The following is a 60,948-nucleotide window of genomic DNA, read 5'->3' as shown; positions in this document are numbered from 1 at the left end:
AATGAAGGCAAAGAATACAAATGATGTTCATTCATATGGGACATGTCTTACACAAAGGCAAGTTACATAACCCATAAAACAGCCAAATACGAAATACAACGCAATATGTTTAAATACATTTTACATAGAAAAATTAAGCGTGCGATGAAGGAAATTATAAAGTGTTTGTTTGGTGATGAAACATCAGTCGGTTGGAAATGAATGTTAGTTGTATGCAGTGCAACTAAATGCTGCATCTGCATGTTTTGTAGGATAGTTAACATACTACTATCGCATGACATGAGAGCTAAAGAGTGCAAATACAGTAAGAGCTACACCAAAAAAATTGTTTTGGGTCTATTACCATGTAGGGATTTTCAGAGATGCAGTGCCATTGTTAATTTTACAAGTTCTGTTTTCTTTTTCTTTGTTAGAACAATCAAATCATCTGCAGCCTCAAAGTCTTTTTGGAGGGGAGACTTTATCCGATGGAAATGAAAGTGGGGATAGATTTTTTAAAGATCTTGCCTGAACTTGAGTGCTCCAGTTCTCCCAGTTTTTGGGACTTTTTTATTGACCTGGCATGGTTATTAGGATTTCAATCTGAGCCTTCGGCAGGAAATTCAAAGACAGAATTTGATGACAGAGATGAGTTTGTGACTCTTTCTTCTGTCTTTCTTTTGTGTATGTTGTCAGTTTTCTTCAAAAGAGAAAACAAATTTTAAGGCTGACGTAATAACACTCAAATACAGTCAACTGACTGAGGTTACATTATCTCATTTGATATCTAACTCTCCACCTAAGTGCCTGAATAACTTACAATTTTGATAATTAGCTGTTGCTTACTGACTGACTGCCTGGCTGCATGACTGACGGCCATATTGACTGGCTGCCTGTCTGTCTGCCAAACTGACAGACTGGATGACTATTGAGGCTCAGTCCTGCTATGTGGTGAGATCATCATCACTGGCAAGTGCAACAAAAGACTGATGGGAAGAGGCTGTCTATGTGTGTGTGGGGGTGTGTGTGCAAGTGTGTGATGGCTTCATTCCTGTATCAACACAGTTCTCTCTGTGGATGAGTCAGTAGGCCAAGCCTGACCATCATCCTCTCTCATCTCCCTTTCTCTGTCACACACATACACAAGAAATCAAAATGCTCTCAGCACACACACACACACACACATACGCACACAAAATGTAGGCTTGGGGTGAAGTGGTGCTTAGAAGAAGCGAACTTGGGGTCAGGGTAGAGAGAGAGACAAGAGAAGGGACAGATAACACTTCTGTTGGAGACACTATGTTTTATTTTCAGCGTTTCACAAATGGCTGTTTCCATTGACTAATCCTGCAATTTTAAACCCTGACATCTCCTCTAAACTATTCATAAACTACTCCACATTTTACAATCATATCATAGTTTTATTTTTTTCCAGGGCTGACTCTTTTCTTCTGCTTTCAAGCACGAGCCATGAGATAAAGAAAGGAGCAGACACAGAGAAGTGACAGAAAGAGCAGAGCCAGTGTTAGGAGGAACACATGGGGGAGAGGATTTAGTGTAACACCCAGCTGTCTACCTGTCTGTCTGACTGAGGGAAAGTGGGGTTTTCAGTGTAACACAGAGCCAAGCTGTTCTCCTCAGCGGCGGGTAAAAGTGTGTGTGTGTATGTGTACTCTCCTTGCTTGCTTGGTCTCAGGGGCGCCATGGTGAGGAGGAGATAGGCAGACGACCAAATTCTCTCTCTCTCTCTCTCACTCTCCTGTCTCCAGTATAGATGTCTCTATATGAACACAAAGCGAAAGAGAGAGGATGAGAGACACAGAGAAAGAGAAAAACAGAGGGAAGGTAACAACAAAACAGACCCTCTCCATGCCAATGCAAAACCCCACTGTACCTCTGTTGGTCCCTCCTTCTGTTTTTGTCTTGTTTCTGTCAGATGAATCTCAATCCCCTGCTTTGAGGATATATGACTTCTCAGCTCTTTCTGTTCTTACAGTTTCTCTATTTCTTAAGTATTTTCTCTTTTATCCCATTTCTTTATTAAACCCTTTGTTGTCCATCCATCAATCCCTCCATCTTTTCTTCCCCAAATGAAATAAACGAGTATAAGAGCGGTTGTATTTTATGTATTTATTTATTTATTTTGCTTGTTAGATTCATTTATATGTAGCTGTTATCTTTGTTAATGTATGTTTTTACATATTTAATCTCAAGGGTTATCCTCCATGTGAAATTATTGACTACATGTTTTTTTTAGCAATATGTGCAGCTGAAAATTCGTAGTATATAAACACATGGATTAAATTACATTTATTTTGGTTTGTAAAGAGTAATTGTAAATGTTGTATTAATGTTTTATCAGTGACAGCAATATTTTAATGTGTTATAGTAAATTAGAATAACTTTACATTCAACTAATGTATTCTATTATAAAGAGACAAGGTTAGTTTCCATTTCTTCACATAATAAAAATATTGGAGCTCATGTGATAGAATTTTCCATGTGTACATGCCTTTTTGTGCTAGTTTACTTAAGTACCCTCCTAGTTTCCCAAACCATGTATAAATCAACTATTTAAAGCAAATGTGACACCAAACTGGTTTTAAAACACGTTTTTATTGTTGTTTTATTAACAAAGCTGCAATAGAAAACTTACTGCAAAAGAAAAAAACGTTTTCAAGATGGACATTAAATATTTTCCTTGTCTTGTATAAAAAACTATTTTCAATTCAAACCCACCTTGTCAAAGTTCACAAACTAGAAAAACAAGCTGTAAAGTAAGCTGAAATAGCACCTACCTGCCACCTGCAGAGACAGAAGACACACAAGAATAGAGAGCTAGAATGGCAAATACAATAGAGGAGGAAATTTTATCATATACGGCTTCAATGATTAATATTTCACGTGGTTTCTCAAGAGAATAATCTACATCATATAAAGATGCAATTTCCATAATGCACACATGCTCATTTCATTAGAGGAAAAACCTATAAAATGGTTAAAGGCCTGAATAATGATGCAGCGGCAATTAAAATGGCGGATAACCCAGCGGACCTGCAGGCAGTTATCCTTAATGAGATAATAATAATCTCTGCTCTTTTTTCTCTTTTAACAACTTACATCATTGTCATGCTGCTTAAATGCGGTTTATGCTCGGGATTCATCAAAAAGAAAAAGAAAAAAAAACCTTGATAAGGGGCATAGGTGGGAGACTGTTTTGTTCATTATGAGGGAGGTCGCTGACTTTTTTTGAAGACAAAATTTATTAATGATCAAATGTTTTTTAAATAAAGTACAAAGAGTGCATGGGGACCTCTTTATTAGGTGAAACAGCTGAAATTATCCTTCATTGTTTGTTATTATTAATCTGATTCTTGGTGTAAAATAAAAGTTAGTTTTTTGTTTTTGATTTTATTTAAAAATGTGTCAGCTGTGATTCTGGAACAAAAAAACCTTGAAAAAATCTTGAAGAAATATGATAAACTGAAGGGGAAAAAAAGGTTGAAGAGACAGCCTGCATGTGGGGATATAAATAGACGCGAGACTTCACAAGTCCAAACACAAAAGCGTTCTCAGGGAGCAGAGGAGGGATGCAAAGTGCTAAACTCACCAGCACCCAGTGACGTGGTGATACCGGTCGTTTTCCTGCCGGGGGAAGATTTAATAAACGCAGAAAAACAAACACGGTCTGTGCAGTGACGGGGTTGTTGCGAGGTGAGGACGGTGGCACACTGGACACATCCTCCTGTAGGAAGGAAGCGGAGTTGTGGAAAAAAAGCAAACAGGAGCCACGGACGGGTCTCTTTAACCCCGCCGTGAACTCCCGACCCTACCGTCCGACTACTTCCCATTACCTCTGCACGACATTTAGCCCACATACCGCAGAGCGCGCACGCACACGCAGCATTGTGTGGGTCTGTTTGGATGGGGTGGAGGGGAGCAAGCGAGGGCGGCGGCGTGCTGTTCATGGAAGGGTCAAAAGAATGAAAACTACCGCGTTCACAGGGCAATTACAAAGTGCGGACGCTGGATGGTCTGTGCAGCCTCAGCCGACAGGGAGAGAAAATATTAGACTGAAGCAAAAGGGGTTCTTAAAAAATATTTTTTCTCTCTTTTGGCTGATATTAAACTTGAAAAGTTAAATCTCTTTTTATCTAATTTGATGGTGGATTAAATGGGTAAAATCAACATCGAGTAAAAAACAAAACAAAAACAACCCGTTCTGAAATTTGGAAAAAACCTTTCTTCTTTTCTGTTCTTTTCTTTTCTTTTCTTTTCTTTTCTTTTCTTTTCTTATATTAACGTCTAATTTTAAATTTTATGATAACGCAAATAGCCTGTCTCAAACTTCATTATAATCTAGATATTATTGCTGCATAACAAGAAATTTATCAAAAAGGAAAGCGTCACTATTTCCCAATCCAATCAATCTATGTTAGGTTCGTTATAAGCGTGCTGTAGTAGTGCCCCAGTGTGAACTTATATGAGTGAATATTCTGCAAAGAAAAAAGCTCTTTTGGATCTTATTTTGCTCAACAACTAAAAGTCGTATAAACAATAAAATAGTGACGCCTTTGATGACTCCCGTCAGAATTAATTGCTCTGCATACTGCCAGACTGTTTCATTAGGATGTTTACAAATCTGTCATTAACTGTAAAGACTAATTATGGGTAACGTATCAATAACTTTAAGCAATTATAAATTTAATATTCATCTAATTCGGACTATATAATATTGAGACGTTCTGTTGCGCGTTTTTACTTACTGTTCCTGTGCTATTCCGGGTTTATCACACGTTGTTTTGCGACACTTACAGTCTATTGGACATTAGACAGCTTTATCCTATCTGCTGAAAGGCCAGCTGATACGCTACTGTGTCGAGCTCGCATTTTCAATCTATAGTGTTTTCTTCTACATGGCTGTGCCATAAAGGGTTAGGTTCTTTTCTGTTAGATGTATATTTTTTCACATTCTCCTATAGTTCTTTTTCTCTGATATATAGTCTGTGTCTAATGCTTTTAGATTATTTCTTCTTCTGATGGAGTAAAGCTGCCTCTAAATGTTAAAAGATAATAGGTTAACTGAGTGGAAAGGTCGTGGTTGCTTAAGAAGAGAAATGAAGCGGCCACAGGAGACACGACGGAAGGCAGATCCACAACTACAGCTGCCACACATGAATGTTTGATAAGCGGGCGGGATAATGGCTCCTTAAATCAGTCAAACATAAACATCTCCATCACGCTCTGACATCTGCCATCCATAATAATCTAAACCTGAATAATGAATGAACAACAACAAAAACGCTGAAATATCTCAATGCGCCATATAGGAAGGCGGATATAGGTCAAGTTTGTTTTGTTCGGTTTATGTTAGTATGTATGTGCTATTACAATACTTGCGGTGACTGTCGCTTTGTGGCCTGGGTATCACTTCAGGGTTTTTGTATATGCGCAAGTAAGCTGCACAGAAAAGACTGCAGGTCATATGCAGGCTCCACTGATTTCAGCAGTGTGTGTATGAGCCCAGTGCATGAAAACATTATGGTTTCAGTAGTAAGGAGTGGGTGAGTGCACAGCCCACTAACCTGATACAAACTACTGATACTGCAAAAGCCAATCAGCCTTGTGTGGAGGCAAAATATACCCCCCACACACTGGGATAGGAAATAATTCGAAGCATAACAACAATAATAATAATAATAATAATAATAATAATAATAATAATAATGCATTTGAGCATTAATAAGTAACTAATTTTAACGACAGGGTGAAAAGTAAAAAATAAAAATTGAGAAGATAAAATATTGATGAGATTATATTTTAACGATATAACAGACGTTGTGTGTCTATCGGCTACTTTCTGTTTAACCTGTTGCACCTTTCCTTTCCTTTCCTTTCCTTTCCTTTCCTTTCTCCGCCCCCACCTCCTAGCTCTCAGACATCATCTATTGATCCTGGGAGCCAAATGGAGATGGGTAGCCTACACAAATCAAATTGGACTGGCTCTGTTCACCCGTGAGTAACCGGCTCATCGGTCGCAGCATCCCTCCGTTATTATCTTGTAAACTAATATCTAGTTATAGGACGGTAAGTTCCGTTCCCCGTTTCTGATTGGCTGCTATGTTGAAACAGCGGTGACGTACTCGATAAACACACACCTGAGACTGCGTAAAAACTAAAGTCACTACACCTACGCCTAATCTGTTGCCTAGCAATAGATTCATGTAGCTAAGTTTCGGGAACAATTAGGTAAACAGTTGAGCAACTTTTTTTCTTCTTCTTTCCCCCTGCACACTCAGATGAATGCAGGTAACTTAAAACACCATGTAGCTGCAGTTTTGTCCACTGGGTGTTCCATTAAACTTCTTCAAAGGCTGAGTGGACAAAAAAAATAATGCAGACTGTACTTACTAGACTTTGCATAAATATAAGTTACTTTTGGATGATTTGTGTTCTCCAAGTGAAACAATTATATTTAAGAGTCGTCTGGTAGCCTTCTCATGAACTTATATAAGGCAAGTCTGTTGCTCTGAGACTTTTTATTCGTTTAATTCATTCAAATAAACGTTAATATGCACCTGGGGCTGTCAAAGCAGCTGTGTTGTTAAAGTAGTTATTTCACAATATCCTTAAAGTGGAGTCCAGGTGGGAGAGTACCCTTAGATTAGTTTCACAAAACCCCTTAAAGTCAAGCAAAGTAAACGCTATAGTAGGCTAAATGATTTTAATGCAAGCCAAATCTATCCAAATATACAAGCAAAGTAGGTAAACTTCTAAATGCGATTGTGCCTCACATAAAAACCAACCCATATTTCTACTTCTGCCGAGAAAAAAACCTTCATGAGCCAACTTTGTGACTGTTCTTTCTCTGATATGCTACCTTCCTGCTTGCCCGGGCACTCTGTGCATGAATTGTTCTCCCCAACAATAATTACAGCCGTGGAGGCAGACAATCCCATGCACACTGAGCGGATATGACATGGCCCACCTCTTTTACACTTCATGCCTACCTCAAACTTGACTTGGGGGTAAACGGGCAATCGAGAGGAGTAATGTCAAAAGCTGCAGTCAAGGAGAGGAGAGGACAGGGGAGAGAGAGAGAGAGAGAGAGAGAGAGAGAGAGAGAGGGAGAGCGAGTAAACCAAATTATGCCGCAAGCTAAGGAAGCCTATTTGAAACAACGGAAAAAGCCAAAGGATATTAACATGTTATTTGATCCTAACAAGAGATTAAGAATAAACGGGAAATTTATCTAGATATTTAAAAAAACGCAGAAACCGAACCAAGTGCAAGCTCAGTCACAATAAACATTCAAAAAACTCCACACAAAACACAAAAACCTATGACAGTCCAAAGGAAACAGGATATGTGTTCATTGTTCTACAGGTGAGCTTGACACGAAGATGATCGTTCTCCTAAACTGTAAAAGAATTCATGGAAAATGGAAAATTTAGCTTAACAAGTTATAAATTAAAATTAAAATGAGAGCGAGAGAGATGCTAGGTGCATGCTTCGCTGTCACACAATCATCCAAACAATCAGCATGTGACACGGAAATGTGGGTTAAACGGTGACTGTGACCTTCACATAGTCACGCGAAAGGGGAGGGTGGATTACTCAGTGTCTATAGATTTCTTACATTACTCTATTACAAACTGAAGCATTAATTAGAGTATTTATCCATTGAGGAAATTAGGCTCTGCAGGTTTTGTTGATGATGAAGGGCTATTCTATTGTGAGAGAGGCAGCAACTACATGTACTGGAGCACTGCATACTGGTTAAACGTATGGCAAATCCAGCTATTTATTTTGTGGAATGCAATGTAGGTAGATGCCAGGTTAAAGGAAAATACAAAATTTAAATTGTTAAAACACAATGTGCTGCCAGAACAATTTCAGGTTCTTGAAATCTAAAGTCTAAAGTCATTGGAAGGACGGGCCACAGTTCTTCCAAAGGTTCTTCGCTCATTTGATGTTTTGTCAGTTGATGTCTGTGAAAGCAACTGCATATGATTCGTATGATTTTCATACTCTGCAAGCCATCCAGGGAGCCCTCATGAACTTTGGATGGGGGCATCATCATCCTGGAATGGTCCACTTGCATCAAGACAGAACTGTGTCATAAAGATAAAAGTGTTCACTCAAAACAACTCTGTATTAATATACTGCAAATGTTCCCTCTAAGGGGACAAGTAGAACCAGATCGTCCCAGTAAAGCACACCCCACAGCATAGAGCTGAAGGGTCAAGAGTTCATGTTTGTATTCATAATGTTAAAAAGCTTGTTTTATGAAATAGATAAAGAATCCTAACCAGGCTCTCAAGCAGCCACAATGTAAATGTACTTCACTGAGTAAAAAATCTTGTGGTTACAGTTTTATCCTGTAAAAGTAGAAAAGCACACTGTTTTAACTATCAAAAGTAATACTGTAGTTATTTAGATTATACTTATCACTGATGTACTGGCATTTTATTGCTGCATAACTGCTGTGGAAGTAAAACATAAAAACATGAAACATGCATGATTTCCCTCTAAAATGAAGGATTAATTTAAATAAAACAGCACAAAATGAAAGTATTAAAGCAAAAGTTCCACATGTTCAGTATGTGAGTATTTAAACCTACTTTCTGTTACGGATGTACTGAGTTTACCTGTATTACGTCAATGAAAAATTAACTGGGGGCTGGAGGTGAAAGCTGCATCATTACATAATATCTTCAGATGGTCATGTATTTCGGTGTAAAATATTCTTCTTTAGGAGTGCTACATAGCTATAGTGTAGCTTAATCGAAAACTAAATAACTGCATGAAAGTTAAAGAACTTTTCACCCGTCTTATGTGTATTTTTTTCCCATTCACATCTCTACTACCATATCATAGCTCGCAAATAAGTGGCTATTTCATTACTGGAATGTTAAAATGGAAAAGGTCATCTGCGGAGCATGTGGCCAGCCCAGCAGCATCTGAACAGGGGTTAAAAAGGCACTACGTGGCCAAAGTGTTGAGTAGCCTCGACTGTGTGCATGCTGTCTGTGGTATCCACATCTCTCACATTAGTAAGCTTTGAGAGCGACCTGTCAGCCACAGTAATTACAGCTTGTCAGCTCCTGTGACACCGGGCTAAAGGGCCATCTCCGCAACTCCTATCTGCATCTCAGAGACTGAGCGCTTAATCAGCCTAGACAGGCAAATCCAAAACAGTCAGATTTTTTTTTTTTAAATTTAATTCTGTCCACATTTTTTAAAGTATCAATTTGGTTATACTGTTAGCTCTATACAGGACCGAATACAGTTTGAGATCTACACATGCAGATTAATGAAGATTCTTCAGGGGTTAGGTGCTGGGAGATAAGAGTGCTGTGAGAGTAGGGGGTTGCTTTGCTTTAAAAAAAAATGTTCAGCTGTTTAAAAAAAATAAGAAAACGTATAAGGCAAGGTGAGCATCATATGTAGCGCTTGGGGCAATGCATTCGATATGCAGCCATTATATTTATTTCTCTGTGTCTCTGTCTCCAAATCAGCCTATCCACCTGGAAGAGTGAACACGAGGCCTCCTCCAGCGTTACTGCGCTGTGTCATATTGCTGCACATCTGTAACACGGAGCACCAGGCGCCTGAGCGGTTAAACCGCTGCTGGAAAAGGCGCCATGAGAAAATGCGCATTAAATACGATGTTGACGGTATGAAGAAAGGGATTGTGTAACTAATGACATTACTTAAAAACCTTCTTTCCCCTTTATAACAAATATGGAAATCAAACTGTTTTCTGTCACTTTCACCAGCAGGTGACAAAGTGCCAACAACCGTGAGAATATAGTTTGGGCCACTTTATCACCTGCTGGCTGCTGGTGGATGTAGATTTGACTAAAAATAAGTGTACATTATCGCGTGCAAACATATTTTAGTTTACTTTTCTGTTTATTTTATCTTACAGTCTGTCAGATAACCACTTTTCAAAGCTAGATGGTACAAATGCTAATTTTCCTTCGCAAGAATCAAAAGTTGGATTTTGGTTTTAGTCCTTCCTGAAATTTGGTGTTCCCACCTGGGTTTTTTTCTTTCTTTCCTTCTTTCTCTCTCTCTTTTTTAATAATGACTGGCGAGGAGAGAGACTAGACGAGTCTAATTGATTTTTAAGTGGTGTCTCTGTGGTCTAGAAGAGCAAGAGGGGAGTCCACTTCAGGGAGCTGCCAAACTCCTCTCGTTTGTACCTGAATTGAGGGGCAGTGATGTGTTGCTGATGCGGCTCAACAAGCCTCACTAGGGGCCAGACGAGGGGTGGACAGAGGGGCCAGAGCCCGATCTGTGCTCGGTGCTCTCGTGGGGGATGGAGGGTGATTATAAATGAACTTACTTCTGCAGGGGCAATAAGCTGACATGTCAAGCCTCATTCACCAAACAATAGAAGACATATGGTTTGTGATACGTGCATGCAAACACAAACACCCTCCTACGCCTATGTCTTGTCTCAGAACACACTTCTAATGACTGTTTTTTTTCTTTATCGATTAGACACATTTTAAATAAATATATAGCCTACGTATAATTTTACGCTGTAGTCCAATATGTGTTAATCTACACGGGGAAAAGCCTTTTTGCACAAATTTAAATATATAATGAAAACATTTGGATTCCTAACGCCATATTCAATGAAGAGCAGGCTATATGTACCCACACACAAACATGTACACACGCACACACACACTGCATGCATGCATCATAGAACCGGGCCTGCAGAGAAAAAGCAACACTCCCTGAGTGAGCGGAAGAAAAGGAGGTGGGGGAGAGGGAGGCCGGCTTGCAGCTCCACTCTTCCAGGGTCTCACACACAAGATCCGGGCGCACGGCTCCATTGAGAACGAGGAGGCTTTTGCATGGAGGTTCATTAGAAGTAACGAGTTGACACAAGGTAAATCTTAATGTTGAGGCGCCTTTCTCTACCGGCCCGGGGAGGAGCCCTCATTAACTGTCGCTAACAACCCGTGTAAATACACTGATTGGACAGCTCCGATACAAGCTCCCAGCCCTGCCAGGAAGTCCCCCTAATGAGACCACACAATAAAAACAATAAAAGAAAGGAGGGAGAGAGAGAGAGAGAGAGATGTTAAAACTTTTGTAAAAGCTTTACTATTAAAGTTGGAGCCACGTTTACAGATCAGTGACATTTGCGGTGAAAAAACGTTTTAAATTCAATCATGGCGTTTTTCTGTTTCTTTAATTTTAAATTTAGACACTATTGTGTGTCGTGCATGCATCTGCAAACGTAAACAGAGGTTTTGCCTATTGCTTATGTGATCACAAGTTGTTATTCAGAGGCTGTTTTAAGATATTGCAACCGACTTAATTGTTTTGGCGCTTGAGTTCACCATGGAATGAACCAAATCGTAATAGCGTCACATGCAGGTCTAATATTAATTTTTAAATGGTTTTAAAAAATAGAATGCAGTTGTTATAGCTGCTGACTATATGCTTTAATCGCATTTTTGCACTGCAAAAAATATCCAATTTGTTTTCATTTCATCAAAATTTCCTCAGATACGGTAAAAAAAAAAAAAAAAAATCCAGTGACACAAATTTTATGCATAGCATTTTTTTTAAAAGAAGCGGTATAATATTTCTAAAGAAAACGGAGTTCTGCATTTCTTGTACTAACTCGAAATTTTCACCAGAAACTTTAAACAGAAGCAGATGAAGTTATATCTGATCGAGATGTGTCCTTTTACATCCTTCTCCCAAATGTATGATACAGCCATTCATTTTCCCAAAAATAAACCCGTATTTTTAAAACTCAGTGCTACATTAAATGACACCTCTAGACTGATACTTTTTACAGTGTGGGGAGAAAGCAGCGTCTCCGTACCCTGGACTAGCCAGCATGGGATGGAGGCGATTGTGCGCCCCGTCCCGACAGCATCACACATCTGCTCTGCAAAGACAGATCTTCCCTATTCTCGGTGAGGGAAAGGTCAGATAACACCAAATGTAACTTTTCTGATCTAAAGGATAGATTAACCTCATATCAAGGTCTGTTAAGATTTTTCTGTTTAATTCCATATTTTTGTTTAAATAAATGAATTGTCCGCAAAAATAACAACGAGTCAACAACGTCGCAGACGGAAATTGCTCTGCTTACATTTAACAGAACTTACAGACACTGCAGCTCGATTTCCATCCTACTTTTGGACAAACTGACCAGTGAAATAACCGTGAAGCGGTGCCATCTCCAGCTACAGCTTCCAAGCTCAAATGGTGACCGCTCGTGGACTGGAGCCAGCTTACAGCCCTGCAGGAGACAAGAACGAGCAAGGTGGGGGGGGAAAGGTAATTCCTGATATTCTGAGAGAAAAACACAAGCGTTGAGTTTCCACGTGATTAAAAGAAAATTGCATTTCTCTGTTGGCAGGATAATAATAAATGCATCCTCTGGCGCGTGCGAAAATAAATTCAGCAGAAACTAGACAGCCTTGTTCTAAGAGAAAAGCAAAAGAGAAAACCTTTTTTTTTGTACGTACCAGTCATTTCTCCAAAGTGTCTGTGTAATGTTGAGATGAATCCAGGATGGAGCAGTAGGCACATGTGCCTCTCCTGTGTTTGCCAGGGAGGGGTGTGCTGCCTTTTCTGGGAAGCTTCTGCCAAACCGGGGTCAACGAGGGAGCAAAAAATAAAACAAGACCCTTTCTTTCGTGCCTTCTCTTTCCCTCTTACCTTTTACAGTCAACACCTTTTCTTTCTTTCTCTCATCCGGTCCCCTTCTCCCTCTCTCACTCCCAAACGTGACGTAACATCAGCTTTGTTTATTTGCTCCCCTTATTGGAACAGACAGAAAAAGAAATATAACTACTTAATGAAGATTAACGAACACTTTTAGACGCAATATGTTCCGATAGGACTAACATATCATGGTCAATGAACAGTATTACCCTATCACATTAACAACTTCAAATAAATAAAAAAAGAAACTTGTTTTATTTATACAAAACTTTTCCAAACAAAGTTTGACATTCCATTTTACGATCAGCCAAAAGGAATGGGAAGCGAGATCCAGCTGCTTAACAGACACGGACGCCTGTTCCTGCTTGACCAGCATGTTTCCAGTTTTTTAGCATGAAAAATGCTGTTTGTGTTGTCTTGTTTGGAGGTTTAGGCTGTAAGTAAACGGAGAAGACGCTAAATGCTCAATGTGCATTCAGAGCTCTCGTCCCCCGCTGCTAGGAACATTCAGCAAGCTCTCGGATAAACACACAATTACGGCAGGTGAATAAACTTGTTTGGGAGGTGTTAATTACATGCTTAACATAAACAAAAGCCATGTAAAAGAATGTGAATTACCAGTGGCTTTTCTCCCTCAATCCCCATTCAGGTTTTACATTTCACCTCTAGTCTTTTCTAAGAGTGATTTCCGAATTGCCTGCGAGGGCTACTCCCAAACAAGGCTCCTCCAAAACATAATGCTACATAATACCTGCAGCCTTGGGTTGAATGGTGATCAGCTAAATTGGTACACCAGGAACCCGGTCAGGTAGGAGGCTTTGCATATTTGGAGAAGTGCTGCTAAGCCCGCACTCTCAACTTCATGTTGGGGTCATGCATGTGTGTATATGTGTGTGAGAGAGAAAGAGAGAAAGAGAAAGAGGAGGGGGTATAGGCTAGGAGGTTAGTTTTAACACCAGCATGAAAATACCAGCCTTTACTTCCAGTCCACAGAGCTTTCCAACGGGACCAATTCAAGTGCCACTTGGAATTAGTCCTCCTGAGGTTCGTATAGGAGCGCAGTGGACAGGTTTGATCCCATACTCTACCCTGCCCCCACACGCACAAACACGCGCGCAAACTCCAGAAGTAACACACGAACCAAACGCCTGACCCTGCTGCAAGATCATCACAACGCCCACTCTGCATCACATACACCTCCAGACACAGACACTCGCACCCCACTCCTGCACGCACATGTTCGCACGAGTTAAAGCACTGCTTTACCTAAAACGCGTAATAGTGCGCCAGTGTTGGCTAATTGCTCGGCGGCAATCACGTTGTTTAAGCGCATCAGGTAAGGTTTGTGGTGGACATAAACAGGCAGCACTGACTATACATGCACGCTGAGGTACTCACTGTCCCTCCAAGCTTGAAGTCGTTGGTCAGCCGGGAGAATGTGCAACTCGGAGAGAGGAAAGGGAACGTTTTGAATTCCTGAATGATTTTGTAGAAAGGCGGCTTAGGATCATTATGTCAGCTTTGCTGAGGGTGGATTAAGCGAAGTCTAGATTCTATGCCCTGTACACGGCTCTTTCACAATGTGAGCACTGTTCGTGTTAGACTGAATTCACACTATTTTAACACCCTATAAGCCCTGTCTAAATATGAAGCCAGTTTAGCCATAAACATGAAAATCACACCGCCGTGGCTACCACTATAAGCCGAGTCCTATGACTGAATGTGGACATTGATCATGTCCTTACCACTAGATCAAAAAAAATGAAATAGCTTTTATGTCCCCAAGAACCTTTCATGTTGCCATTTGATTGTAATTCCAATACTAGCCTAATAGTTTTAATTAGAGGGCCGCGCCATAAAAAACGCGATAAACTGTTAAAAGGGCGATGCCACTGGCAAATTAGTTTTCGCACTACAATGCCGTGATCTTTGTTCAATCAACACAATGCTGCGCGTCGATATTAATTTGTAACAATAAATTCTGTTGGTTGGAGAGAAGGCAACGGGCAGGGGGCCAGGACTGCACCCAGCGTCCCAGAGGCAGGGCCGGGGACAGCAGGAGGGGGAGCGGATCACTGCAGTATACCCCCGGACAAGTACCCACCCATCATAAAGTGACCACACAGAACAGCTAGGCCGAGTAAAGTCATGCGCGGATTATGTCATAAAATTGCAAACATGCAGTTTTTTAAACCATCGACGGATCCAGGGCAAAAAACAAACAAAAGACAGAAACAAAAGACATAAAACAAAAACCCTTAAACGCTTAAGGGACTACATCATAGTTTGTTTGTTTTTTCAAAAGAACAAGAAAATGTAAAGCGATCACATGTATCTATGAAAAGGAAAATGTAACCCAGAAGACTAACGCTTTCATTTCCGTCGCACAAAAATGAATGGAGTGATAAAAAGATTCTAAAAAGTAGCTACTACAGGAAAAACTATACAAAAACAATGTGCAAATTGACTCGCTTCTATTCAAAACGTGTATTCCCGAGTTGCAGTCATTGGTTGTCCATTTGTCACCCATTTAAAGCTCCCTCTGCCTCCCTCCCTCCCTTCCCGTCTCTGCTAAGCATCTCCAGTCTACATATCTTCTTTAGCTTTAACGAGCCTCGTTAAGATCGCAATAATATTCCACCCTCTAATTGCTCATTCCATTCAGCAGATAGGCGAGCATTGGCTTGTGCCTGATGCGCGCGATGCGGTGGGAGGGTTGCTGTGGAGATCGGAGACTCTGATAACCCCCCGTGCGTGCTGCACAAGTGGTGAAAGCCTCGCGCTACGTACTGGCTAATGATTGGCACGCTTGACAGTGATTGGCAGGGCTGCCATGACAACGCTACAACGACACCAAGAAGACCAATAGAAAAGGGAAACAAAATGTTTCAATGCTACACTCAACGGCGGATTTAGGGGGGAGATATTATGAGGCTGGTGTCATTAGGCGATAGCCATTGAATCATTCAATCTTTTTTACTTGCCGTATTTTTCGGTTTTTCCCTTTTTCTCGATAATTTTCTTTCTCTCTCAGGTCATTTCCATGGTTTTCAGATCCCCTTTAGAGCTTTATCCCTCCCATTTCTTCCTGCCAAACTTCGCTGATCGCCCTCTGCTCCTGGCGAACAGCGCTCCCACCACCAGGTCTCCAGAAGACTTGTCCATGTTTCAACTACCGACCCTCAACTTTTCCCCGGAGCAGGTGGCAAGCGTCTGTGAGACGCTGGAAGAGACCGGGGACATCGAACGGCTGGGCCGCTTCCTCTGGTCCTTGCCTGTGGCTCCGGGAGCGTGCGAGGCGATCAACAAGCATGAGTCCATCCTGCGCGCTCGGGCCGTGGTGGCGTTCCACACCGGGAATTTCAGAGACCTCTACCACATCCTGGAGAACCACAAGTTCACCAAGGACTCTCATGGCAAACTGCAGGCCATGTGGCTGGAAGCTCACTACCAGGAGGCCGAGAAGCTCCGCGGTCGTCCCCTCGGACCTGTCGATAAGTACCGGGTACGGAAGAAGTTTCCGCTGCCTCGGACCATCTGGGACGGCGAGCAGAAGACGCACTGTTTCAAAGAGCGGACACGGAGCCTGTTGAGGGAGTGGTACCTTCAGGACCCATATCCAAATCCCAGCAAGAAAAGGGAACTGGCTCAAGCCACTGGACTCACTCCCACACAGGTCGGAAACTGGTTTAAAAACCGGAGGCAAAGAGACAGAGCTGCGGCGGCCAAAAACAGGTTGGTGACTTTTCAGTATGCCGTCGAAACACGAGCATGCACACAAGTTTGTCTTTAATGCACATTCAAAAGAAAATACGACCTTTTCAAGCCTTATATTGCGATTGGAGACTGTCTAGGAAAAAGATAAGTCTGGCTGTCATGTGGAGGGAGTGCGCTGCGGCGACATTTTGTTATCAAATCCGGATAAACATCGAAAATATTCTTTTTGTAGATATCCAGAGTTCTCCTAAGCATAAAAACTTCATTATTATTATCAAAAATCGGCTTTTAAACATTTTTTGCAGATTGATTATTTTTTAATGTATTTTAAATTGAACGCAAATTTTATTTAAGAATGAAAAATACAAATAATCTAAAGTTTGGTATTTTAAAAAAACTGACTAATAAAATAGTACAAACACAAACTACATTTGTTGTCAATCTTGAGAAGCGATAATTGAGCCGAGTTCTTTTTAAACAGAAACACCCTATTTATATTTTTACAAGAGTGAAAGTATTCTAGCAACATATGAAGATTATTGAATTTATATTTAGAAAAACATTCCGCTGCAGGATTTGTTTAATTTTACAACTATTTCGCTTGTAAAATTGTAAACAACCTAGTGAATTATTTCAATCAGCTGAAATAAAAACAGGACAGTGTTTTTTAAAAATAAGTATTCTAAAGTTAAATCGTCTCATCTTTACATTTAAACACATATTAAATTGTTAAAATTATAAAATTATTTATTTATTTATGTTTATTGATAAATGTAACTTCTTAATGCAAGCGTTAAGCGTTTTAACATCAAATGTTGCTTATTGTTGTTGAACACAACGATTATCTCAAAGGATAATAGCGATATTATTGATATCTGAGCATGCGTAGAGAAAAACATCTGAAGACATAGGCTGTATTCATAACATTAAGTGTAGTATCATTCCATTGAAATGCCATAATTGATTAGAAAATACTTTGGAGAGCACTAAGCCATATGAACAGTACTCTAATATTTTTGCTAAATGAATAGATATATTTCCAGGCTGACATTATCCCCACGCGATGGAGTTATTATCATGAGTGGATTGGAGATAAACATTTAGGATGATTGGAGTAACCTGGATCTCAACGTCACTCATTCATACACGTCCCCTACCATCAGACTAAAACACATCTGTGCCAAAGGCTCACGGCAGTTTGTCATTGTGAGAATACACATATTTTATTTCAAACAATGATATATAATTATTTTGGGGGTTTTAGGCGTGCAAAGTCCTGCTGATGAGCATGAATACACGTGTGCAGAATGAAGAAATAATAATAAACGCTGAACAAACTCAGAGCAGTAACATAGATTTCCAAATGGAAAATGTCTTCAAACTGCCCATATCAAAGACAGCAAGTTGGAATTGAAGCTTTCCTGCACTGGCAACATGGATCATTTATATTCCAGAGTGTTGACTAGGACGTTGATCTCTAAGAAAAAAAAAATAAGTTAAAAAACAACAACAACAACACAGCCCTAGTACATTTCCTCCAACATTTGGTAGTCTAAATAGTGGTGTGTTTTGTCCCCTGAAAGCTGGCTATTTGATAAAAGCACGCATGCATGGCTGGGGCCGGCAGGGGGAAAGAAAGGCGAGTTTGAACCCCTATTTTGCAGGAGGAGGAGGGGAAGGGGGACATTCTCAGGTCTAATTGCCATTTCTCTCATTTTTTCTCTTTTTTCCCCCTCCTCGTTTCTTTTCTTCTCCAGGCTCCAGCACCAAGCAATAGGACCAGCCGGTATGAGGTCCCTCTCAGAGGCCGGTCTCACCCCTCACAGCTCGGCAGAGTCGCCTTCAACCGCGGCAAGTCCCACCACCAGCGTTTCCAGTATGACAGAGAGAGTTGATACTGGGACGTCCATCCTGTCCGTCACATCCAGTGACTCGGAGTGCGATGTATGATACGGAGAAAAAAAACACAAAAACAAACAAAAAGAGAAATATTTACAGGGAAAATGGACCTGAGAGGAAGAAAAAAGACTATGAAATATCGCGGATGAAAAAAGGACCGATTGATATAAATATTAAAATAAAAAGAGTTAAAAGCACGTCGTTTTTTTTTTGTTTTTGTTTTTTTTATTATTAAAAAGCGCTTTCAAAGGACCCACGCCTCCCCCTCCTCTTCATCCCCCACACCACCACCACCATACTACTAGACTACTTGCATGATGGTTTTTTTTTTAATTTTATTTTTGATTTTGTAATCAGGGAAATAATCCTGAATGCAAGATTTTCCATCAGGAACATCGATCAGAGGGAATAAAACAGATCGTCTTGGTGTTTTCGTCGCACCTTTTCCCATCTCCGGTTCTAGTCCAAGTGATGATGATGATGATATGGCGGTGAAGCAGCCGCCATGCAGACAAGATGCAATCCTGTTTTTACTTTGTGTTCATCAGACAATCATTTTAAGTCGTAAGCACCTTTTTTTAATACACTTCTGTCACTGCCTGTGGGGTACATGGTCAAAAAATGTCGAACAGAACCGTTTATGACTGTATCAGAATTTTATTTTTATTTTCGAAATTTTATATTGAATTATGTATATCTCAAATAATGCGATCATTCTCCCGGTCTGTAATATACGTGTAGAAATATGCTTGTACATAATTATTGCTCTCCCCCGTGTCATCCTCTTTTCTATCCCTTCCTCACTTTTCTTGACTTGGTGTTCCTACATAAAATATTTGTCAAAACTTAAAACTGAAGTGCTCTAGGCGTTTTTGTTGGTTTTCTTTGATTTTTGGTGGGTTGTTAATGACAAAAAAACCAAAACCAAAAACATATATATACTCTTCCGTCCACCGGGGTCACTCTGAGCGCTTATTTGCGTTTGCCAATGTCATTTCCCTTTCCTTGCGTAGTTATTATGTGCCTTGTAGTTAAGACTCTAAAAATCAAACGCACTATTCATTTTGCTATACCTCTTTGCATGATGATGTCTGTATTTCCATCCGATTACGGATAAGGACAGTGATAAGTGGCTAAACACATGATCATATTGGATCATTATTGGATTGTGGAAGCATTAATGCTCATCGTGGCTAATCCAGCCTCAGAGCAGGTTATGCAGTCAGGGGGCTGGTCTCACCTAAAATTAGTTTGATTTCATTTCAAGTACAGTGTTAACTCAGAATTTAATTATATGTATCGTCTTGGCGTAGATGGCTTGGTCGTGTGCAGCGACAAAAGCGACACAACGCTGCAATTCAATTTTAATTTTGTAATTTTATTTTCAAAAAGAAGACTTTAATTCTGCTTTATTTTATGATTAGTTTGAGCCAGTGTCCTGGCTCAAACTTATATGATGCAGACAAAATCGCCTATATGACTGCCTCAGTCTCCAAATTCTGGCAAATGTCAACGTCATGCAGCACTTAAAAATGTGAGTGCTATTTCCCCTTTTGTTTACCGTTGCTAGTGAATACAGAAATTAAGTAAACGCGCCATTAAATGGGCTAATCACGATGGGACTCCTCCCCTGTCCCAATCTCCCATTGTGGCCCCTGAAAAGAGCTTTTCTTCCTCGGACGAGAACCATTTCCCCCTCCAAAAAAAGGCTTTCTCTCCTGCAGTCCCTTTGCATCCAAATCCCTAACCAATTATTCTGCAGACTAGAGCAGATTTGCCACAGGACACTGTTGCACGAACTGCAGTTTTGGTGGAAACACTTTCTCAGAGATTTGTTTCCTAGAAGCAGCGCTCAGGCTCTCCCCATGTAAATGTGCTACACGCAACTCTGTGATACGAATCGAGTCTGTGAGTGCTGCGGTGGTGTCTTTAGTAACAGAAAGTAGGACAGTAGCCACTGTTTGGTATGGAGAAACCGCAGGACTTTCAGAAACTGAACACTGGCATAAAACCTGCGAAGAGGACTCCAGCAGTGTAAACTTCCATTTATTTAATCATGACAGATTTCTCTCTGATTTTAATAAGAGAACTAAAGTTTCCTGTTTCCAGCACCCGTTATTACCTGTGGTGTTACAGATGATTCGCAGATCACTACCAGGATATTTTGTTTCTTTTCTTTTTTATTTCTTTTTTGTAAAAAAAACAAAAAAAAATGTGAAAGCCTACATACAAATGATCATGAGTGTGCGCACGGAAAATGTGAGGAGGTATTTAAATTTAGAATACAGATCAAGAGACCACAAAACGCCCCTAATGGGACTACTTCAATGTGTTTTTCTAATGACTTTATTTAGAAAAGCAATGACAGGGGGGTTGTAAAAAAACATAAAAGCAGTTTTTTAAAGATATTTGTTGGAGTTAATGAAATTCTCTCCACTAAATGTGAAATTTGGCTTGAAAAAAGTTATATACTTTTTGTACATACCTTGGATCTGACACCGGATTATGTTTTTTTTTTTTTTTCACACACTGAGTAAATGTAATCAGACCACTGGATGAAGTGAGCACATAAAGCTATCTACATGCAAAAGTCCCCACCAGACAGAAACCAAGCAGGACCTAAAAACAAGTGTAGTGTCAAAAGCCTCCGCCATTCGACTCAATAGGTCTGTGATCCTGAAGTAACCGAGGCCATGACGCAGACAAACGCAAGGCTCAGCTCCCTGCTTGGCTAAAACAAAGCATTTCCCGCCGCACTCACTGGCAGTCGATCGTAGATGAGGTAAATCTGTATCATATTTTAAACCCATTCCGGTTCTTAAACCGGCCTGCAAGAGACAGATAGGCCCTATCAAGAGCACCGTGGGGACATGGCACCGCCGCTCCACCAGACCTTATCACGCACCCCCCGCTTCTCCATTTACGCACTCCACAAGTTTTATTGGCTGCGACAAGTCCCGGCTATGATTGAGATTAAATTAATCGTAAACTGAAGAGCATTTTTATCGGCAAAGGAGGACACGAGGATTAGGGCTGTATCTGAGAGATGGAGCCACAGATAGGGACACATGAATATAAAACAAGCGATGAATGGGCTTCATTTGCGCAACATTACGTTCATTAAACCCACGGCCCTGGAAAACGCTGTTTTATGCACATAAACTTAACTTACTTAAAAAGAAATACAAGCGGTTTTTGAAGTAGTGCTTTTTCTTTATTTTTTTTTAAAGTAAGCTAAGGATGCAAACTTTACAGTCGCCAGCCCTTATACTTGCAGTTTTATTTACCACGAGAATATTTATAAGGGTTTGCAGTAAATACTCCGGCAAATCGTGTGTTAGAGACCTATCATCGTAATTGAACGGTATGGTGTTATAGGAGCAACAGACAAACAAGTCAATATTAATTAAATCTCCGTGAGTTTTCCATTAGAGCATGTTAAACAATGTAAATGAGAGCCATGTAAACAGATACAGAATTGTTCTAGCTGCAAACATATGTAGGCCAGAGGAGCGACAGCAAAAAAAAAAAAAAAAAGATCTGGAAGTGCGAGTCTATCTGTTGCTCACTGGGGTCATTAACAGTGGGGGAGCTCTTGTTCGTGATCTGTCAACTCAAATATGGATCACAAGACAAAAGAACTTAGCGAGGAGTAATCTCTGTGTGTGATACTTACATGAGAGTAAACGAGAATGTGAGACAAGTGCGGCAACAATGGAGATTCACATGTTTTTTCCCCCTTTCTTTTCGCTTCCTGGAGTCGATTTGCATTTATGTGTGGAAAAAAAAATGCGTCTGTCAAAAAAAAGGAAAGAGAAAAGATTGACATGAACGTCAACAACGTAAAGACGATTATCTTTTTGATCGCTTCCAGATTTGAAGTGCCTTTACAGGGAGAAAAGCAAAGCAAAGCGGGTTCTCTTCTGAACAAAATATAATTGATTCGTGTTTGAACTGATGGTTGTTTGCGTCGCGATGATCCGCTTAGAGGTCAGAGTTGAACTTTCTCTTCGTTCTCAACTATAACATCATGTACAAAGAAGTTAATGCAGACACTGTCAACGCAACTATAGGGGACCAGAGGAAGGAGGGGGGCTATTAGGCCGGAGTTGGCGGTGAGAAATACTTGCCCTGCCCCGTTTTTTCTCGGATTTCACCGGTTAACTGAACACAACTTTTCTATTGGTGTGTATTCATGCAGCAGCCAAAGAGCACCAGCTTTCCTATAGCCTCAGCCGCACGGCTGTCAGTGCAGGAATGAACTGGGCCTTTGGACTAAACTTTCTGTGCCTCCTTTCTTCAGTAGGTAAGAAGCAGGGCTCCCAGCATTCCTCTTGACCGAGTGGTAATTTATAGTTGTATGACCGTGACCTGCCATTTTGTATTTTAGACGGGGAACTGCTGTTCTCTTTTTTCCCCGGGGGTTTATGTGAAATATTAGCTGCAATTAGCCATCTCTGCAAAGGCCAAATGCTTTGAGTCTGCATTGATTATACGTTGTTTTTTCACCTTACCATCACAGTTCAACACAACTATCCTTCCAAACATTTTAATAGACAGATTACAAGAAATACCTATACATGTAAGCATTAATAAATGTGTTATGTTAGATAAGAAGTACAATGAAAAAAACAGCTAATTCAGTTGTATTGATATTAGGTTATAGGTGAATGAGATTGATGGTTTTATAATTTTGCGTGGTTAAAAGCAGGTAGGTCTGACGAGACTTTTTGATATTGTGTAATTTTGATAATATGCGTCTGTGCACGAGGTGTGTAAATTGTGCTGATTTCACCAATGCCGGCGCCATGCACCTGCTGCTTGTTGCAAACTGATCGACCCCCCAAACCTCATTACACACACACACACACACACACACACACACACACACACACACACACACACACACACTGCTTCCTTCATGCAAGTCATTTATTAGAGGCACACACTTTTTAATTGAGAGCAACATTAAAGGGAAAAAAGTTTTGGAGCATTAAATTGTAAATTGGAGGTCACACAAGGTAGAAGCAATGATAAAAGGTCGTCGGTGGGTATACTGCCCCCACCCCCACCCCTTTCTTTTTTCTTTTTCTTTTTATTTCTTTTTTAAAATTTGAAGGCTACTGAGGGGCAGATGGGCTCATACTCTCTCTTTCACAGTCAGGTTGGGAGGAGTGAGTGTGCATGTGAGGCGAGGGGGTGTCAAGAAATACTCCAGTCTAATGCTTATTAGTGTGGACTTCTATAGCACAAGCCTCATCTTTTTAAAACAAGCATAACATGAAAGCAACCCAAATCTAGCTTACTCAAGCGAATATGAGCCCCCCACCCCTCTCGCGCGTGTATATAGACTTGCACGCCCGGCACGTATGGAGCTGTTTGTATGTGCGTGTCGGGGGCGCTGGGTGCAGGCTGTGATCTCTCGGCTTGTGCACACCGAGTGGACAGAGGGCTGAGCAGCTTAAATGGAGCCCCAGCACCTGTGTTTTCTACCGCCGTTCTCAGGCCTTCTTAGCATGGCACGGTACTACACGGCACTGATGCATGCAATGGGAAATGCGCCGTGAACGTACAGACACCATGTGCCACAAATTAAAGAGGGGGGTGAGTTGGTTTATTTTCCCTTTCAGCACACCGAAGGGTTAAATTGCCCCTCATTCGTGTTTGGTTAAAATCATAATAATGATAATACTGGATTTTTATTTTTATTTTTTATTTTTTCGCAAGAAACTTGTGAAACACACTCCCTCCCGTATGTACTCTCGGTCTTGGTACATTTTGGTGACACATCCCTCTTTACTCCCCCCACCCCCCCACCCCTTTCCTTCCATGAATTGGTGATTGTTCCCTGGTCTGATGCTGAAGGCTATTGTCTGTCAGCTGGAGCTCCTGCCCACTGGTCGGCTGCTGAAAGCACTGAATGAACCTGGACACAGACACCCGGTCCCGCTGTGCTTAGACACCTCATAGGCCGACACTCCCAACCTTTTCTTTAACCACCAAGGTTTGGGGATGGCAATGCATGAAAAAAATCTGTCCCTTTTAACCGTAAACGAGGTTCCAGTGCGGCCTAATGCCATACAAGGCACTTTGCATCATAGGCTAAACTAAACTGGTTGTCTTTTTGACTCACATCTCCCAAAAGCTAATCAAAACAACAACAACAACAACAAAATTTTGGCATTTGTTTTTGTTTAGTGCTCCAAAACCAGCAATGACGAGAAAGCAGTTTAGTCAAAGGGACACTGTATGTCCAAAAGCTGATATCTAAGTTAAAGATGCTGGGTCTGCACTGATGAGCTCAAAGTGTTTGGGGGTATTTCTGACGAAATAAAGCTAAAAGAATAAAATGGTAACGCTGACCCGACTATGCCGTGTCCTATATAACCTATATCTGGTTTCGAAACAGAGACATCAGCTCACAAGAGTCTGCGCAAAGAGGCTATAGTTATACAAATATATATTGAGCAATAAAGGATTAGCATATGTGACTAATATGTGAAACACGATAAAAGCATCAGCTTTAGTAAAGCTTGCCCGGTGACACGCCTCCTTTTTGTGCCCATGTACCGAACAAAAGGTCGGGGATTGACTGATGCCTGGGTGTCCTTATCAATTTAACCTCCATTTACAAAGCTTTGGAAAGGTTTACCCTGGATGCCAACGACCCCCTCTCAAACAGCCGACCAGAGGAAAAGTCCATACTGTGAGTGGACAGCGGTGGCCAGGAAGAGCTGAGCTGAGGGCCAAACGTGTTCCTTGACTGCCATCTAGAGGAATCGTGTGAAATAAAAAATATAATATCCCCAAGCTTTGGTTACCTTTTTGGTCAAGCACCTCCAAAGAAGAAGACAAAAAAGCACCAAAATTCAAGGTTCTCTTGAATTTAAACAAAGTTAAGTTTATTACAACTGCTGCAGTGCATTATATGGAGACATTCTAGATTTCTAACAAAATTTCCCTTTAATCGTTGATGTAAATGTTGTGTTGGAATCTTTGATTGTCCAAGTTTGTATTAAAGCCACCAGAGTTCCAAGCAAAGAAGATGTCTCTTGTTACAACAATTTTATTATCAGTGAACATCAGAAAGGCAAACTGCCCCATCAGTGCACCTTCCTTGTGCTCTAGTTGATGTCATGGTAGGCATGAACATACATAGAGTATGCTTTCACTGCAGGGACCACTGCAGGCCAGTGAAGTCACATCATCCCCACACATAGTGTATATACACTGTACAGGATGCAGTCTTTAAAGTTTAATAACATGAAAGTCAAACGATGTTGGAACACTGAGCCGGTTTCTGCATTTAATGCTCAAGGATTCGGATGCCAGGGACTGTAATGGAACCACCAATCCCTAGTTAATTTTTCAAAACTGATACCCAGAATTTTACAGAGACTGGCAAGGAGCCAAATGACTGACCAGCCTGTGAGAAATAGGGGAACTGGTAGTGATGGTCACAGAGAGGGGAGAATAATGGTGTCCGCTGGAGCGAGGCCTTTTAGTGTTTAACTCCCCTATTGTGGAGAGCAGGAGCAGGGGGGACAGAAAGTATGCAACAGAGAAGGGTTCACTGTAAATGGACAGTGAAATGCTTACGGCATCCAGGCCTGAATCTGCCATTAAATCATTGGAAGTGGAGAAGGGCATCCCACCATGTTGCATGCCATAAGCAATCGCTTTCACTTTCCCATTTTGCACTCACTCATATATCCTAAAGCGGTTTCGGCTGGATTTCAAGTTGACGTGAGTATATAAGCAACCTTTATCTGGGGTCACTAGAGTTGATTTATAGTTTAACCAGTTAGATGGAGATACATCCAACATTTATAGACATATTAGCAAATAGAGCCTGGAGGTAAAAAATGCACTTTGGATCAGTCGACTTTAAATTTACCTTTTAAGAGCATGTACTGTCCATGTCAGAGAGTCCATAGAATATTAATTGAAATTACACTCTCCACCTTCTGTAACACATATTAAGATTCTAGCTGAAAGGTTTTACTTGGTACAGATGCTCTTGGGGGGAGATTAAGCATCTGCAAACAAAAACAAAAAAGAAGAAAAGAAATTTCATTTAAATTCCTGTTTCAAATTTATCCTTCACAGTTTATCGTCTAAGAGAGTCTTTAGTTAAGATGTTCGTGTAACATGTACCTTGCTTGTTAATAGCTGGCTCATGTGGTAGAGACCCTCAACTGAAGCTGGCTGTTTTGTTCAACCACTTTTTCTATTTTTAATAAGTTCCTGTACATGACTCGGTTGTGGAGCATCTTTAAAGCGCCCTTTTTAAAAATGGCCTCTGTCCTGAGGTGGCCTCCGAAACACATGCATTATTGATGCATGCACCGGCCTTGTCCTCTGCACTCCCTTCACTCAGTCCAGTTCATCAAGCAACAGCAGCTGCATAGCTCCCATAAGAGACAGAGAGGAGAAAGAAAACATGGCCAAGTGTTCAGAGCTCAGAGACCTAATGTATGTCTGCAGAGGTGGATGAAGCAGGAGCAGTTACAGTTCGAAAACCCCTTCACAAGTTCACATTTTTAAGGAAGTTCAGTGATTTTTGTTCAGCTAAAGAATGAACCAAAATCATTCATTCAAAAAACTATTTAAACTGACTGGGTATTGATCTGTAAAAAACAGATATAGCAATATGCTCTCTTCTGTACTCCATCATCAAATATTTACCTTTACTTTCTGTATCTTCTCTCTGTCTACTTTTATGCACACACACACACACACACACACACACACACACACACACACACACACACACACACACACATGCATGCACATACACACACACATTTGCAAACAGCATCAGAACTGAACGTGAACAGTTGGAGAAAATCGAGTGAGGCCAAGGGAGAGGCTGAGAGCCATGTAAATGGTCAATTGGCTTAACCCAGTGGTGTCTGTTCTTGGTGTGACAGTGTCAGTGGGCGATGTGCAAATGTGCACTCTTCTGATTTCCCTGATGTAATCCTCTCTAGCATACTGGTTAGCCCCCAGGGAGGAGAGATGAGTGAGATTTTTGATAGTGTTTGCTCTGGGATTAAGATAGCACTTCCTCACATTCATTCATTCATTCAAATGTGAATGAATGAGAAAAAAATATATATACACACACCATCTTCTATGAGTGCATCAGCGTCTTGTAACTTTATATACTTGCTAGCTGTCTCATTATGTTATACTGCCATCTAGTGATTCATCCACCAGAAAAAACATTCCCTTTAAGCGGAGTGAAAACTCTAAACTGCTTCCATTTGCATTACTGGGAACATTCATGAAGTTGCCCGGAGGGATTCTTTGCCTGGGAATAGCTTTATAAGGCAGCTGCATGATCTTTCCTATTTCAGCATGCAACACTGGCGCATGTCTTGTAGCAGTCAGATTTCCACTCAGCTGTCATATCGCTGACAAAAACAAACAAACAGGACAAATACTTCCGCAAACATTTAAAGTGTTATATGTTGATTTTGTCACATAAACTGTTCTTTCCTTTGGTTGAGTGTAAGGAAGTGGAAGTGTAATTTTTTAAATTTTAAGATGTAAAATGTAAAAATCAAATTGCCATGAAACCAGATTTTATTATGGGCGTTAATGTATTTGCAGGATGGGTTCCATAAATATATTTTGCAAATAGCAATATTAGAGTCAGTTTGTGACCTCATAAAGCCAAAGTTTATGGCTGTTGCTGCAGTTGTTAGTTGGCATCCATGTACCATGTAATCGCATCGTAATATCTACAGTAGGATGTCCTGTTTTCCTTTCCTGGTTTGGCATTAAATGGACCTGTGGGAAAAAGATAGGAATGAGACGCTCCAGATTAGCTGTTGCATGGATATAGATATGGACAATGAATTGCTACGAGATGCCAACTTTAACCACAAGGTGTCATCATGAGCTCGCTCCTTTTATTCATGAGATGACAATTGTAGATAAACCATGGGATGAAAACAAAAAGTGTTAAATGATCCAGCATGCTTTCACTAAAAATGTATCACATGTAAAGCTTTCCACCATCGAACTTTATGCATTTACTTTAAAGCACATGCAGCATTTCTTGCGGTCTATTCAAGCTGCTAATGGCATTCATGGCTTCCAGATCCATTCCAGTAGTTACACGTGTGTGTGTCAAGTCAAGTGTGCAATAAATTACAAATGGTGTATACAGAAGCTTTAAGGTCACTGACACATACCCCCCATCTACGTCTACCTCTTATTGTGTAGTGAAATTACACCCGTGGCATGTTTTCTGCATTTCGCACTACAAAATTGCTTTGGCTGAAACCCAGGGACGTTTGAAGTGCAGCGGAGGAGCTAATCAAGCAGCAAGTTAACGGCAACAAAGCAAAAACGACTTCAAGCAGCTGCCACTGCTGTGGGTGAGAAAGAAAAATCACAACAAGATGAGTCCACAGCTCGGGGACCAATCTAGTGTAAGTTATTAGGAAGAACTGGGCAGATGGGGGAGAGAGTGGAGAAATGAGAAACAAGAGGAAGGCTAGATAGAGAATCAAAAAGCTGTAGTTCTGTCTTCCTCCATTTTTTGAACAGACATGTGGATTTGAAAACCATTGTTCGACCAGTCAAAATGTGCCTGTCATTGTGAAGCATCACCCCTTACCATTACATTGCCCATGTTTCAAAATAACTCGAAGTTCTCACAAAACAGTAAATCTCTGTGCAGCAGTAAGACACCGCGCCCATGCGCTCAATCTGCTATGAGTTTAACTTAACCTAAAAGTAAACGTCATACTTGGGCTCTAGTTACATATTAGCTGCATAGCATGCTTGAAAATATAAAAAGTTCAATATAGGCACAAATAAATAGGCTTAGTCAAAAGAACCCATATTACTGAAATGTGTAGTTAACTACCGGTATCATTGTAAAACTACTGTTGGTCATACACGCTGTCTTAATCAAGTTCGTCTTATGTTTGCTTTGCAATACTCGTGCAACTTTTGGTTTCCTGTGTATTTGACAGTTATGCAAAATAGGATAAACGATACTTACTTTTCCTACTCTGTGCAAACACAGTGGGATGGATGAATGATTTCACCTGTCGACCTTGATGAAGACTTGTCATTGTTTTCACAGTTTTCACCTAACAGCAATGCTATTATTAATATCTATTATTATTTATTTTTATATCATGCTGGGTACTTGGTTAGGAGTACCCAGTACTCCTCACTTTCCTCTTATGCTTTTACCTGCTTATTGCGCTTCAGCCCATCTGCTGGAGTATCCAGGTTGCGCACTGGTTTTATGGTCTATTATTTGGATCAGTATGCGGTTACAGATACTGATCGCTAGGTGGCAGCAGCGGTCATGATTTCCAGGCCTTTTGCTCCAGTCGTTTCCCCTAAATTTTGAAGAGAGCCAAATAGTTACCCTTCATCACTTCTGTTCTGAGGTTTTGTTACTCTTCCGACAAATCTGCACAGTACTGAGTGGAGTGAATCCGTAGCAATGAGTGTTTTAGTGAAACTTTGAGAAGCTCTCCTTCTCTGGCGCATGGAAGACATGTTAGAAGCAACAAGCTGTCTTTTGTCTTTTCTTGTTTCTCTCTTCTTTGTAACCATGCTTAAGTTTGTGGTTACAGTTACAGAAATGATATGAAGTAAGAGCACGGAAAAGTAGCCAGAGTGTAATCGTTAAACTAATATTAAAACTGTAACCTACAAATTACATGCTAAAATGTACTGTGCACCATTACTTATATGCAAATTTTTCTTAGCAGTTTCTGAAAAGTTCCTTCATATTTCTGCACAGTGCCAACATTAAAGCATGTTCATGCATACTGTAAGGTGAGTCAACAGTCTGGCAGGTTGAACCCGTTACTGTGTTTCATTGGAAACAGACAAACCTGCACTGTACACACTAAGACATACAGGTCTAGTGTGCACAATCAACACTAATACTGACTGATCGAAATTAGAAGGAAGTTCCTGCTCCTGACTTGGAACAGACAGACTCTGAGCAGGATATGAATAAGTTGCACAACCTTTAATCCCTTAAAGCAACAAATAGTTTTTTGAACAAAGCATAACATTGTTCCAGTGTCAAGACCCATCTTCACTTCTTTCACTCACTTATTTTTGTGTTAGTTGTCATCCTTTTCTGTGCAATATTCAGGAAAACATGATTCAAATTACAGCAAATGGGGCAATGTACAAAATTCAGTTAAAATACACCAACAAAGAGAAAACTAACAATAATTTTTACTTTTAAAGACTGGAGAGAGTGCAAGACTATCTTATCAGCCAGATTATCTTATGATATGTGCAACCCCTATTCATGCTGGTAAAGTTCAAAGCTACCGAAGTCAGATCATTTATTTAAGTTGCTACAAAGTTTTCGCAGTATGGCAGTTGTCTTATGGTTAGCCGTCTGATGAGACTGAATACACTAGAATAATATGCAGAATCTGTCCAATAATGATGTCTTGGCCATTCATAACAAAGTTATATAAAGTAAACAAAGCAATGTATATGAAAGCCCTAAACTTTGTACCATTAAAATTTAGTGGTCATATGCATCCTAATAATAAGAATGGCTATCTAAAATCAGAGTGTGCTAATGGACTTGGCAGTATTTACTGTATCTACCCACAGAAGTTCTCATCTCACAAATGTAAATGTATTTTAAATTTAAATGAATAATGAATAAAAGCACCATTTAATTATTACTGGACTAAAAAAGACACACACAGGTTTGATCATAATATAAGCTGGTTACTACTAACAAAACAGAAAAGCTGGGCTGTGATTAATGAACTTGTTTTACTATAATTTATCTGTGTCACCATGCACTGCTAGTTGATATAACATCAAGTAAAAAGGCTAGATAGGCTGAACGTAAAACACAGCACACTATGAAAATCTTGTGCATGATTTAACCTGCCCTTTGGAGTTCAGAGTGAACACCCAGTGAAAGCATAAAGAATGGTGCTGTTAATCTTTTAGCTGGACAGATTTAATGGAATGGTGTCAAGTGACAATAGCTGGAAAAGCTATCGGAGTGAACCTAATGCGATCAGAATAGCCTGTGTCTGTCCTCTATCTTGGAATTTACAGTAGGGGCAAAAAGCCCAGGTGAGCCTTCTTTAACCCTGTAGTGTACACACTCGTAAACATTAGTACTACAACCCTTTCCTCTGTCTCTTCTTCTATTAACACACAGTGAAACAAAGAGACTGAAACCTCCTAAAATAAGTTCTTTTAGTTTTCAAACCAACTCTTTAAATCATGTCCCCTGTGCATAACTGGTTTATGACATATTACTTAATGCATTAGTGGTGACTCATGTGTAATTGCACAGTAATCAACAACATAGTGAAATATTGCCCTCGAATGAGATTCCATAATTGCTTATGCTTTCTTAGAAATCTACATTAAACAGGGATCCTGTAGTGCTTTAAAACCCATTTATTTAGGTTTTTGTACTGTATATTTATTGGAAGTGCTGAAAAGGGGATTTAAGGTATAGTGTTCCTGTTTTCACTTTGTACCGTTTAATTGTGTGTTACTGAAGTGAAAAAGTGTAGTGGTTTACTCTAACTGAACTTTATTTCCTGATATGCCTCTCCTTGTCTCAGGTCTCAGGATGGAAGTCAGGACTCGGTCTGCCAGGTGACCTTTTACTTGAGCAAAAGGCACCCGCAGTGCGCTTATGTGTGTGTGAGAGTGTGTGTTTTGTAACAGTACGCGTCCAGCACACAGGGAGTGCATTAATGCTCGTACTCCCCTCGCCATGTCTCTCTCTTTCTCGTTTTTGACCGTAACTCTACACCGCGCACCCCGCCGTCCCCCTCCTCCTCCTCACTCCCCAGACCCCCTACAGTTTTATCCTGTTTTATGGGACACACCTGATACACCAAAAATGCATAATGGCTGAGGAGAAGGTGAAATCAATGGGCTCGTCAATAAAGTTAACACTGCGATTGAGCTCAAAGTGCTGTAAACTAAAAGAGAAAAATAGCTAAACAAAACACAAAGATGCATTCTAAAACAAAGTATATCAAATGGTCTCACTCTATTAGTGTTGATGGGGTTTTTTGTACTAGTACTTATTCCGTATTCAGCATTTATTCCAAAGTCCAAATATGCTTTTCAGTATTTTAGAAGTTATAGATATTTTCACAACACAAAAAATTTATTCATCCAAACTAATCATAATCCCAAAAATGCATTGCCTTTTTTTTTTTTTTTTTTTTTTTGCAAATGCTCCTACATATTAATCATTACCAACATCAGAAATAGTGAAAATCTTTGCATTTTCATTTTTTTTCAACTAGTCAGGTTTACTTGGGGTAAGGAATGAAGAAGGAGGACTTGTTTATACAAACCACCACCACACTGACGATGAACTTTAATGTCTGTGTCCGACCTGGGCACGTATTCTAAAAAAAATGTAATGCCAGTAAGTATCTCAGATTCTATCAATATCAATGTTATAGTTAAAAGAAGGCCAAAACTTCCCTCATTCATAAAACGTTGGAGATTTATTTTAAATATAATACCAGTTACGCAATTTAAAAATATTTTCATAAAATAACAAATATTTCTTTGGGAATGATTTATGTTGACATCCGTATCATTTTTAAATGCATACAAATAATATTCAGGCCATGCATTATATTTATACTTAAAAACACAAAATAGTTTGGTAAAACTTATCAAAGGTGAAGAATAATGTTTCTGGGTTTTTTTAATCTTTTTTCCAGCTTCATGTTGGCATTCATTTTTTAATGGTGGTTTTCAGATTATGAAAGAGGAATTTCATTCTGAAATATGTTCTTCCCATTCCACATGACTCTTTTGTGTGCACTGATGAACAGTCTGATGTCATCTATAACAAGAAGAGAGGGAAGAGTATGTCCTCTTCTCTAACTATTAACTGAGTCTGACAGTTTAGATCCAGTAAAGTTACTTATGGCTCTTGTCCTATTCAGAAAGAGCCACCTCAGCAGGTAGTGCAGTATATTTTATTTGACAGATTTTTACTTAGGATGCCCTTCCTGATGTAACCACCGAGGGATTTGTCTCCTCAGGATCAATAAAGGGATCATTTACTTGTTCGATGTCAACCATATGGTGTACACTATGTATCCACTAAATATATATATACTAAACTCAATCAAAAAGACTAGACCCTGAAAAGAATACAGACCTGTGTGCAAAATGTAAAGATGACTTTTTATGATTATGACTTCATTCAAAACATATGGATGCTTAAATAAAGATTTTTTTTTCTTGTTTCTGTGCATATTAGAAGAAAGATGTAATTGTGTATGTAATTGATATTTCTTTCTGCTGTCTGATTTAGACTCCACATTACAGTGGCAGTGTATCAGTAATGTAAAACCCAGCTGTCTTACACACTTGTTAGCACAGCTACCAACCGTTGCAGTCAACAAGTGGGGTGAATTATTAACTGGTTACATTAATGTGATCCTTTGTTTCAGTATATTAGTTCTGTATTTTATCTTCCTCATAGCCACACAAACCTTTTCAAATTGCCAACAAAATCAAAGAGTCGTCATTTGCTGCACATTTTGTCTGTAACTTTTTTGAGGCTCATTTTAAAAGTGCTCATGACTCAGAGGACCTGAGTCTAAGCCTATCTGCTCTGCTGAAGTTTCCTTGAGCAACAACAGTGAATCCCTTCCAGCTCCGAGGCTGCTGCCATAAAAGTTTGACCTCTGACCTCCCTGAAGGGGGTCTAAGTGAAAAGAGAATTTCCCCACTGGGGCCAATAACGTGTCACATTATAACCACCTTTACTGTAGCTGACATTTCTATTAAGTGTGTTAACATCACTTAACAAAAGGTTCCTGATTAAATGTGTATTGAAAGAAACCTTTTATATTCAGATTTGGTGAAGTATGTGGATTGAATAGGTTTGATTAACTCATCCACAGAGAAGAGATAGAAATGCAGAACAAAAATCTAAATCCTAAAGCTTCTGTTTTTCATAGTAACAAAATACATTTTCTCAGTATTTAATTATAACTCATTCAATAATAATTCAGTGGTTTTATCTTCTCGAAAGCGAGCAAAACATCTTTATCGCGTGTTTATCTGAAAGATATTTCTTTACAAAATCTCAGTCGATGATGAATTTTGAAAAAAATCGTCACTCAAAGTCCTAAATGACGACAGCGCTTCTTCTCAGATTGCAGTCTAAGCGTTCAGGTGACGGGAAATATATTCTCCTAATCTGCGCTTTAAAATAATACATAAACCGCCTGTAAACCGAGCAAAACATAAAAATCTACAGGTGGAGATGATATATTTTTAATGAAACTCTTAGGTGTTTTAAAGAGTGTGACAGCATCAATAACAATCAGTGCTTATTGATTAATAGGGTAACGCGTTGTTTTTTGCTCTTTTACTTATTTTTGGGATATTATGAGTAAAGGACGGCTCGAATACCGATCTGATAAATCAGTTTTAAAAAAGAGAAAATAACTTTTTTAATTTTAGCACAAGTTTAACAGCTGAAAAACTTTCAAATCAGACTGTTTCATTCGAAAATTAGAAGAAAAAAAAAATCAGTGCTGTTTTATATCGCATAGTTAGTGAAAGTTGCGGAAAAGACAAGTCCAAAAATATATAAATATATAAACAATGATTATAATAAATAAATAATCGCTACTAAAGCCTGCAGCAGGACCCTGGAACAAAGTATTTAATGTTTAATACAAAGTCTGCGGTTTTTAACACCAAAGAGTCCGTATTTTGGCTTTTCTGTTTTTTGCTTCTTGTTTTAGTCAAGAAAACCAAACTGAATGAATAAAAATCACCACCCTACCGGGCAAAACGCGTGTGTAAAATGCCTTTTGCGCTAATGACAGTCCGCAGATGCAATAATAACAACTAAAACTGATCTCAGATCAGAACAGCTCTGCTTAGTACAAGCCTTTTGCTGTGAAAGTGCATGGATGTGATCTTTACGAGGCCAGGACTCAGCATTCTCTCCTGATTGTTTCATGATTTTGGTCTTGGGGCAAAGTGGCATTCGCTTCTATTTTACGGCGTTGTTTGCGTGGTGAATTGACAGGCGATTAAATACCCTACAGATGAAGAAACCAGGACAAGATACATCTGTCTAACAGTTTTTCCTCCCTCATCTGTCGCTTTGGAGGGCCTTTACTCCCATAAGCCAGCCTAGCAGAATTAAGTCAGTGCGCCTCGTTAGGCGTTTTCTTCAATGCTGGCAGATTTTTCATCTTCTGTCCAAAAAACAAAATAAAACAAACAAAAAAAAAAAAAACGTTTAATAGCCTCCACTTCCTGGGCACACATGGCGCACTCATAATACCAGTTCAAGTTCACATTTCAAGCCTTATGGGAAACAAGAGAGTGAAAGAACGAGGAGACGAAAATCACAGCTCTTTGTAGGGTTATAGGGTTGGTTTGGTGAAAGGCCAAACATTCAGTGTTATGTCTCCTCAAATGCCGCTGTTTTGGGCTTGTTGTGAATAGACCCATGTGCACTTAAATCCTCGTTAATTACAACCTGCGGGCTTTGTGTTCAATATGTAATTGACCTTCAGGCGCAGGAAGCTGTTCCCAGGAAGGTGCGACTGATCTTTCACAGTTCGCGCACTCTCTGAGAGCACTTCTCATATTTGCACTCCCATTAGAGCCACCTGGGTCTACAGGATAACTTATTAACGAATAAAAGAGTGTTTCGCCCTTGTTTCACATATAAAAAAAAGTTTGCAACCCATTAACATGTGAACCAAAACATCCACTTAACTATGAACTATATGCTGGCATCGTTTAAAAAAAACATGCGAGTAATATTGTAAAATAATATTATAGTATATCAGGCATAATGTGTAACATTTATCAATATAAACACGCAATACGTAAGAAAATTATGAAACTATAAGCTACTGTTATATTCTGATATGAAGATACAGAAGACACCAGAAAATACACCGAGCACGCGCCGGCCTGTCGAAACCTGAAATAGGGGAGGTACTAAAGCCTCATAATGGAAATATGAAAAGCAGAAAAGATGTTTTTTTAGGTTTATTCTGCACGAACTGATCAGGCAGCAGAGGGGAGGAGGGGGCGGGAGGGAGGCTGGAGGTGTTGCGCGGCTGAAGCTGTTCAAACAAAGTGTCTTCTTTCAGCGGTCGTTTCCAGTTCTGTTTTTTTCCTACTCCAAACACTACGGTACTTTTGTTCTCCCGGACTGAGCGCGGAAAGATAAGGTGTCATCACTCGAACGTCAGGGTTCCCAGTTGGGGAAGCACGTCTAAATTTCGCCCAACTTTGCCTGCCATGGCCACATGCCACATGCTTCAAGTCTAGTGTTGTTTTTACAAAACACTGGACTGCGTGTGGAGTTTATTTTTCTTTTTCTTTAAAATCGGCAGTAATCTCTTGGATGAACTTTGACCTCATGTCCTTAAAATTGAAAAATCATCTATCTATCTATCTATCTATCTATCTATCTATCTATCTATCTATCTATCTATCTATCTATCTATCTATCTATCTATCTTTTTTAAAACTGCAACCGTGGGAAGCAACAGATGCCGCTTTGCATTTTCCTCCTTTAAGGTTCCCTCGCAGCGTTTATGATTAGAAGACAGATAATCCCGGGATATCGACCCGTGCATGCCGACAGTCTGCCCACACATAGAAGACAATATCCCCTTTCTTACAGGAGATATATGTGTCAGAGGCTAACAGCTTTTGATTTTCAGTAATGCTATCTGATTATGTATTTTCCTAACTTTGGGAAGTGGTGGCTCAGAGCACATTTAAAAAGCCAGAGGAAATAAGGCTGAATACATGGTTTGTGCGTTGTTCTGCATTTAAAATTACATAAATGAGCTGGAGGGAAAAAATGTCTAAATATTCTCAACTGAAACTACAAATTATCATAAATACTATCGTTCAAGCAATATTTCTGTAACACTGTAAATATCGACGTTTACCTGCAGATGCTCTAAAAAATGTTTCTTAAAGTTTTATATATTTTGTCCTCCAGCTTATATGGCTTTAAAATATTGTAAGGAGGTGACCCGTATGAGACAAAAAATGCCAAGAAAATGTCAAGAATAATTCAGAATCAAAGAAATTCTCGACTTTATTCCACGTGTTTCTTTTTTTATTGTAAAGGGTATATGAAACTATAGGTGAATCGTTTTATGTTTCATCATTTATCGCAGAGTTTACATGCAGTCTCTCCCCAAATGAAAATGCAAATAATTATAACAATAATATCAAGGGGTTAGAATATTTTATCTTATCATGGCCCCTATGAGACACGTTTAACTGGCATACTCCATCAGCCCACCCTCCCCCAAACAAACAAAGAAACAAACAAACAAAAATAACCGTTTATGGCTCTCTTTAAAAACCCCATGTAAACAGAAAGGCGATGGGTACCCTTAACTTTGTGCCTATAGAGTCTGGTGATAAAGGCTAATCTAAACCCCTAAAATAACAACTGTAGGCTAATAGTAACAAGAATTAAGACACTTTATTGTTATTGTTTTCAACAATATAACATATTACGTTTTTACATTCCGGTAAAGTTTTCTTTCTTTCTTCCTTCCTTTCTTCTGTTCTTTCGTTAATCAAATTTTTATCCCCAGCACTGCAGTAAAACAAGCCATCTCAAAAAACTACTACTTTTACTTACTTTTTCCAAATTATATTTTCCTCAAGCGAATTAACGAAAAAAAAAAAAGTTCGGTAGGGTCCTGTTTAAGTATATTTGGAAAGTTCTTAAGTGCTCTGCTCTGAACTCTTGATTCTAGAAAATCCCCGAAACAAGGGCTCGTTCAGTTTGGGGATAAGAGGAGGTGTTGCGCTCACTGGCAGGTTTTCCCCCTCTCCACTTGTTGAAAAAGATTTTAAAGGTTGAATATGAGACTAAATGATTTGTTACGGTGGCTGTTTTCGCAGTGTTCCAGTCTGTCTGCCTTGCACCGTGCCGCAAGTGCTTGAAGCTTAACTCACACCACCTCGTAAATTATTTTCCCCAAAAAATGGCGCTCTCCGTCTCCCTTCAGTGACGGCTTTTAAGAGCCGAGGTCCACTAGATTAGAAGACATAGGGTTCAGTATGGTGTCATGATGCAATGAGTGGTGATGGTGCATCGAGTCTGGGCCGCTGGGTACCGGGATTGCGCTGGGTCCCGGCGGGGGCGCAAGGCCGTGCAGGGACGGTAAACCGGGGTTTGCGCCGAGGAGCTGAGCCGGACTCGGAGACGTGTGATCCGGAGTCCCAGAAGGTGTTTTATCGTCGTCCGAGCTCCCCAAAATAGTTTTATTTCCATTAATAGAAGAAGTCAATGGGTTGTGACTGTTGCTGTTGGAGTTCTCGTTGTTTTCTCTGCGAACAGAAACCAAAATCACACATCAGTTTGGTACAAATGCGGAATTACAACACGTCTGCGAAAAAAGTGCATAATAAACAGGCAGATTTAGGTTAACTGAAGTTTTCATATCTCGGAGTAAAACCTGCAGGAACAAAGACATCAGCTAAATTTAGCTTAACATGTTTAAGGTTGCATTAAAAATATGAACATGAACACAAACTTGAATTAAAGTGGCACACACAATTCTGTTGTGTTTACTAGAATATTTATTGGGTTGTGACACTTTTACAACAGCCATAATAATCTCATTAATGTATCAGTTCTTAGTCTGATTATTTATTAATGTTCACACGAGAATACATTCAGGCACGTGTGCCCAGATGCAATTAGTAAGCCAGCAAAAATAATTAGAGGCTCAATTCACCACAGAAGCGCAGTGTCAGTGTATCAGTAGTAAAGAGTGACTGGAAGATAATAAATCCATTTGACTACTGAACTTGCATGAAACTTTCAGAGCAAGTTAATTTAACCATAGTGACCTGTGGAGAAGCTCAACCTGAGCAAGCCCTCGGCCACTCGAGGAGAGCTCGTCCACAGCTCTAAATAAATGACAGGCCTAATCATTCTGAAACGCGTGCGTACTGCGTATGGCATAGTTCATAGGTTTGCAGTGAGGCTTTTCTCAGTGGGAAGACATGATTTACGTGGAGCTTTCAGCCCGAATTAGTGGCCAGGGGGTGAAAGAAGACACCGACCCAGTGAACACCTGACAAAAACACATCTCCCACACCTCTCTACATGCCTGACTGTATAATTTCCAAACTCTGAAAAGTGCAAACGACTCATAATGAAATGTCAGCCTGGCTGATGTGAAGGCCAGACAAGAAGCCACATCAATTACACCGCAAAACATCTTTCATACATGTTCTGATATGTTTCCTTGCATATACCATGTGTTCATCCAGTGTCTGTGATTCACAGTAGTCTGCATATATTTCTTTTCTGATCTTAACGTGAAAGTCAAGTTTCATGTTATAATCAGTGTGGTTACTAAAACATAAAAGTGGGGTAAAAGCAACGTTTATAACCTTGTAATTTACCTGACAACACGTCTTTAATTTCGTGCGTTTCAACTTTTAATAGGGGCTTATACAGTTATCACAGAAATACATACAGTGCAACTTTAGTTTGAGAGCCGTCTTCTACGACAGTAAAATATAGAATCGATCCGGTGGAGAGATCTGTGGCGATTGAATAAGATCCGAAAATATGTCCATGCTATGTAAGTCAAATAACTTTCCAGATGTAGGTCAGAAATTTATTTTTGCGCACAGAGTCAGCAGTGGCAGTCTGTGACTCAGCAACAGTTTGGAACTACCTGCTATGTTTTGCTTGATGTGACAATGATAAAAAAAAAAGAAGATAATCTAATCTGAGATTAGATTAAGCGTCTGTTTTAAGAAGTAAATATACCCTTACCTTTCCTTTGCCTCAGCCGCTCGATCTCTCTGCCGTCGGTTTTTGAACCAGTTGCTGACTTGCGTGGTCGTGAGTCCCGTGGCCTCGGCCAGCTCTCTTTTCTCCCGTGGGGATGGGTAAGGGTTGTGGGTGTACCACTCTCGGAGGATACTCCTGCTCTTCTCTTTGAAGCAATAGCTCGTCTCCTCTCCGTCCCAGATAGAGCGGGGCAGGGGGAACTTTCTCCGGACGCGGTACTTCCCTACGGCGCCGAGCGGACGGCCTCTCAGCTTCTCTGCCTCGATGTAGTGCGCTTTGAGCCACAGCTGCTGCAGCTTCGGGTGGTTGTGCGGCGAAAACTGGTGGCTCTCCAGAATCTTGTAGAGCTCTCGGAAGTTCCCCCGATGAAAAGCAACTACGGCTTTCGCTTTGAGAACACTCTCATTTTTGTGGAGGTGCTCGCACGCCGGGAGGGACCACAGAAAGCGCCCAAGACGCTCGATGTTCCCCCCTTGCTGGAGGACTTCGCAAACACAAGCCACTTGTTCTTGCGTAAAACCAAACGTCGGAAGCATGGACATGGCGACAAGTAAACCAATACAGATTATATTGTACCTTACTTCCACGTCTCTCCTCTCAGTGTCTCATTAAATCAAAACGCATTAAGTCCATAAGCGGCAAAAAGTCCCCAAAAGAGTTACCTAAAACGTAAAAGTGCCCAAGGTTAGGCAAAGTCCAACTGCGTATTATGGAATAAGCTCAAGTCCGTTCAGCCATGCGAAACCCCAGGCGACTATTCTCCATAAAGTTGCTGAGAAAGAAAGTTGCTACTCCTTCCACCGTCCTCCACCTTTTCTATGCCGTTTCAACATAAACTACTCCCGGAGACCGGGCTCGCTGGCTCGTTTTAATAATATTATTCTAAGCTGGCAAGACAAGCGATTATATGAACTCTGATTGGTCGGTTATCTGACCCACGGATGGTGAGGATAAGACAATAGCCTTAGTCAAATTATTTGCCATGGTTACGCTGTCACTCAAAGTAACCCGATATGCTTTGAGGTGGCTCCCTGGCAAAATCAACCTGATTGTTCCCTTCACAACCAGCCCGCCTACCAATAGAAGAATTGCTCAGATTTTTCCTTCTAAAACATTTTTTTCTTCCCCTTCACGTTGACAGACACCTCAGGCAGCCAAAGAGCGTAAAGCTGTGAGGAGCGTGGATGAGAAGAGCAGCGTTGATCCCACAGCCCGGGGAAGGATGGCGCCAGAGTGCACGGAGCCTGCTGCAGTTTGTCTTCATGTCCCCGGCAGCTCTCACAAATCAATCAAGATCTCCTTATTGCTTGGAACTTTAAAGTTAGTGTCTTCATTATTCCATAGACGTGAAATAACTGTCAACAAGTGACAGATTGTTAGACGGGTTTGAAAAAAAATGCTGCCACTTCTTTATAAAGTATATTTTTCTTCTAGTAAACGAAAAAATATAAATATGACCAAAAGTGAATCAGACTATTTCTGCTCCCGAGGATTGAAACGAGACTTAAACTCTAAGGTGCTGATGTGGGAGTGCAGTGGACCGACACCAGATTTGTTAATTATAATATTCACAAACCGGTATTCTACAAAGAGGTATTTAAAATAGCAAAAAGACGTTAGACTAAAGTTATTTGTTTTACAAGCAGGCTTTGTCTAATAGTCATACTCTCAAATACGTCGTATTAGTTTTAGACCTAAATAAACATGACATTTCTATATTAATAGCAACTAAAGAAATCTCATAATTGTTTTGCGAAGTATGTGTTGAGCTGAACTGGATTTAATATGCATGTGATGACAAAGATTATGAATATCTAAATGAGTGGCGAGGAAGCGGCTGCAGGAGCGCACAGATTGGCAAACAATCTCAAGGTGTGCAGCCGCTTCACAGGGAAATAAGGTGGCCGTGTGTGCAGTGGAGTGTGCGGGACAAAGAGCGGAGAAGAAGGAAAGTCTGGCAGGCGACATCGAAGAAGAAAAACGGCTTCAATCAGCACACCGGTGAGACAAATATTTCCGTCTGTATTTCTGTCATCTGACTCACGAGGTTTAGCGCATCAGCGAGTAAATTATCTGGACTGACATATGAGATCTGAAGACAAGACCTAAGTAATCATTTTAATATGACGATTAAATTTTTTTTGAGAGTATGGCTGTAAAGAGGGGAGCTTATGTGAAAGTGAAAGGTATTTAAGGGTAAAAGGAGAGGTTTTATAGTTAACTGAGGAGAAGTGAGTGTGAGGTACTTGTTGAAATGATAGGACGACCTAAAAGAAACCGGCAGCAGCCCGATGTACGCAAAAACTCAGGTTTGTAGTTGGACTCAGGTACACGAGGACATGCGTGCGTGTTACTGACTGCTGAACCAAAGATTGACCAGTTGGTAGATTTCTATCACCTCACCATGGGACCTCTTCATTAGAGATACGATTGTCAGGTACACCCACACTCGGTGTCACATCACTTGACACACACACACACACACACACACACACACACACACACACACACACACACACACACTGCTTCTCTCTATCCTCATCATATATTATCAGTGCAAAACTAAAAAGCTCCGAGAGATTCCAGAAAGAAATGAGGTGCTGACGGCTGTAAAATAAAGGTATGAAGTGTGCAGAATTATTATTATTATTATTATTATTATTATTATTATTATTATTATTATTATTATTATTATCATATGTTGTTGTTGTTAATATGATTTAATAGGAGCAGTTTCGTCATAGGCCTAGTTGAATTTTAGAATTTTTGAAAAGTTGCAAATAAATTACAGCAGCTACCTCAAATGTCAGGCATGTAAAATTAAAATGTTATTATCGGTCGAAATCATTTAAGTAAGTTACACAATCCACAGTCCATCCATCCAATCCATCCATTTGTCAATATTTCTCGCTAAGGCAGTGAGGCATCGCAGTCGCTGCTGTTTTTCCATTTTTTTTCCTCTTTTTAAAAATTAAATTAATAAATTATTAAATTAATAGTGTAATTGTGAAATTGGTTCATCACCACAGATGAAGGCTCTTCTAAGAGAAACCTCATTCCTGTTTCCGTCCTGTGTCCTCCCTCAGTTTAATAAATTGACTTTGGTTTCGCCTGAAGCGGAGTTCTCAGAGTATTACGGCATTAGGCTGACTGACGGTAATCGTCTTGGGACCGGCACCGACCTGGCTCGCCTGGATAGTGAGAAAATTAAGAGGGCAATTTAAGCTTATAATAATAATAATAATAATAATAATAATAATAATAATAATAATAATAATAATAATTTGCATGTCAACCGCCATATTTTTTAAACTTTACCCTGCTCTTGCACTTTTAATTCAGACTATTAATAAAAATCATTGTGAGGCCTGTAAACAAAATTTGACAGATATGAAATTTTAAACCGATTTCAGATAAAGCTTATCATCTCAACTCATCTAACGCAAACACCCAAATGCCCCGTAATCGAGTTTGATGATCGAGGTTCTCCCAGTGGCGAATGTGCTGCTGCGATTACACCGGCAGCAATCCAAAGAAGTTACTCTGTACACTCAAATATTTGTGATGAGGCTAAATAATTTGTTAGTTTGTCCTTTGTCCGATGATGCACTTTACTGAACTCTTTTTATTTTTTCTCTCTCGCTCTTTTTTTTTTTTTTTTTTTTGCTCAAATGTCTTGATCTCAGCTTAAACTTCAGCACTGGAGATTTAATGACAACAAGGTCTGAGGCTACATGTGAGCACCTGTTCAGTTCAGTTTATCATAAGTATTTGTGTTACTCTCATGTGATCATACCTTCTTACAGGTACAGGGTAAAAAATCTTTCAGATAATCTGTCCCACTTGTGTTTTTGACATGCTCCTGCTCACACTGATATTTGTTGTTTTGTAAAATGCCTGTTACATCTCATTCACAGTGCATTTGATAGGTTAACGATTAGAAATGTCCATAGCCAAATCAGAGTAAAGTTAAACAAGCACTGACAATATGACTACATATACAAAGTATCTTCATCTCAGTGGGATTGGCCAGGTCAGAACTGTGTCTATATATTGGCAGTGACAGGGGTCCGATGTCTGGCTCTTGACAGTGTTTGTAAACCACTTGTTTCCAGGGATCAGTTTGATCAGAAGGATCTCTTTCTGAAATGGTAATTATTACAGCTGCTGATGAATAGAGATCATATTTCTCCTAATAGCCAACCCCCTATTTTCACAGCCTCCCACTGCTCACCTCAGCCACTCTCCACCACAACCTCCTCTAATTGAGCTGATTATTGCAAGATGTATGCATGTATGTGTGTGTGCGTGTGTTGTATAGACTGTGTTAACGTATACAGGAATGGGATGTGGCTTGGATTGGGTAAGACCGCTGCTGCATACACTGACCTGAGACAAGCACAACACAAGCTTGATGAGTATCAGTTTTTTGGGAAAGACATCCAAATGTTAGATAGAGGGAAAGAAATTATTAAAGCCAGAACCTTTGTGTCTGTACTGGTTAAGGGGACGTGAATGAGGGTCTATCCAATAATTGGTTGTTTACATCTATCTTGTTACCCTAGAGGCTAGGGCTATCCTATAGCACAAGGAGGAGATTTCACTAAACCACACATGCAAGCAACAAGGAGGGGGTCAGCATTGAGGGGCGGGGCAGAGAGGGGTGGGTGAATTTGCTTGTGTGGGGTTCCTGTGTTCATCTCATGAAAGGCTCTGACCGCTTGGCAGGTTCATCAGATTGGACGGTTTACATTTCAGGCCCTCTCTACACTATACGGGCCTGGCAATTTAAATGGCAGTTAAAAGGTGAGTCAAGCATCACCTTCAGTTGATATTCATCACAGAGTGCACACACATAGCAGCATAAACAAAATCAGATAGGAAAGATTTTCTCAAACACCTTCTTTTTTTTTACTTGAAGCCCAAGCTATACTAGGCCTCTATGAATTTAGTATGACAGCAGTATAAATAACTATAAATGTGAAATAAAAGTAAAACATTCGGTTTTAATTATTTTGCTTTGTTTAGGTTGTAAAAGCTTTTGAGACATCAAGGTATTATTGTAATCAACCATGGGCTAAACATGCTTTGAGTGTTCAGCAAGTCTGCCATATTGTCAGTTGATTACCTTCCTGGATCTAACATAAAATAATCAAAAGGACGTACTCGACAGATACGTAGATGGACCAGCTACCAGGCAAGATAGTTTGTGAAAAACAAAACAAAACAAAACAAAACAAAACAAAACAAAACAAAACAAAACAAAACAAAACAAAACAAAACAAAAATTCCTACAATTAAAATCATTCTGTGCCTCATACAGTTTAATGAACCATATTAATCAACCAACACCCCACTGTCCGCCTCACCACCACCACACTGCTCTGCAACATGCCTATACCAAAACTGGAGTTGGTCTGAGCACTGGAGCAAATCGCTACAAGTGTGTGTTTTTCTGCAAAGCTGGTTAACAGAGTTTGTATATGTGCATCTGTTTTGTGTGTGTGTGTGTGTGTGTGTGTGTGTGTGTGTGTGTGTGTGTGTGTGAGAGAGAGAGAGAGAGAGAGAGAGACACAGAGAGAGAGAAAGTTGGTTGCTGCTGAAAGTAATTTATTCGATCAATCACTCCATTTGATTCCTGTTTATTTTCAGGAGTTGCATGGTCACTTCAGCCACACACTGAGCTCTTTATGCACTGCCAAGGTGTTTCCCCTCAACCAATAAGACTGTATTTGGCTATAATTTGGAGAGGAGAGCGGTTCCAGCACTTCTCAGATATTTCATGGTTCCCTGCCTTTATGGTGAAATCCCCTCAGATCTGTCTCTTGTCAAACTGGCAGTGTGCAGACATGCAGGTATACCAGCTTCATGCATACACTGATTTATATCAGCGCTGTGGGCTTGTTTTAAATGACTGCAAACACGCTCCTGTGTGGAACTAATAGTTATCATCATACATAATTTGGAAAATAGGGCACAGTGTGCAGCCTCGTCTTTTAAAGGCATTACTATGAAGTAAGGATTTTATTTCCTTTTTTATTTTTATTTTGTCTACATTGGATAGGACTAATAAAAAAGCCTTTTTAGAGTAAACCTTTTGTTTAATCTTAAAGCCTACAGTTGATATGAACTTTCATGCATAGTTGGTGCATCTTGTGATGCTGGTTGTTAACAATAAATTGCAAACCTAGCAAGAAATTAACTCGCTCCTTTGCAGTATTTTGTTACACCGAGCAACTAAGAAACCACCATGGGACCAATATGTAGGATCAGATAAACTTCGGTCTGCTCTGCATCAAAGTAGACAGAATGCTGGGCAGTATAATTGGATCATGATAACCAAATGCTTCTGATCATGTAATATTTGCAGCAGAACACAAATGCCTCTTTTGGCAAGAAATAGGAGGGAAGATTTTGCTCCACCCCTAAAATAAATATAAAGGGGACTTGACTGTGATACCACAAATGTTATTTCAGTGTGAATAAGGTCAGAGCTTATTTTGGAAACTGGAAGCAGTAACACACAAAACAACATGTCAAATTACCCACAGAAATCTCTATAGCTCTCTGCAGGTTTTACAGTCCTGTCTGCTTGTTAAGTCTTTCAGTAAAGATAGCTTGGATGGCCGGGTTTCTATTTTTGTTCAAGAAAATATGTGAATTCATAAACTGAGTTTTCTCTTTGGGTTGAACCTGAAAGACTGTAAGATTCCTGCATGAATCTTAGAGTTCTTACAATTGTATTTATTTATATAAAATCCAAGTTTTCTACTCATGGCGAAAGTCTGCAGAATTTCCTTAATGTTTTTTCCTCATGCAACATTCTTCCTTTTTTTTTTTTTACAGTGCTGGAACTCGTATGTCAGGAAAGAATTTATTAAAAGCAACTGGAGTAATTAGCAATGTGCTAATGCTTGAATTTGTATCCATTCCTGTACGTTGGGTTTTTTACAGCACTTTGTGGTTTTAGTTGAAACACAAGGCCTGACCCCATGTCACTGGCCATATGGGCAGTAAATACTTCCATGATAGAGTCAGTGGTTGTACTGATACTGTACCAGAGAGAAATGTCTTGTTATATATCACGCTACACTGTGTATTTTATGGCATGAAGATGACAGACAATGACGTTTTAATGTGATTGGTGCTTTGTTCAACTGTGTTCTGATACACTGGTTTAAAAAGTTTACCTATTTTACTTTTTTCTACAAACCTCAGTTGCATTTGCGCTTAGATACTAAATGCTAATGCTAGCATTGCAACATTCTTACAGAAGCAAATCCATCATTGTCTTGTTTAGCATTATTAATGCTAGTAATTGTTACCACACTTGATGGTAATATCATCAGTTTTGCAAGCTGACGTGCAAGTCTGAACACAAATGACAGATAAGAAAATTTGCAAACAAACCAGATCCCGTCAGTGCCACAAGATTAAAATTCAGGTCCTTAGATACTGCAATTTATTATGAGAGAGAGATAACATTTGGGTATTTATGGGAGTATTTTATTAAAGTATGAATGTGGTATGATGCACCATCTGGACAAAATTTGCCAGTCTGTATACAATCTGGTGCCACTCAATAGCCCATAATTTTCACAGTGGGTATTTTAATGTTTGTTGTAGGAAAAGCATAACTTGAGAATAAATTTCATTTCAAAGTGCTTAATTTCAATGAGATTCCAAATAAGTCACAAAAAATACAAGTGCTGGGTTACCTAAAATGAATGGGGCTATTTTTAAGGTCCTTAGCCACACCTGTTCATTTCCTTCTAAAGATTCAGAAAGATAAGCAAAGTCAATAGGACTCATCCTCTGGGCACAGTAAATCTGCCAAGTTTCATGGAAATCTATCCAGTATACCTTGAGACTTTTATCTCTACATACCAAATCTGTAAGAGACAGACAGAGAAATACCTAAAGTCAAGTCAGTTTCACCTTCTCGACACCATGGATAGCTGTAACAAATGAAAAAAAGTTGGCAATTCAGTGCCTGAGATATTTCATTCTGAACCAAAGTGATGTACTAAATAACCATAACAACATTCCCAAGAGCAATGCTGTAACCATGGATAATGATAATAAGAATGCAAACATGCACAAAGAAAGATAAATTCTCTCAGACATCTGGTTGTTGTTTTCACAAAACACAAACCTCATTTGGGGACTTATTCATGGTGTCATCGCTGGTCAGATCACCCCAGAAAGAGAAGCGTATCCTTTGGATAACATCTTGGTGCTGTTGCCTTGTCTTTGCAGTGTAGCTTTTTATCTTTTTTTCATGCATTCAGTAAATCTGAATCCTTCAAAAAAGCCTATTAAATGTGTCTACTTTCATCATCTAAATGACTTCTCGGACTATGATCCAAGCCATCCATCAAATCTTTTGTTGCATTCTGCTCGCTATTGAAGATAACATGAGATATTGTGGAGATGAAGGCAAGTGTTTACTTTGTAAATAGAAGTGTGCACAGTGTGCCACTCATTTGTTTTTATATGGAAGCATTAGATTTCGTGATAGCTTTTTAATTCTGCCTGCGGGGTACATTAAATGCCTGCAAACCTCTGAACACTTCGTCCAGGAAACTAACAATTATAGTCAATCGGAGCATATGGAAACCGCAGCTATTCAAAAAAAAAAGAAAGGAAAAGATGGGGCCTAAGCTGAGGAACTGCCTCATACATCATTACACAATATTGCTTATAGTGTTCCTGTTTATGCCCCTAATTCAACGTCTTACTTTCTAAAACTTTAGTTCAAATTAAATATGGATTTGGACAGCTGTAACATTATTATATTTCTCAGTTCAAAGATGTCTCTTGAATCGGTGCATACAATATAGGTACTAAAAGCAAAGACTTATTTTCTGAATGATCTTCTATATGTTTTCTCCCCGGACGGTAACCTTTTCAGCTCCTTTAAGTCTACTGCCTGCTAAAGCAGTTTTTTAATGTAATTTACAATTATGCAAAAATTACAGTCTTAGAATATTGAACTGTGTTTAGGGCTTATAACTATGTGGGACTAGAACATATTTAAGCCATTTCTTTACACATAATCTTTTGACTTAAATGTTCATTTGCAAAAATATATTTCTAAACATACATTTTTACATTTCCTGTACTATCTGCAGCCTTACCGAAATTACGGCTAGATGAAGATCTTCCTGTTCTTCCTGTTCTGTGTTTTGAGGCCAACGTCACTGTGACCTTCTCACCCTGATTTCTATATAGTAGCCACACCTCATACTTCCTGGATGAAAAAACAACAAAGCAGTAAATACAGTGCGGCCGAGCAGCAGGCTGAGTTCACTCAGATGCTCACTACTCGCTAACTGACTCCAACTGCCACTCACACAAAACTTATTTAAGTATCTTGTTCTTTAGTGATTTCTCAGAGGTGAGGGAGAGTTTATTTTGTGGGTCAACTCTTTTCACCACCATAAGCCACTGCAGTATTTTTAGATTTGCCCCTAAATCAAACTTTAGGTAAATTCTTCCGTAGCTCAGAGGAGAAAAGGGGCCATTACTGTATTTGAGTTTGCTATACACCAACCTACTGTGAAGCTATTTAGGATTTCATGATCAGGTTGCTTATTCTTATTACTAATGGTTTCCATATATTAGTCAATACAGTAGAGCTCATGACTTAAGTACATGTACGACTAAGTTCTACGTCTTAAACCTGAATAGCCATGCACAGGACTGCCATTAGTGGATCTGCATGTTTTTTTCATTGAGTGTATTATTCTCTGACCTGCCTCTACAGACCACCCCGATAAAGAGCGAGACGAGCAGATAATGATACAGAACACGAGCTACGACGCATATCAGCTCTGGAGGTCCGTTCTAGTGAAGATGCGGCTGCTGGACGGTGAAGGGATGATGAGCTTTCACATAAGCAAGAGGGGGATTACTGTCAATTGCTCCTAAATTGCAATAATACCCGCTGCGGGGCCACCCACACATGTGCTGAGAGACAAGTGATAAATTGCTACATATGTCCATTCCACAGTGGCAACTACTGATACCAGCACACTGCCCTCAACAATCTCCATTCCTCAATGCTGCCTGCCGTACGGAAACAAGCTTTCACTGTAAGAGGTATTAAAAAACTAAAATTTAAACCTGGTTATGCGGGTTCAAAACAGTGTGCTGTCTCGTTTCCTTAATATGTATGGCAGGCTAAATATTTTTGTGAAAATCGTAAATCTATCTCTAAATAATTAAGATCTGAGAAGTAGTTGAAAGTGCGCTTTTTACATTCACCTTAAAAATCCAGTTAAAGTTTAAACAGGATATATAAACAGCACAGCACCCCATTTTAAAGAATTCCTCCACACAAGGAAATTCTTTGCCGCTCAAGATAAATATGGCCTATCGTGTTTTGAAACTAAAACCTTCTGTGCGTTCTCATGAAGGAATAAATGGTAATTATTTCAGATCAAATCATTCCTCTGCCAAAGAGCCAAGCAGATGGCTAATCCAGTCTCAATATCTAATCAGAGCAGTCATCCTAATGACAGTATAATTTCATAAGAGGCCTTTGTCTCAGAATATTCAGGAGCAGCATGGGGAGATCGGAGATATTCATCATCAGCACAGATTGGAAACAGGCTCTAATAAATGACACATTTGCTTCCTGCCTGTCTGTGTAAGAGGAATGGTAGAATGCAGTGAATGTGGTACAGTGGGCTTGATTGTGTTGGTGTGTGTGGAGAGGCGGTGGCATGGTTGGAGTGTGTGGGTGGTGGACAGCTGCTGCATGGCTCTCCGTGTGCTTTTCTGAATGTGCACGTGTATGTGTGATATGTGTACTGGTGTGTGTGTGTGTGTGCGTGGATGTAAAGGATGTGTGTGTCTGCCTGTGTTGTGTGTGTGTCCTTCAGAGTTTGGTTTAACTAATAGACGAGGCATTAATGTAGAATTTACACCTTGAGGTCAGGGCAGCAAAAACCTAATGAGTGCTTGCCATGCAGCTGGTGTCTCAGAACGTGTGCATGTCTTTTCTTGCAGTTGTGTTTTAGTGGAATTTGATCATTTCCACATTTGTTTTTCTAGAGCAACAATGATGAATGTCTAATTCAAGCAAAAAAAAGGAATAAAGAGAAATGACAGCTATAAAATCACATGCGGCAGTAAAATCCAGTCCTGTTCCCGAGTGTGCATCGCATGGAGACATCCACCTGTGAAAAGACATATTATTTACAGCACTGCGGGAAGTCACAGCAGCCCAGCATGGACAGATAAAAAATATATACACGCATGAAGGCAGGATATTCTTTTAGCCAACTCAATGCTCTGTGCTGTTTATCATGTTGAGTCTCAGCTCGATATTTCCGGCAAACTGCATGAAGCCTGACGTTGTGCTTCTACCTGGGGAAGGAGTGTGCTGGGGTCAGGAAGCGATTGCGACACACACACTCACACAAACACTTGTACACAAACACTGATACACAAACACTGATACACAGTGAACTGGGGCCTGACTTCCTTACTTGTTCGCGCATTATAGACGAGCAGACGTTAAATTCATTCACCTACACGCGCACACACACACGCACAGATGCAAGCTCCAGGTTTGCATTAGGATGACAGAGGGTGGAGGCGGAGTCATATTTACATCAGCCAGTGTAATATTATCAATAAAAGCCAAGAGGACAGCAGCTTGCCATAACTCACTTAGGCAGGGAGTAACACAGCTGCTCAGAGTTCATCTTCCTCTGACTCAACAGAGGGGATGAAAAGTTACAGCAGTGACAAAGAAGCAGTGGGGAAGGAAAAAGCAATGACACAGAAAGGATAGATTAAGAGAGTGTGTGATAATAATTTACAGACTGATTTCCAACCTAAAGCTATTTTACCAAGTTGGAAAATAATAATAACTAATTGATTTGTGTGTACTGTTATTAGTTCAGGAAAAGTGAAAGGCCTACAAATGCCTTGTTTTCTCTAAACACTGATTTAAAAACTTAATAAAACAGACAAAACTAAGCACGAGGAAAGCAGAGCTACACAATGATCTGTTGAAGGTGATCAACTGATTGTCAGTCTAAGTGCAGACTAACCTTGCAATCAACTTTTTCCGTTTTTGGTTTCAATCTTTAATGACAAAGTTCATGGCTATATTATTATGCCATATTGTTGCTCAGCAAAAGTCACTTGTCCAAATAATTTCACACATTGCTGTGAGAATACTGTAGCAAACATACATCATGCAGTTTGGAGCACAGGTGATTCCACTAAACATTAGTTTGATCACATATCATATTTGCCATAAACATAACAATATGTAAGGATTTCACACATACTATATCACCCAATCATCTATCTAATTTAAAAGGGTGTTCATTTTAAAGCTTGTCAAAAAACATCTGATTGCATGAAGAAACTGATTTCTTAAGTCAAGGACTGCGGTGAGCTGTTAACTTCAATGCAAGTCAGCATGAGTTCACTCTCATGCATGCCGCTAACTTTTCTTTCTTTCTTTTTTTTGTGAAATTAGGTGTCACGTCTCATTTTGGAAAGCTGCTCCTCAAAAACTTCATCACTGGCCTCCTAAGATTCACTGCGGACGCTGGCTGACCTCAGCGAGTGACCTCTCCAATCATAGATCAAAGCCGTCTGCTTTCCAGCTAGTCGGGTTAATCAGAGGACCACCCTGAAGAGCCAATCAGGTAACATCTTACTGGACTTTAAGGAATTATGCTGCATTTCACAGGCATATGTACATTTCCTTCAGTGATGTACTGGAGCACATGTTTGAGGTTTATAGGTTTTTTCTAAGCATGTCAGTGAATCTGTTTTGGGGATCAAGCGCTTTGTTTTCAATTACATCAGTCATAAGTCCTTTAAATTTGCTTACATTAGGCTTTGAAAGACAAGGGCATGCACACAAAAGAAGAGTATGTGACCCAACTGTAGCAGAAGAAAAATAATTAGAGGCTCATACATAAAGTAAATAACTCTAGAGGGCTAAAGCCTCATTGTAAAATCACAAATTGCTTTTTGTTTAACTACTTAGAGTAGTTTGAACAGCAAGTATTGAAATACAAATTTACAGTTTGAAAATAATGTCCAAGAACAAATATTCCAGTCAAAATGGAGCCCGAATAGTGTGAGTGAAATGTGTGTAAGTGTCCATGCAAGTGGTTGTGTGTGTTGTGTTGCTAAGAATGGAGCACTTGTATCACTTGCCCCTGTTTCAGGGGAAGTGACATGAGATACTTAAAGACCAAAATTGCCTCACTTAGCCAAACAAACTGGCTCTCCTGACACACACACACACACACACACACACACACACACACACACACACACACACACACACACACATACTTCAGCACAACAACACAATCTTACATGCACACACACATCTAGAGCTCTCTAATGGCCAATAAACTCAGGATGTTCGTTCCTCCTCTCAGGCTCACAAAAACCGAACAGCAAAATTATGAGAGTAAACGGATTCCACTGTAGCTCTGCCTAATGACCACACACACACAAACACACGCACACACAGTTTGTGTGTGTGTGCGTGGGTCAGTGAAGGCTGAGGCAGATAGGATGTACATAATAACCCTAACATGGCTTTTATAAGCCTTCAGCTCTTTTGAAACGACCTCGGCTGGGAGAGAACCCAGGCCTGCATATAAAAATACTGAACATACTAGAACATGACTTTGAAGTACTTTCTGCTTGACATCAACAGAAGAGATACCCAAGGACACATGTGTCCAAGCTATTATAGCTAACAGGAATACCTTTTGAGGTAACACTTGATGATAACCTCTGCTTATAAAGTCCAAATAATAGTTAATTGTACTTTAAGAAATTGTTATTTTGCTTCTTTTTTAAAACAATGAAGGTATAAATATTAATATTAGTTTATAATGCATGTTTATCTGTATCATCAGTTTGTGTAATACAATAATAATTTATGAATTATAATGTTTTATTACCACAGCTATAACAAATACACTCTACTAGTATCAACATTTTATATTCTCAGTTATGCGTTTTTAATGATTACCACATGTTATTACCATTTTATAGCAAATATTTCATTACTGATCAGTGAGCCAATTCTCATACCTAGCGCTTCAAATACTGCCTGTAATTTAGCGTTGGTTCTGCGACATGGCAATAGCCATACTAGTGTTATTTCCAGCTGACAGTATTTTTATCCAAATCACAATCTTTTCCTACGCCTAACCAAACGTGGTCTCAAAACCTCACGGAACCTCGAGTGAAAGTAAACAAGAATGAGGGAAATAAAAAAATAAACAACAATCTACATGTGATTCACCCAAAACTTCTTTTTACAGATGTAAACACAAGTAACAACTTTGTAACACTCTAATAACCAGTTGATAAAATTATTATCACTTCATTATTTGTTAACAGTAACAATTATTTAAAAAAAGTTTAATTATCAATTACCAATTTAGGATTTAAGGTCATATTAAAGTGTTTCCATTCAAGCTGGAAGTGATAACGAACAACAAAATGTTAAAGATTTTAAGAATTCAGAAACTCAAACATCTTACTGAAAAAACAAGTTGTGTCATGAAACAGACGAACAGTCTGCACATAAATAACAGTATAAATGTTATACAGAAGTACAAAAAATTCACCCATGGAGTTTTGATACTGAGAAACAGACATCACTCCCAAAAATTTACAGGGCATTTCCTTCCTTGTGTTAATACTCCCACCTCTCCCATTTGCAAATTATTGTCCAGTCTCAGCTGGTAAATTCACTTTACCTCCAAAGGACAACTTTTCAACTCTAATCCCACCACAAATGTAAAGAATTCTGTCATTTTATATGGATGGGGAAAACATGGAGTGGGTCATGTACACTGGAATCGTGTGCATCTCTGTGTGTGCGTGAGTGAGTGTAAGACTGAGACAGAATTCACGAAACCCCCCCCCCCCCAATACTTCTAATGGTTTCTTTCAGGACCATATGTCCTTTGCGTCAGCACAGCAACAGTACGGCCTCTACAATTACAGTCGGCTTCGGTGTGAAAGACAGACATGTTGTATAATAGAAGGTGGGAGGTGGAAGGTGGAGGGCATTAAGTTATGTGTGTAGAGCAGGAGGGAGCTGCAGAGCATTTTTGAAGAAGCAGATCTCCCTGTATTGCCTTACCATCAATAAATCTTGGAGCTCGCTATAGTGCTGACATAAATTAGCCTCCACCTACCCATCTAAAACCTAACTACTACCTAACCCCCCCCACACCACCACCACCACACACACACACACACAACTAAAACACCACCTCCTACTACACAAACCCTGTTTGAAACTTTCTTGAAGCTTTCTTCTTGCACACACATGCAAAACTCGCAGCAGCAGAGACACCCACAGAGTCTGGGGTAATTAGTAGTATTTCTCGGTGGTGAGTGCATTTCCTCCTCAGGGTCACTGATAGCAAAACGCTTGTTAAACTTTATATTCCCTGATGGGGTGAGAAAGAGTGAAACAGAAGGAGAGTACACTCTCATTAACACAGTCCTCTGTGTGTGTGTCTGTGCATGTGTGTGAGTTTGAGCATGCATCTGCAGCTGTCTGGCTGATGTGTCTATGCTTATAACAGGTCTTATAATGGTGAAAAGACACTCCTTAAGCTAAATTATCAAAGTCAGATTTCATTAAAGCAACAAGCAAACACTAAATAAATTATTCAAAGGATTTGTCTCAATTCTTAAACATATATATATCGACAATTATTTACAAAGCTGTTTGGAAAAATAGCTGGGAAAAAACTACAAAATTATTTAAGGCCTATATTTCAATTTTAAACAGCATAAATAGAAAATATTAAATGCTGAAACTGAGAAATGTTTTTCTTTAAAGGGTAAGGATATAATCATTAATTTAATGCACAATCTTTCAAACAGTTGGGCTGGATAACAACAGAAAATACTAGAGAAGTGGAGTCTCCTAAAACCAAAGATATGGAAGGATTATCACTTTCTGGGAGACTGTAAGAATTCACAAAGTCAACATTCAGATTTTTGTGATTTTATCATTATCAGTAAATCATTAAAGTATTGTTATCCCAGAGAAGACTCTATACAAGCTGAAAACCAATACAGAATGGCTGCGTGGCCCTCAGGCACCAATGTATTTGAAACAGACTATCTACAGTGGAAATCACTGCATAGGCTCAGGACCTGTTTTAAAAACCACTGTCAGTGAATACAGTTTATTTCTGCATCCACAAATGTAAGCCAAAACTCTATCATAAAAGAAAAAACAAAACTGGTACAAACAAGATCCAGAAACATTGCTGCCTTCTCTGGGCCCAAACTTATTTTGCATGGACTGAGGCAGAGTGGAAACTGTCCTGTGGTCTTATGAATCAAAATTCTTTTCTGGACACCTCATCCTCCAGACTAACGTGGAGAGAAGAACCATCTGGATTGTTATTAGCACACAATTTAAAAGCCAGAATCTGTGATGGTATGAGGGTGCATTAATGCTCATGGCATAGGTAACCTGCACATCTACGAAGGCGCCATTAATGCTGAGCAATATAAACAGGTTCTGGAGCAATATATCACTGAGAGAAGATCTGGTTTATTTTAACAAGACAATGCTTGTTCTAAATATATTACAGCGGCATGGCCCAGTAGGAAAAGGTCCAAATGCTAAACTGGCCTGCCTAAACTGGTCCAGAATTGCACCCCATTGAAAATAATTTGTGCATTATGAAAACAGATGACAAAGGAGGAGATGACAAACTGTTGGGTGACTGAAATGTTGAATCAGGCTGTTTGCAATTAAAAAAAACCTCACAAACATTTTAACTGCTCTTACAGTGTTATTTAAAGAAGCAATGGGAGAAAACAGTGCAAAACATGCAGATGTCAAATTCAACATTAACATTTTTCAACTTTTTTATAATGTCTTTATACTACATTTAATTGTGTGAAGGCTTGAAATTGTTTACAAGTTATTGCACTGGTTTATTGTCATTTAATAAATTTTGTTATATTGTAGCAAAGTCGAAGAAATACACATATAATAATTCTGTAATGACTATAATAAATCTGCCTATAAGTGTTACAAAAAGAAGGAATTTGAAAGACATAAAAATGAATAAATTATTCCCAGAGTGATTACCTCTGTGTTCACTGGCTAACTCCATCAATATCGAACAATTTTTGTGTTTTGTAAAAGAAGGATGTGGGAAATTTTAATGGACTCAGCAAAAAAGAAGCTGCACTGAGGCACTTTGACTTTAAAACACACACACTTTTGGTGAATTAAAGAGATTCTGTAGATAGGTCTGAAAGCTTATCCTGTGCACCTCAGCAAATTCTAAAGCTCTTTTTCTTATGTGATCATTTTAGGTAATTTAATAAATTCCCAGAGCTCTGGGTGGAATTAGAAGAAGCTAGACTTTGGTCAGAGGAGAGCTTTTAAGAAAGCTGGGATCGTACATCAGAGGCCCAGCAGTCGATGGTAATGTAATGAACGTTTACATTTACCTGCTTCTCACCTTTCCTGTTGGTATATACCCACAATCAAAACTGCACTTGTCAAAGCATCAGTCCAGTTTGTTTTCATAAATATACTGTATCTCTTTTTTTCCATCTCTCTCCTCCATGCTTCTGCTCGAAAAATTAGATATTTGGTGTTTTAGTAAAGGGCCTGAGGTGTGGTTAGCGCGCGCGTGCATGTGTGTGTGTGCGTGCAAGCGCGTTGGGGTTGGGGTTGCAGAGGGCTGCTCACGATGCCAGAACTAGCACTTCTGGTTGGAAAAAAGGAGTCTGAGTTTTCGTCAGACGTGTAGGGAAGACAGACAGGGCGAGGGAAAGGCTTTTTGAAAGTGCAGTCCAAAAGCAACAGAAAACACTCCCTCTTGACCATGTGGTCAAAAATGGGTGTAGAGGGAGAGGCGGCATCTGGCATGATGCCTGGAATGAAAAGAAGCAAATATACCCTCCTCGTCCTGCAGTGTGCACCTTATATTGCCAGCTGCAAGCCGTGTGTAGACGAAGAGAGACAGGAAGGTAGAGGGAGAAACAGGTAGAGTCAAGAGCAAGACGCAGACAGACAGATAAAAAGCGGATCAGCAAGAAAGACAGACAGACAGAGAGACAGATTCACATATAAAAGCGCCAGGAAAGAGTATACTGAGAAGCGTGGAGGCATATCATGAACAAGGTCAGAAAGACATCGCTTGGCAGAACAGGAAATGATACAGGATATATCTTCTCTCTCTCTGACTCGCTCTCTGTGCTCTCCAAGGCCTGTGCTGTAAGTGACAGCGCTGCAGAGGGAAGTTGACATTGCTGAAGTATGAATTTCACCCATTGGTGTTTTGCGGAAAACACGGAATCGAGGCTGTCTGTCTGGATCAGGGGCTAGGCCCTTGACCTTTTAATGACCCCTTCTGAGCAGACGGCAGGATTTTATTGGCCAGTCAGAATCAATTTATTAAACACTATGCAACTCTATTCGCAGCTTCTTAGTTATTCTTTCCAAATGTGGTTGTGATATGAAAGATGCTCAGCGTCTTTTATGACCACTTTTGGACCTCTTACTTTACTTTACGTGCTTTGCTTACTGCATTTTTAGATAAACCAGCGTGGTCATGTATTTAAAAATAAAGAATATTTTTAAATACTGTATATATCATTAATCAGCCTGAAAGGCTTTTTTTTAGCCCAGCACAAATCCAGCACGTAGTAACAGAGACAAAACACAGAGCAAAGGTGTGATTACTTGGAAATAATTGGAAATAAATCAATACAAGGGCAAGCTTCACATCAAACAGGACATATTTTTAACCATGCGAGGCAAAAACTGCTCTAAATATTACACTGAAATAAATGACTCATGCAGCAGAACCCAGGCAAGAAGAGGCCGTAATCTAAAGCCCAAATAAAAAGCACTTTATTTGCACACTAGCATATCTGCATACACATGTATATTGACACATGCACACGCAGAACAGTGGGTAATACAATACACACAGCTATGGAGTGGTGGGGTAAAGTGAGACCTTCCTGTAATCAAAAGAAACAGTGTGCTATAATAAAGCCCATTTTGAAACAGTCTATGGCCTGAGGGATCAATCCTTCTGTTGGAATGAGGAAGAGAAAATGGACACTAAGCTGTGTCTCACAAAAAGAACAGAATAGAATAAAGTAGAATAGAGCGCTACAGAAGTGGATGATTGTACCGTCTTAATAACACTATGTTTTGTTGACTTGAGATCTCGTTTCTGTTCTTCTTTTGTCCTCTTTTACCTTCTCCCCTCTTCTTTTGTGGCATCTTCTCTCCTGATGTTGCAGGTTGCACTTCGTTTGCGAGTCTCTTGGGCGACATCCATCAGCTGAATGGATAGAGGCTGTGCAACAGCAGCGCTACAGCAAAAAGAGGGCAGAGGGTATTACCTTTCCAAAAACCACAGAAACACCAGTCTGGAATCAATCTGGCATCACACTACTAGCTCTAAAACACACACAAAAACACACATTTTAATCTTTAACCCTGGTGAGTTCAGTCGCTGCAATTTTTCATCTGCGTGAGTTTATGCGTTGTAGTATTGTGTCAGGCCCGGGGATATGGTTCTCTGCTATATCTTTGACTTCACCTGCTGCTGAAGCTCTTTACCAGAGCGCTGAGAGTTAACTGCTGCCATAAATAGTCAAAGGAGTGTGTGCAGTGATCTGCGGGGCAGTACAGGGCAAAGATATATCTGACAGGAAAAGAGCAAATCATCTGTCCTGGCTACCTGCTGTAAAAAGTCCCGTTTCAATGCTTCAGATCAGCCTTCAGATCAGAGACCAGTTGATTTTGAAGAAATCCAGAAAAAGGGAAAGCATGAGGTGTCTCTGGCATACTTAATTTGCTTTGTAAGGCTCTGTATCAAAAATAGATCACACATGGGCAGAGCGTTTACACAGGCAAGTTCATCATTACATTACATACTCTGAAAGCTGTACTACTTTCCACCTTTGCTGATGTGGAATTTTATATCAATTTCAATTTAGGATTTCTTCTGTATCTCTCTTTTTTTCAGTTTGTCTTTGATGTGGCAGCTGGTCAGTTATTGGATATAATATCACCATTAGCTATGCTAGAAGGACAAAAATATTATTTTTAGAAGGCTAACTGTTTTATTTACTATGTGTTTCATTAAGCCATATTAAAGATATTTTAAGCAAAGTCATGTTTACTGTATTTAACAGTTTTCATGACGAATGCTGATCATTTTTGTTGGCAAACCTCCATAAAGCTCATAAGCAGGAATTATTTCCTAATTTGAACATGCTCTATTGAGTATTGGGTGAGACTCTGGGGCCGTAACACTCCAGTAAATGAACAGACAGTGTATTGTTCCTCTGTGGCTCTTTGCTGCCTTTCCTGCTTAATTAAAGGTTAATTGCATAGAATAAGTCCGCATTTCTATTTCCATCGACGCAAAGCTTAGTTTGTGAGAGGGCGGCAAGGATATCTGGAATTTATCAACTTTACCTAAGTCAGTGTGTGAGCAGGTACAAAACATATGGGAGAGGGTAAGTGTGTCACACGGCATATGCACACGGCACACAGACACACACAGAAGAATTCAGAACTCCCTCTGCCATTTTTAATCAAGAATTTGATCCCTCATTCCATCTGGGTTTTCTGACTTGGTGGGCTGCACTCTGCACATAAGAACACATGCATACATGAAGCAGCTAAACACACACAGAGATACACACATATATACATGGAGATGCAAACACTGATAGATAATCTGTGGGGTGGC

At 39.7% G+C, this 60,948-nt stretch overlaps 2 protein-coding genes and 1 long non-coding RNA gene across 4 annotated transcripts; 1 reads left to right on the top strand and 2 right to left on the bottom strand.

Annotated features, from left to right (window-relative positions):
• Positions 1 to 1,267: 1,267 nt before the first annotated feature.
• LOC112842020 (uncharacterized) lies at positions 1,268 to 15,257 on the bottom strand. 2 transcript variants are annotated; one of them, XR_003213576.1, is made up of 3 exons: positions 12,492 to 15,257; positions 12,129 to 12,262; positions 1,268 to 11,021 (listed from the first exon to the last, which is right to left on the bottom strand). It is a non-coding gene; the product is annotated as an uncharacterized LOC112842020 (long non-coding RNA). The 2 variants fall into 2 exon arrangements; XR_003213575.1 differs by having other exon boundaries at positions 1,268 to 12,262.
• Positions 15,258 to 15,583: 326 nt separating this feature from the next.
• six3a (SIX homeobox 3a) lies at positions 15,584 to 19,158 on the top strand. The gene is made up of 2 exons (XM_003438307.5): positions 15,584 to 16,425; positions 18,165 to 19,158. Exons 1-2 carry the CDS (start codon positions 15,734 to 15,736, stop codon positions 18,355 to 18,357), a joined length of 885 nt encoding a protein of 294 aa, XP_003438355.1. The 5' UTR covers positions 15,584 to 15,733; the 3' UTR covers positions 18,358 to 19,158.
• An 18,270-nt stretch (positions 19,159 to 37,428) lies between these two features.
• six2a (SIX homeobox 2a) lies at positions 37,429 to 41,259 on the bottom strand. The gene is made up of 2 exons (XM_003438308.5): positions 40,148 to 41,259; positions 37,429 to 38,682 (listed from the first exon to the last, which is right to left on the bottom strand). The coding sequence occupies exons 1-2, from the start codon at positions 40,705 to 40,707 to the stop codon at positions 38,370 to 38,372; spliced, it is 873 nt and encodes a 290-aa protein (XP_003438356.1). The 5' UTR covers positions 40,708 to 41,259; the 3' UTR covers positions 37,429 to 38,369.
• Between the last annotated feature and the right edge of the window lie 19,689 nt (positions 41,260 to 60,948).

This window comes from Oreochromis niloticus, linkage group LG13 (genome assembly GCF_001858045.2).
Source record: "Oreochromis niloticus isolate F11D_XX linkage group LG13, O_niloticus_UMD_NMBU, whole genome shotgun sequence".
Lineage (NCBI taxonomy): Eukaryota > Metazoa > Chordata > Actinopteri > Cichliformes > Cichlidae > Oreochromis > Oreochromis niloticus.
The sequence above is the reverse complement of the archived record's forward strand: the minus strand, read 5'-3'. Positions and strand labels throughout refer to the sequence as shown.

Coding starts and splice junctions, on each gene's coding strand:
- six3a (XM_003438307.5), top strand. CDS start 15,734: ATGGTTTTCAGATCCCCTTTAGAGCTTTATCCCTCCCATTTCTTCCTG. Junction 16,426..18,164: donor GCTGCGGCGGCCAAAAACAG/GTTGGTGACTTT, acceptor TTTCTTCTCCAG/GCTCCAGCACCAAGCAATAG.
- six2a (XM_003438308.5), bottom strand. CDS start 40,707: ATGTCCATGCTTCCGACGTTTGGTTTTACGCAAGAACAAGTGGCTTGT. Junction 38,683..40,147: donor GCGGCTGAGGCAAAGGAAAG/GTAAGGGTATAT, acceptor TTCTGTTCGCAG/AGAAAACAACGAGAACTCCA.